This window comes from Quercus suber, unplaced genomic scaffold (assembly GCF_002906115.3).
Source record: "Quercus suber isolate HL8 unplaced genomic scaffold, Cork oak 2.0 scaffold_504, whole genome shotgun sequence".
Lineage (NCBI taxonomy): Eukaryota > Viridiplantae > Streptophyta > Magnoliopsida > Fagales > Fagaceae > Quercus > Quercus suber.
This window is the reverse complement of record NW_027069953.1, coordinates 293,961-365,704: the sequence shown is the minus strand read 5'-3', so window position 1 is coordinate 365,704 and position 71,744 is coordinate 293,961. Positions and strand designations below refer to the sequence as shown.

Here is a 71,744-nt window from a genome sequence, read left to right as displayed (position 1 = left end):
TTAAAAGACTCTTACTTGCTTAAAGATTTGCTTACTCAGTTTATGATAAAAATAAAAGTAAAAGATAAAAACATTTAAACACTACTCCTTTTGAGTTTGTGCAGAGTAGGAAAAAATCAAGAGGAGACTAAACAGAATAGAAAAAGATTTAGATATGTCCACATCTTCTGCTACTCCTCTTTATTGTGACAACTAGAGTGTCATTCATATTAATCACAATGATGTCTTCCATGAATAGACTAAACACATTGACATCGATTGTCATTTTATCCGTCATCATCTTGTCCATGGTACTCTCAAGTTGTTCTTGGTCTTCTCTAAAGATCATTTTGCAAATATCTTCACCAAGTCACATCTTAAGGGACGCCTTCGTGCTTTAGTTGACAACCTCAAGTTGGTCTCACACCCACCTTGAGTCTGAGGGGGGCTATTAATGTGTAATAGATTGTCGGCTTTAGGCCAACTTTGATTACTTGTATAACACACATACTTATACTACATACTCTACCTCCTATAAAAAAAGGTACTTATGTATATTTTATTATTTGAGAAATACAATAATATTCATTCAGTATTTCTAACAGCTATATTGTCCCTTATATGGAAATCATGATTGTTTGCAGGGAAAATTATGCTGACCTCCCATAAGGTTTTTAGTTATTACACTCATCTCTCCTCTAGTTTAGAATAAGACACCACCCCTAAAGTTCATACAATTTTACACTAAGCTCCTCTAAATTGCTAAAAAAAGGTTTTAAATTTTTTTTTTTATTTTAAAAAAGCTTTAAACAATCTCAAATTTTTTATCAGAAGGGATGCGGACGATAGCTTAAGTGAATAGTAAATAAGAAATTCAAAAGTTTTTAAAGTCTTTCTTCAATCATCCTATGAAGGTCAATGTAAAAAATTTGTGTAATAATTTGCATTTCAGGGGAGGTGAGTGTCTTATTACAAACTAGAAGGGATTTGAGTATATTAACAAAAAAGTTTAGGGCAAGTAAGTGCAATTTCCACATTGTTTGCTGGTATGTCCAATTTTTTCTAAGGATATACTGAAAGTTGAAAAATACGAGTGTTGAGTGTTAAGTGCTAAGTTCAAGCCACACCCCTTAGGACTTAGGAGTACCATGGTGGGCTCATTGGTCTAAGGATTGATATGGACATACCTAAGTCCTTTTCTACTCTGCTAAGTAAAAGATAAAAACATTTAAACGCTATTTGTTTTTAAAAAAATTACATTTCTCATCAACATCTCTTAAAAAATATTAGATGTGATATCTAGCTTTGGCGCCATCTACAAACATAACATCATTTTTTATTTGTAGTGTTTGACTAGATATGAGGTTGTTAAATAAGGCACAATGTATGATTAAGGATGTAAATTAAAAATTGTGTTATGTTATGATAGAAGCCATTGACAAAAGCATACCTCCATCACCCATTTGAGCGTCTATGGTGCAGTGCAGTAAAAACTAAGAATAAAAAACTGTGTTATGTTATGATAGAATGAAACACAAACAACTTTTCACCTTAATTAAGTTAATTAACATCTACCGTGAAAGAAGGATTTTTTTTTTTTTTCCTGAGCGCTTAAACAAGGAATTTTTCCATCTTAATTTTTTATTATTTACACGACTCTATTTTAATTTTTTTAAAAAACAGATAACTTATCTTTTACTTTTGTTTTTATTATAAATTGAGTGAGCAAATTTTTCAACGAATGAGAGTTTTTTAATGGAATTGTGGACTACTAGACATAAGTGATGTGGTCCACCATGAGGACCTTATAATTTCTTGAGAAAAAGTATGACTTAGTTTGGATTGAGATCCGGTGTAATTAACCATGTGATGCGAGAGAGAGGTAAAAAAAAATAAAGTATAAAAGTGAAATGGTAAAAAATTGAAAGTTAAAATTTATTTAAAAGTTGAGAATAAAAGTGACTTTTACAACTTTTTAAAGGTTGAGAATAAAAGTGACTTTTACAACTTTTAATTTCAACCAGTACAATAACCTTAACTATTTCACTGATGACCCAATGTGAGAGGAAATCAAATTAATTAATAATGGGCTAATTAATAATAGTAATAGGATAAGAGCAGTGAATCTTTCCCCGCCTTGTTAATTAAGACTCGCTTCCTTCCATCTCAAATCTCTTAATATTCACTCACCTTTCTTATGTGTATTTGTTCCAGAGGCATCTAACAAAAAGAAAAGCATGAATGTGGTGTCACACTGTCGGTGCCTTAATTTGATGTTGTTGTACCTACACATATACGTGTACCTTTTCCAGCTGCATTTAATATTCTTTGATTTAAAGAAAGAGAAAGAGTATTCTTCACCCTTAATTTCTTACCGACGCCACTCAAATATACATTCCATAAAATGATTTTTTTCAACTTGAGATTTTTTTCTTTTTTTTAATTCTCTTCAGATTGGATTAGTGAATACGTTAATAAGATACAGAGCTTTTTACCCAAATAAATAATAAAAATAAAAAATAATACATGGCTGAGCTACTTGTACATTCTAAAATTCAAAGAAGTGTTCGTTTAACGGCTGCCATTATTAATGAATTATTTTAGAAAAATTTTAACATTTTTTCTATAAAATATATAAAAATTTGTCAAAAAATTTAGTAACTTTTTTTTTTAATTCAGAAAATATTGTTAAAAATAGTTCATAAATCAATTTTAATTTTGGACATTTGTTAACTTTTTCTTTCAAAGTATATATTGGATATAGCATCAGCTAGTGGTTTAAGGTTGTTAAAATTAAAATTAAAAAAGAGGGAGATAGAATAATAAGCTTGTAAAATTGGCAGAGATAGAACTTGGAAACGTTTAAAGGCATCTAGTTTACAGTTATAAACAACACCGTGTTAAATGTTTGGGAACAAATCCTAGACAAGTTTAGGGGATTGGAGACTTATTAACTGAAATGATAGTTCAACTAAAAAAAATACTATTATAATAATATTTTGCATGAATTAAATTTGTTTTGATAGTTGACTAGATTTGGATGTGGATGTTTCAGAAAACCAAAGCAAATGTCGGACAAACAAAGGAGTCTAAAATTAAACAATAACAGTACCCCCCCTGGTACTAGCACTTTCAAACAAGCAAATAAAAGGTTCTCCTACCATTCCAAATTCTCAATGGTCCTTAATTAATTAATTAATTCTCACTCTACTTTTATGAGTGGCGAGAGAACCCTGGGAGGAGAGATAGAGAGAGACAGAATTCTCTAACCTCTCACTCTTTAGGCTTTATATGTCAGTGAGTGTGTATAGGGGGTGAGTGTAAAACCCGAGAGTAAGTTTTGTGTTACCAACTATTTTTTACAATTTTGTTACTTTAGTTGTAAAATTATGCACTTACATGAATCTATTATTTTATTACTATTACTCAGAAATTGCCAGGAAGCAAAAGTATGATAAAATTGTGAAAAATTTTATGGTACTTAACTTACTCAAAACCCGAAACAACGGGTCATAGGCAGAGAATCACTTTTAGGCTTTATATTCTAGTTCAATTTGTAAAAATTTTTTATTACCGAATAAGAGAGCAATTATTATGAATACATCCATCATAATAATTTTAGGGTTTAGGGTTTTTGAAAAGTCATATAAAAGTATAAGTAAATTGTATCTGTAATTGTGATATAACAGAGAGAGATGTCTGTGAATTCTGAAACGAAAAAAAAAAAAAATCAGTAGTATCTTTGTATGAATAGGTAGTATCTATATATACGATGTCACTTTCTTGGACTACGTGGGAATGTCTGAGGCTAATGCCGACACACCTTAAGACAACACTACATAAAAGATTGGTAATGCCATGCACAGTAGTATAAAAGTTACAAACAGAAACACCCAAATATATATTAATTACTACTTCCTCTCCCTAGCTAAAAGCTAGTTCTGAGCCTCGCAAAATCTCTGAGCTAGACTCACGCACAATGTGACCATACACTATACTATAATATTGGGACCATTGGGAGAGGGCGACGCAGAGCAGAGATGAAGTAGCTAGATTGATTAATAAAAAAGAGTATTGGGTAGCTAGCTCTAGCTAGGAATTAGATGGTGAAAGTGACCATTAATTAACTCCATCTGCATGCAATATCGTCTCCCCCTCTCTCTAGTCTTTGTCTTTTCGAGAGTGACCTCTCTATATTCTGACGCGCCCTTCTTCTCCTTTCTCTATGTCTCCATCTTATACGTGTGCTGTGTTGTTGCTTTTGTTCTTTGGCCTTTGCTTTAGCACCTGGAGGTGTCGCTCAGTGGTCACCACTGTTATCACTCATCACTCTGTGTAATTTCTTTTCCCCCAATTCTATTTCCATAGAAATTAGAATGTCATATAAACTTTAATAGAAGTTGTTTCTACTTGTTGCAGAATCAGTACCTTTTAAGCCAAATTCTCTTCTAGGTGTGACCAATGTGGTGTCTTCCCTTATCCTATGCTAGAGACTGGTGCATGATCACTATCATGTATATACATATATAAAATTTGTGTAATTTTTTAAAGACTTAGGCAAATTATGCATATATCCTCCATTCCCTACCCTCAAATAAAAAAGATGGCGACTTGTTTTGTATTTGTTAAGCACAAAGAATTTTTACTTTTTTGCTTGTTTCTTAATGGAATTAGGCATCTTTTGACCACTTAAATGCAACTTAGCTTAAAGTTGACCTATCATGGTTGCACACTCTATTATATGGTTGGGGGTCCAAATTAAACAAGTCATTGATTAAAACGTGGAACAAAACTTCGTGTTTACGCTAAGTTGAGGTTGTGGTTTGGATTCATATACTTTGATCTGATGGATAGTTAACCACACGAAGAAAATTTGACAATTTGACATTCATGGACTAGTGCTTAGCAGCCAGGGCACTCAGAAGAAAAATGTACAGCATATCTAGAAATAACAATGATGTAAATGTCCACGAATCACAATTACAAAAGGTCAACATCAAATTTTCATTTGCTGTTGATGAATTCACGTGATGGGTATGCACCATCAAAGGCAAGTAATTAATAATAATAAAAAAAGCTCGAAGCAGTATATCATAACTAATTAGGTGATAAGAGTTCTCATCATAACTAATTAGGTGATAAGAGTTCTCAAATCACTTTACATAATATTTTATAGGAGTTGAGTGGTACATATGGTACTGAAGACCTCCTTTTTTATTTAGCAGAAATAACGGTAAATTTCCCCTCTCATGTAAAAGTGAGTCTTACTAAGTATATTTATAATTGAATTCATTATTATTTGAAAGGAAGAAATATGTTATTTTGTACTATCGAAATATTATATAATTATCTATCAAAAGGACAATTTTGTTTTTGTTTGTGATTTCTTTCTTTTCAACATCTTTGAACTCCAAATTGACTTTTCATTGGTGATGTGATGAGACTTTGATGACTTCAAAATTAGTATTATGTGAGATCCATTTGTCTACTTTGAAAATGAATTGATATTTTGGTTGTGGGGACCGTGGGCCTGATAGCCTCGGCCCATCATATAGCAGGCCCAAGGCCCATGCCGAGGATCGCAAGCTATTCCTGAGGAAAAGGGGGGGAAGCCTATTCTCCTGAATCCACGCCGAGGATACCTTGTCCTCGGCCTGACAAGGGTGATTTTGGGGAGAGGTTAACCCCAAAGTAAGCTGTCACTATCGCATTGAATGCACTCAACCAACCCCCCTGGCCGCATTAATGGGGAGGTAACCCCTTGGCAGGATAACGTTGGTTAGAGTGAGCCACTTGAGTGCCGATAAGGCCTCTGATGGGACGGACAACCAGAAGAAAAGCGAATAGACGATCAACAGATGGAAGCAGGAGATAGGAAGATGAAAACTATAAAAGAAGAGCTAGTAAAGCCAAGAAGGGGGGGGAGAACCTTGAGGCCTCCTCGGCCTGTGGCCGAGGAGCATTCCCCTATTTGTAAGGAAACACTTAGCCTTTTTTAAGAAAAAGTTTGAGCGTGGTGATCGACGGCCAGCACCTAAGCCTGTCAACCCACTCTCTATAAATTTATTGTTTGGGCTTATTGGGCTGAAACCCAACACTCAATTCAAATTGGGTCCCTACATTGGTCTAATGATAAATAATTATAATTATGAAGCATACATTATCAATTAAAATTTTATCATATTTATAAAAAAAAATTATAAAAAAATTAAAAAAAAAAGGAGAAGATGAAGAAGTTATAACTACATGGGTAAGTTCGAAGAAAATAGTTTAATTAAAATTTTATCATATTTATAAAAAAATTAAAAAATTAAAAAAAAATTAAAAAAAAAAAAGGAGAAGAAGAAGAAGTTATAACTACATGGGTAAGTTAGAAGAAAATAGTTTGACACTAAGTGTAAGTTTGGATAGGAAACGCGGTTGGCGTTTGCATTTTTTTCTGACTTCCATGCACTGTTCACAGAATCCGCAAGTATTAAATTCAGGAAAAAAAAAAAACAAAAAAAACTTTAAAACTGGGTCCCACGAACACTATTATATTTATAGTTTAAAAATTCTTTTGTTACAATGTTTTCAGTAATAAGTTTTCAGTTTTCAGAAATAAACGGTATCCAAACAAACCCTAATTTTTCTTAATATTATTGTCTTATTGCTTTAAGAAACCACTTTTTTAATTTTTTTAATTTTTTAATTTTCTTTTAAGAAGACTTTGAGAAACCACTTGATTGAGAATAAATCTAAAGTGGTACTATAGTTTGTCTAGACGACTTATTAGGTATTAAATTTCTCAACCAGGTATTAAATTTCTCAACCAAGTACAATGATCAAATATATAAGAACCCAACTTTTATTTTTCCTTCTGAAAAAGAATATATGGTTTTTGACCTTTTCTGCCTTTGATGCCAACAAGGCATTAGGTTTTGACTTCATATTATAATTTACCTGATCAGTACTATGATCAATATTGATGTAACGTACATAGATTAGTCTCTAGAAGAAGCATTGAAAAGAAAAAAAGTAAATTAAATTTAAAGCATCATCGATTCGTCAATGCTTAACTTTAGCAACGTTTCTATCTATGCTAGAAAGAGTATGAAACGAGGCAATTAAACTGTAATTGCTTTGCCGTGTCAACCTCGTAGCTTGGAATTATGATTACACAAATGGAAATTTCTCATTAATTAAAACGTCTCCTTCGTTAGGTTTTCTTGCGTACAGTGATGATGGGTTCATTTCATATATTTTCTTCTTTACTCCTATTTATAATTAAGTTTTCCCTCACAACCAATAATAATAGAATAAATAAAGTTGTTTGGTTGTTGAAAACTTGAAAATAACACTTAACACAAAAAATACTATAAAGCATGTACAAGTATTTCACGACACTTTACCTTAATTAATCCATGCTAGTTGTTGTGATTACTGATTAGGCTCAGACTTTCCTTTGCCCCGACCCCAAAAACCAAAAATATACATACATAAAAGGGTTAGGAATTATATCTTATTTTAAATTACGTCCCATATTTGCCAATAAAAGTTCTAAATTTATGCAACTATTTTTATTTTAATTTCGTTATTCTGAACAGTAATATACCAAGAAAAAATGGAAAGAGATGAAATTGTTGATAAAACTTTCGGTTTAACCTATGTAAACAGTTTCTATTTTCTCGCATAGAAGGCCGTTTTTCACTTTCTCATTTTAAGTGGAACTTTCTTTCTCTAAAACGTGTTTTCTCTCTTTATCCTATTTATTTAATGGTTGTCAAATTGATTTATGAATAAGTTTTATGTGAAACGTAAAATTTTATCTAACATTTATCATGTTTTTCTATCCCATTACTACTTAAAATAACAAAAAATGGGGAAAATTTTCAAATTAAACTAATCTCATAAATTTAAATTTGATAACTAGGAGCATTCTTATCCAGATATGCAAAATGAATATGGATGATACAATAGCAAAAAAATCACTAGCTAAAAACACACTGACTTCCTGTTACATTTCTATTCAATTTTTTACACATTGCTATATATTGTATCATCTAAATACAGATCATGATCACTATAGCAACATTTATAAATTAAAAAGGCATATTGTATCCAACAGGGTACAAAAGAAAGAAAAAAAATTATTGTTAAGAATAAATAATAAAGAAAAAGTAGTTAAATAGAGTGATAAGAGACTAAATAATGAGATATACGATGTATTGTTGAAATGGTGATGTAAAATAAATAAAGTAGTTTTTTTTATAATGTGATAAAATGCATTTTTTATACATAATAGGATGTGAATGCTCAAATCTAAATTATGCTTGAGGCCTTCTTATATAAAGCGGTATTTGTTTTACACAATATATTTTATACACACTATTTTTATAACTTGAAAACATGACTTGAAATTAAGTTTTTAATTAAGGCTCCATTTGTTTTGGCTTCAAACTATTTCAAGAAATGATTTTACACCTGAGTTGTGTGTTTAGTTGTGCATGGAAAATTGCATTTTCCAAAAAACCATTTCCTTTGACCATTAAAAGATGGTTTTGACCCAGAAATGATTTTATATTTCTATTTTCACTTTAAATCATTTCCGGATCGAGCCTCATGCGCGCAGAGAGAGAGAGAGAGAGAGAAACAAATCGAGCTCCGATCCACCACCACAGATCGAGCTCCAATCCGACCACCACAGACCGAGCCTCCACAGTCCGACCACCACAGCTCGAGCTCCGATCCACCCACGGTGAGTAATCTACACTCTGATTCACCCTACACTCCGATCCACCCTCCATATCAGTCTGATCCACCCTTCAGTCCGATCCACCCTTTATCTTTGATCCGAGCTCTGACCCACCCTCTACAAAAGCCGATCCACACCCCCTCAAACCCATAAACAACCCATCCTCCGACTCACCCTCTCGAATCTGATCTATATATATATATATATTTATTTGTTTGTTTATTTATTTATATAATTATTGAGATCAAATAATTATCTATTTATTTATTTACTTTTTTTAATTATCCATTTTTATTTAATTATTGATTTAAGAATTTAATTTCTACTGGTGTTACAATTATACAGAAATGCAATGTGATTTGTTGGTGTAAATATTGATTGTGTAATGCAATGTGATTTCCGTAAAATGTTTGAACGAACCAAACACCAAAATTGATTTTTCGTAAAACGAATTTCGAGGCAGCCAAACAACATAAATATATTTCCATTTTCAAAAATAACATTTCTAAAAAATATTTATTTTTCAAAAAATATTTTACATAAATCAAACCCAGCCTAAATCTCATTTGTAAAACAAGTTCTTGCCTTTTATGCAATTTAAAGAAGAAAATGGTACGTTGGGTAAAGTAATTTGGGTGCAGATTTTGGTTTTTTCAATGCATTGCGGTAGAGTGATGTAACGGGACCAGGTAGTTGGCCTATATGCCTACTTTAACAAAACTACCAACTCAACTACTAACTAACTAACTCTCTGGAAGTAACACTCAACGTTTCCATATCCTCGGGTTATTAATTACTGTCTCATTAAATACATAATAATGGCAAAATATGACACAATTATTTATTGCGGTTCTGAATTTTGTAGCCACATAATAAATATTTGATCATGGACTTGCACGATACCTCCACGCATTTAAGGAGATCTATGAGCTAAGCTGCGCAACCAAAAATGGATCCTAATTAATTCTTGACAATGAAATCAACTTGTAAAGTACTACATGTTTTAAGTAAGGTCTTCTGCCAAAAATGGTTTGTAATTAAAATATGAGAAATATTATCAAATATTCTAAAACATTACTCTAAGAAGTATTTTTGTAAAAAAAAAAAAAAAAAATTGTAGAAAAAGAGTAAAAGCAATTAATTGTTTTGATCACTTTTTATATTTTCAATAAAAATTATGTAAGATTTTTCTAAAATAATTTATTAACAATTGCTCCCAAAGACATTCGTTAATAGAATCCTTAAAATAAATGGAAACTAAACTGGCATAGATTACAATATTTGGTTGGACATTAAGACTCTCTTTTCTGATTTTTAGTAATGATTTTATGATTCAAATCCAAGAGTAATGGGGCTACTTTTTCTCTTTAAATCCTTTCCTTCTCCTCCCTTCCTTTGCTTAAGCCAAGAGTCATGGGGTTTGCTTTGTCTACATTCTTATGATCTTATCCCCCTTCACACTATTTAGTGGATCTCCTCCAATAATTTACTATATATAAAATAATATAACGTAATCGACACATTATTATAGCAAGAGTATGTTACAAATAATACAAGTTTCATTACATTGATGTACAAACTGATGTGCACTAATCATAAAGAGACAATTCAAATATTGAGTTATAAGGTAGTTGAAACCTACCAATTGCATTTATTATTACATCAGTTTGTAAACATTTTATAGTAAAATTTGTAATATTTTTAACATTCTCCTTAAAGTAATATTGCTCAAATCTCTACAATTAGGTGCATTCGAGTTAATTTAATTGATTAAATCTTTAGTCCTTGGATAAGAGTAAATATTCAGATTCTTTCAACACAACTTATTTTAAAGTTTTGACATGACAAAAATAAAAATCTCTACCATCAACATTAAAAAAAGGCGCATATCTTTGCATTGAATATGTATATATGGAGTAAATCAATTTAGAAAATAAAAGTCTAATCCTTATACAGTAAGTTCTAAATATGAATAAAATTTTAAAGATAATTTCTCAAACCTTCATAAATACTACGATTAGATCCTTTTGTGCACTTAATATAAATGTTGATGTGTAATGCAAGCATACAATATGAGTCTTAATTTTATCTGTGAAACATTAGATATCTGTGTTGCTGTAATGATTAAGGTAAGATAATTTTGTAACAAGGTGTTTATACATTAAGATTTTATTAATGTATGCTCTTAGAGTATATCTTAATAAATATTTTAAGAAATTTTTATAAAAAATTGTCAAACTTATTTATCTTGTTATTATTGGGTTATCTAAGGTACCTTAGAGAATTGTTAACAATTATTTAGAAAAATTTTATATATTTTTTATGAAAAATGAAAAAAATTGTCAAACACTAATTGTTTCTTTTTTTATAAAACTTTTTTTAAATAAATGATTAACAATATTTTAAAGTAATTTGTTGATATTGCTCTAAAAAAAATAAAAGAAAAAAAATACAGTACATTCGTTGCAACCCATGTGAATTGGGAATATATAATATTATAATAATAAGAAGATAGAAGGTACAGTTTATCGGAACCAAGATTAGACAAGTGTTGCAAAGTACAGGTTTGCTGTGAAACTGGCACAAAATACATGGATACTCATTATCATATTGATATTACTATATGCTTAAAGTAAAGTAAAAAGTGCTCCTTTGTTTCTGCCATAGCCTGATAGCTTTGGCCATAAGATCAGCAACTAGTAGAATAGGGAGTAGTAGTATTGATGATGAGAATTTCGTACTTTAATAAATTAAGTAATAAATAAACAGTTTCTCAAAAAAAAATAAAAAATAAACAAGTTCATGGATTCTGAACTGAACAGCTAAAATAATAAAAGTTCAAAAGAGGAAGCTAGCCAGCACGCCATTACTTTATCAAACAACTCGCCGACGCCCATCCTGTCCCATCGACCTTCCTAAACTCACCGACGTCTGTTCATTTTTTTTTTCACTGTAAAATAAACCCAATTGATAGAGTAATATTTTAGTAATTTGCTGTCTGTTCAAATTATTCTTTAATTTTCCCATCTTTTTATCACTCACCCTCACCCACCCTCTCTAATCTAGAATCTTTATTAAACAAACAGATTTGATAGGATTGACCGATTGAGATTATCTAGCATTGATTCTCCAACATAAATCCAATTGATAGAGTAATATTTTAGTAATTTGTTATCTATTCAAATTATTCCTTAATTTTCCCCTCTTTTTATCACTCGCCCTCACCCACCCTCTCTAATCCAGAATCTTTATTAAACAAACAAATTTGATAGGATTGACCGATTGAGATGATCTAGCATTGATTCTCTAACCCAAAGAGAGAGAGAGAGGAAGAATCTAGTAATGTTTGATAAATGATAACCCTGCGTGAACTAAGATTTTGAGTTAATCATGTATGTATGGTTTAGATTTTAAAACCAGTGGACTTGACTTATGTAAAGAAGTTTGTAGAATAATAATCTAAATTGATTAGATGAATTCCACCAAAAAAATTTACCTCTATAATAACTTGTAGACAAATATTATGTATTGAATTAAATTGCATTGACCATTACAGAGTTAAATTGATTGTCATTAGAGAGAATAACACGTTTTGTGTTATATTCATCAATGCAATCATATAAGTTTTTTTTTTTTGAAATCCTAACCTACTGATTAACTATTTATTCGCCTTGTTATTAAATTATTATAATATACTAGTCTTATTACATATGTTTTGCATGTGCAATGAGTTTTTTTTTTTTTTTCTTTTCATCTAGTGTCATAATTTTCCTTTTTAATTTTTTTTTTGTTGAATAAGTTTGTTTTGAAAACATGGATTAATAGAAGAGTGTTCTATTTTTTAGGCATTTTAAATGGAATTTGAAATATATCTTTACGGTATTGTCCTTAAGTTTTTTCCTAATGAAACCTATGATTTATGGGTATTTTAAAACTACATAAAAGTTCAGTTCAAAGAGGAAAATCTTCTTATAGACAGCATAGATTATAGCAACAATGAAAGATAGTAATGCTAAAACAGTATTTAAAAAAAAAATTATTATGATTGGAGTAACCTCTATTTAATTTTACTTTAAACTATTATTGACACTATTTTTATACACCAATTACAATGCAATACTAAAAAAAAAATTGTTAGACTTAGTTATATCTAAAGCTAAAACTTCTAGACAATAAGTTTTTAATTTTTAATTTTTTTATAACCTTCTAGTTTGAGATGATAAGTTGTTAATAATAGATAGTAAAATGATAATATAAGAATGAGTAAGAATTATACTAATTAAAGTGTGGATAAAAATGTTATTACTCGTAAGAAGAAAAAAGAAAAAAAGAAAAAAAGACAGGTGTGCAAAGGGAGGGTGACAAATAAGCAAAGTCCTGAAGTAAAGTAAAAGAAGGAAGGAAAGAGGCGTTGCTGGAACATTCACTTCTTTTGGAGAGAGAGAGAGAGAGCGTGAAATTGTGAGAATTGAGAATTCCCTTTATTTCTCAAATCGAAGAGAGAGAGAGAGAGGGAGAAAATATCAGATCTTTTTTTCTTTTTGGCTCGCTCTTTCAGGGCTGAGCTCACACACAACACAATTTTTCTCTTTTTCTTTGGGAATTCACCCTAAAATTCTGTTTGTTTCTTGGGGAAAAAAAAAAGTTCTCGACTCTCCGGGAACGGAGTTGAAAAGCTTCAGTTTTCGCTCCGTTTCCGAGAGAGATAAAGACTCTCTCTCTCTCTGTCCATCCAGCTCTCCAATTCTTGGTAGACGGTGCGTTTTGTAATTTAATGTGAGAGAGATCTAATTGCTATTGTCGGCATTGTTCTTCATTTTTTTGCTTGCGTTACTTTCATTAACATTAACATTAACATTATTAATGTTAATTTTGTTTCAACGCTATCACTCTGTTGCATTTGTTTCAAGTGCTATTATTATTTTTATTTTTATTCTAAATAGAAATAATATTAGTAAGTGTGGCCGAGTTTTCGTATGCTAAATTTATTGACTTTTCCTTTTTATTTTTATTTTTTATTTTTTATTTATAATTTCTTAGAAGATTCTTAAGATAAAATTTAACGGTTTGGTTCTCAATCTTCCGGAAATTGTTGAATCAGGAAGTAATAATCTATCAAAGGTGGTGAATTTAATATCTTTTTTTTTTTGGGTGGGGGGTGAGAGGGGTGAAGGGGGGAATTTCGTTTCTATGGATCTATTGGATTTACAGGATGTTTTGGTGAAAATTTTATAGGATTTGTTTGGTTAGCGAGAAAGTTAGAGGAAAAATTCTGACTTTCTTGTGAAATGTTTGAGTTTCCCGGAAAATAATTGGAGTTTCACGTGAAAGGGGGAAATTTTGATGTGTTACGAGACAGGAAAAGTGGCACATCACAAGAAAGTTGGTTCATTCTCGTCCACAAGCAAAACCCATATGTTTGATTTTTGTTGTTTAGGTTTGTATTACTGCCAACGAGCTCTTCTAGCACAAATGGCACTTTCTCCTCCCACAAGTTTGGATGGAGGTTGAGTTTGTGGATACAAAAACAACCTAGTGAATTTTTAGCTTACCACCAATAAAAAAGAAGAAAGCTTGTCAACGATTATTATTTCTTCTATTTAAGTAGGAAGTTTGTTGCCATGTTGGTCTTCTTTAAATAAAAAAAGAAAAAGAAAAAGAAAAAAGAAGTCATATATATGTTGTGCTTGTGAGTTGTGACATACAATATATTATGGTGTCTTACGTTTGGAATTTGGATACTTATAGTTGCTGCTTTTTCTTTTCTGTGTTCTCGACAGTGTGGAGCTGGCTTTATGTCCGTGAGCTTGCTGTGGATTTGTCTTAATCCTCTGAAGATTAGGGTTGAGACTCTAGTGGTCTGAAATGTCAGGTATGCTTATAAGCCCTGTGATTTTCAGTTTTTCACTTTCTAAATTTGATGTTTGATTAATTGGGAATGTTAATACAAAGTAAATAACTAAAGATGATTGAATCTTTACAATAGTGGTGGGATCAGTAGTTATGCACTGTGATGTTTTCACTACTAATCTGTATTTGTCCTGTTGAAGGCCTAGAAGGTTCGGGGGCTCATGATGAAATTCGAGAAAGAAAATCGGATTTTGAGAATTCTGAGGATGAGAGACGAAGATCAAAAATTGGAAACCTCAAGAAGAAGGCAATTAGTGCTTCAAATAAGTTCACTCATTCTCTTAAAAAAAGAGGGAAAAAGAAAATTGATCATCGGGTTCCACCAGTTTCAATAGAAGACGTACGGGATGCAAAGGAGGAGAGTGCTGTATGTGAATTGCGTCAAAAACTACTTGACAGGGATCTTTTGCCACCTAGGCATGATGATTATCATACTTTGTTGAGGTAAGTTGTATCTTTCAATATATAGTTTGTCTCACCTTTTATAGGGCCAAGCAATACGTTCACTCTGAATTGTAATCCTCCTCCTCCTTATTTATTTTTTGTGTGTGCAGATTTTTGAAAGCTAGAGACTTTAACATTGAAAAAACAATCCTGATGTGGGAAGAAATGCTTATTTGGAGAAAGGAGTATGGAACGGACACCATTTTGGAGGTAATCATATTAACTTATAGTTAGTTTACAGAATTCTTTAGTGCAGTTGAAAAAAAAAAAGGAAGCTTCTTTTTCATTTTCTCAATATAAGCATTATATAAGGATATTGCAAACTTCTAACTATATCTGTCATTGATAAAAAAAAATTGGTGGCAAAAGAAAAAGGAAAATCATAACTTGGGAGAATAATACAGTGGCATCTGGGTTCTACTAGTCCTCTAATAATCAGAATGCATTCTATGTCAGAACTTATTCTATCTACATTTTCTGTGATTCTGATCCTTTTTGGACCTAATCAATGTGAAGGATTTTGAATTTGAGGAGCTGGAAGAAGTCTTGCAGTATTATCCCCAAGGCTACCATGGAGTTGATAGAGAAGGCAGGCCAGTTTACATTGAGAGGCTTGGGAAAGCTCATCCGAGTAGGCTTATGCGTATCACTACAATTGATCGATACTTGAAGTACCATGTCCAAGAGTTTGAAAGAGCGCTACAGGAGAAATTTCCTGCTTGTTCCATTGCAGCAAAGAGACGTATCTGTACTACAACAACGATATTGGATGTGCAAGGCTTGGTATGTAGACTTCTACTTTGGAAAGCCTTTGGCAAATTGAAATTGGTCTGTCACAGGAAAAAAATTCAGTACAATCTTGCTAAGTTTTTAGGAATGAAAGTTTAGATTTGCTTCTTGTTTTGCATGTACCTTTAAGAGTTCAATCAGATCAGGCTTTCAGTTTTTATGCTTTATATCAGTATAATGATCAAGGTGCGCTGGATCTCACTGTTAATAGACTGGGACAAGAACAAAAGACTCGTTATGTTTAGTGATAACTTTTTCTGCTAACTGCTGGTTGTTTGTGTAACCTGCAAGTGCTTATCTGCTGGATTTTAACTGTCAATTGATAATATGTTGAAAACAGGGCATTAAGAATTTCACCAGGACTGCTGCAAGTCTCTTGGCTGCGATGTCAAAAATAGACAACAGTTATTACCCTGAGGTACTGATGTTTTCCAAATGATATTTTTATTTTCCTATATTGTGTTGGTAAATAATTGTTCTCACAAATCACAGACATTACATCGAATGTACATTGTCAATGCTGGTCCTGGCTTCAAAAAGATGCTTTGGCCTGCTGCACAGAAGTTTCTTGATGCTAAGACTATTGGAAAGATACAGGTAAAGGATATGGTTAGGTGGCCTATAATATCTCAGAGTAATATTCCTGCAGCCTCCTCTTGACTGTATTTATTTTAAAAAATTGCAGGTTTTGGATCCCAAATCATTGTCTAAACTACTGGAAGTCATAGATTCGAGGTAATCTGTCATCTGTTTGTTCTGTCTTGTTTGAATGTCCATCTGTAACACCTGTTAATTAATTGCTTAGACACGTTTCCTTTCAGTCAGTTGCCAGATTTCTTGGGTGGTGTATGTACATGTTCCATTGAAGGAGGGTGCCTCAGATCTAATAAAGGTCCGTGGAATAATCCTGACATAATGAAGGTAAGCTTCTTGTAAGGGTGATTTTCCTTTATGTTGCTGATTTATCTTTTTTGGCCAGATGCATGTGAATCCATAGTACCTTAAGCATGAAATCTTTTTGAGGATTGAACTTTCTATTGAACTGAGTATCTGAAGATTAACATTGGTCTCCACATGTTTAGCTTGTACATAGCGTGGACGCAACATTTGTGCGGCAAATTACCAGAGTTTCTATTGACCAGCAGAAATCTGATACTTGCGATAAATTACGGCCCATGAAGGCAAGTCCTAATTTGATGGGCAGAACTATGTTGATGCATTATTTGTATATCTTGTTCCTAAGTACCACATTCCTTTTTTCTTCTAAATTCAGGGAAGATGTAGCAACACATCAACAGCAGAATCAGGGTCTGATATTGACGATCCTTGTTCCCCAGCTGGACGAAAGAGCTCTGCATTTCCTCGTTTGGCCCCAGTTCATGAGGAAGTAAGTTCTAATACCTGTGACTCACATTGATTGCAACAATTATTATTTGTATGCATGTAATTTATGTGCGTTTGTGTGTAATCTACAATTGGTATGCAGGTAAAGGCATTGGATACAAATGCCTACTACAGTTGTGATGACAAGTTTTCTTTGGTTGAGCAAGTCGTGAGAAGTGATCAAGAAGAGGGACATTCTGGTGATCAATCACATAACATTGATGAAATGGATAATTCTTCTTCTGTGGGAACATCAAATTTGGAAGGTACTTGTTAATGTAATTCATAATGGTACCTGTTCATATAATATATGATGACAATCATTTATTTCTCAATTTTTCTAGCATTTATTAGATCAATTGTTTGTGCCTTTTTTTCATCAAAATAGAAAGAATTTTTTTTTTTTTTTTTTGGCTCATAGGGTATTGCATGAACATTGTAAAAAAATTGATTATGAGGCATGGCATTTTCTAGTATACGTTATTATTGTTATATAGTTGTGTTTCATTATTACGCTATTATTGGAATTTATCTCTTAATTGACATCTTGTGTCAGGTACTCCAGTTGGTGGTTGGTTCAACACTGTTAAGGAAAAAGTTGAGAATAGTGATTTTCAATGTGTTGCAAGAGCACTGATATCTTTCTTCTTCAGAATAGTTGCATTTTTACGTATTCTACGATTTGAATTTTGGAGAAGGCAGAATAATGTTCACCCATCTAATTTGACAGAACACAGCATGAATAGTCATCCACCAGCTGTTGAAGCTGCAAATGAAGAAGACCGTGTCCTTCCATGCCTAGAACGTCTTCAGAGACTAGAAAAAGCATTTGAGGAACTTAGTTGCAAACCTGCTGGAATTCCTTTGGAAAAGGAGCAAATTCTTGTAGAATCTTTGGACAGGATCAAGTCTGTTGAGGCCGACCTTGAACAAACAAAACGAGTATGATTTGTTCTATGTGATTTATTCATGTGAAAATGAAATTTTGATTGTATTGATGGTGATATATTTTGCTATCATGTGGCTACAGGTACTACATTCTACAGTGGTGAAGCAACTAGAGATTGCTGATTTGCTAGAGAAATTAAAAGAGTCCGACCGTCATGTAAGTATCAGAGCTGCATTTTTTTTTCCCTATATTAAATTCATATTCCCACAATCAAAAAACAAATTCTATTCCCTTCTTGCAACATCATTAACCTGTCCTACAGGAATTGCGAGGCTTGAATCCACTGGGAGCCCTAGTGATTATCATAGTTAACTACCAATCACAGAGAGAGGATAAATACTAAGAGAGGCCTTCTTTCTGTTAACTTTTCCTTTAGATAAGAAATACATTTTTTTAACACACTTTATCAAACTTCTAGATTCTCAAAAGGCTGGATTTTGGATTAATGTTCTTGGATTAATTTCTGGTGGTGACTTGGAAATATTTACCAGATATTTCATTTGATATAACAAAAAGGGTGGACTGCTAGCAAAAACTCATTCATTTTTCTCCACTTCCCATTATCTTCTATGACAGAATTCTGCTAATATGGAATATATCATGTCCTTTTCTTAAATTACGTGTAACTGCCATGGTGCACCTGAGTATAAAGCATTTTTGTTCTTGAAATTAAAATGTTAAATGCATATATTTGATTAGTTAGTTTCTCAAATAGTGATTAATTTATATTGTTGTATACATTCAACTAGTTGTCCTCTTGTTAGGAGGAAATTTGTTTTTGCTATCATTGTGTTTCAAAATTAATAATCATATTTAAAGTTCCTTTGTTGAAACTGGTGATCCTTAATGCAGCAAAGAAGATTCTTCTGTTGAATACTTGACGATAGGAGGGGTAGAATGGGAGCTACTGGGAAGAGAGAGGATGATGCAGACGAGCTTGCCATTCCAGGGGCATTTCTTGGTTGTGGGACATACTGGGAAGGCAATTCTTGTTTTTCTCCCCTTTTCTTTCCTATATTGAGTACTGTAGACAAAAATTTACGGTTGAGCTGCATGGGTTTGCCCCCCTTCTCAGCTTTTGCAACATTGTAGAGGAAAAAAAAGAAAAAAAGGTTAATGAAATGGTTTACCATACGGCATATTTTTTGTTTCCATTCTTTCCACTCCACTGAATATACGAAATGCTCAACTGAAATTCATATGATCCTCCTTTAAAGCCATCCAAAAGGAGCTTCTTAAAAATAACAAGGTTATATTCTTCAGTCTTCCATTGGTAAATAGATACAGTTCCTTATTTGCCCTGAGATAGGATGAGCTACATGGGCTTATTCAATATTTCATTTCTCTGTTTGCTGCATTAGTTAGATACTACAAACATAAACTTTTTCACAACTTCTTGATGTTGTAAGTTGTGATTGGTCTAACATCACATTCATTGAACTACTATGACACCATCTTTTAGATACTATGAACTATCCACCACATTGATGATGCACGCACTCACATATATACCCATTAGGGCTATCCAACAAGTCCAGAACCTGACCAAACCGACAGTCCTGAAGCCCAGCGGGTCGACCTGAAACCCATGATCGGTTAGGTTCAAGTCCTTCTCTAAGAAAACCTGGATATTCGGTTTGGGTTGCAGGTTAAGGGTTTAAAAACCCGAATAACTTGCTCGGACCGAAAGTTTTAGAGTAAAAGTGTAAAAAAATATATATATATATATATCTTGGTTCTTTTGAGGTGAGCACGTGAGACTGAGGATGATAAAACTAAAGCACTGTCAAATTGAGAACTACAAGCATCTAATCTTACATGCAAAAGCAAAAATAAAATCAGCAGAAGTTCAGAACGGCTAAAATTGAAATGGAAATTAGTCTTCCACAGTTTCACACGCAAGCCTCAGTCTTCTATCCCATCTTAGACTTCTCCCTGTTCTTAGTATCTCATTCTCTCATAAATCAAAATCTCACTCAATCTCTGTCTTTGTTCTTTCTGCTCTTAATCTCAAGTCTCTCTAGTCTCAAGTCCCAACCCTTCACTGCATACCCTTCACAATCCACACTCCTTTCCAAACCCTAGCTATTGCCGCTGCCCCCTCGTTACCACACTCACAGCTTCGCCTCACTTTCCACCATGGGTTAAGCCTTCTCATGCTCACGGATCAGCTTCTTAGTCTCAAGACTCTTAGGTATATTTTCTTCCTTTTTCATCTATCCTTTTCTCTATTTTGAGATATGGGTTTTTCATCTTGTTCAATTTGTTAAAAACTTAAAGATCATAATTGTGAGAAATTGCTTAGTTGTACTGCCATGAGTTGCATGTGCTTGATTCCACTTCGAAACATAGTATCCAATGTAGTCACTCTCTCTAGTCTCTATACTTTTCTGTTTGATTCAAAGATTAGGTGACCAAAACAGACTAAGTGATTGGATTCAAACATGAAGCCCTAATTGTCTTGATTTGATTTGTTGATTCAAAGATGAACCCCTAATTTGAGTGTGCTTATTTGTGTTCTTTTTCTTCTTTTTTATCCTATATAGGCTGGACCGTGTGGTGGTCCTATTTGTATTTGCCAAATTTCATGCAAATTCACAAAATTGGCCCAATTTGAAGCCCAAACTTGCCTAATCGACAAATCCGACCTGTTCAACCAATGACCCAATCTGTCAGGTCCGACCCATATATTCGGTCAGTTGCGGTTCACATTTTTGGTTAACTCGACCTAGTCGGGTCGAGTCCAGGTCAGGCCCAAACCTGTCTCGACCTGACCTGTGGACAGTCCTAATACTCATACGACCAAGTTAAGGTGGAAGCAGTAATCATCCTTTGCACGAGTCTATGCTTTCCAATACCCCCGCTACTACTGAATTCAATCTGAAGGAGGTACCTGTTATGCAGCAATTCGGTTTGAATTGATTGAATTAACCAACCATGTAGGACAATGAAGACGAAAGTTTGATTCACGTCTTTCATAGTAATCAATTGCTAACGAAGAAGACTTGAATTTAACTAAAAACTAGACTTTACCCTGTACAGCTAGACTTAGACAAGACCAAAATCAAACGCTGGCTTCGTCCTCCTCCATAATTTAGCAGTTCATTCAAATCAAATCGCTTAATAATAATAGGGCCCATCCAGTGCTTTCTTTTGTTTGCTTAGCAAACACATACTTGATCACTTAACACGCATATGTTCTTTACAGAGATGGATCAGGGTCCATCCAGTGATCTCCCTTTTGTTTGCCTAGCTATATAGTTTTTAGGCAAAATTACAATGTTGGTCCCTCAAGTTTACTTTATATGCGTAATTAGTCCCTCAAGTTTAAAGTGAGCACAATTAGCTTTTGGCAACGCATAGGCCTTTAACTAGTTTAATATGAAAATTAAGATGAAAAATGAAGAATGGAAGTCGATGAAAGGTTGTACAAAGTGAAACGGTAGAATTTAAGAAGATAAAAAAGATAAAATTTAAAAACCTATAAAGGGAATCAAATTAAAAATTTAAGAGGACAATGATTGGAGGAGACGAATTAAGAAGACAATTATTGTTGAAGATGATGAAAGGCTGGACAAAGTAAAAATTGCAAAAAATAATAAAAATAATAATAATAATAAGAAAGGATTTTAATTATGTGGCGCAAAAAGTGGTTTATAAAATTTATTGCAAAGCTTCCATTATTATATTTAGTATAATTAGGTATGTATAAACATTGTTTTTGGTTTTTAATTCTTCATTGATTTAATTGTTTAGTTAAAAATATCTAAACTAAAGTAGATGAATATGTAAAGGCAAAATTATATGTAAAGCTAAAGCTTTCCAAGATGAATGAGTAAAGTCATCAATCTATTTATTTATATATTTAATATTGTAAAAAACAATTGAAGGATAATAAATAAATAAGAAAAAAATAATAATTATGTAGTGAATGACGTGACAGATGAGGTGACATAACAAGAGTTTAATAACATTAAATATTATACTTTAGCTTTTATATATATACTAGTTAAAGGGTTATGTGTTGCACGGTTTTATAATAAACTTTTAGAAGATGTATTTTATTTGATAAACAATAACGAAATAAATTATTATAATAATAACAAAAGGAATAAACTGAATTAGTATAATAACTATCAAATAAAAAATGATAACACCTAAATAAAATATTATTATTTTGTAACATACTAATTGTGCTCTAATGAGAATTTTGTATCTTTTCGGAGATTGTTGAATACCTCTTTGTACACTATATTTTTAGTGTATCCTTGTTTTTGTTTGTCATTGTTCTTTATTAGAAAATTTAATAATCGATAAAAGTCATGTCAAACTATATTTAAGAATTGATAAAAAATAAAAATAAAAACTAAATGGACAGACGACCTTCTTTTATAGGTCAAAGTGTACAACTCTAATAGTTAGCCAAAACTATTTCAATAAAAAAAAAAAATCAAATTTTTATGAATAATTTATCATCAAATTTATATCAAGAAATGCTTAATAATAAGCTAAAAAGAATATTGTTCTCTTAAATCAAAATTGAGAGGATGAAAGCAACATATTACCATTGGAACCCATGTTATAAAACATAAAATAATTTAAAAAATCATGTCTATGCATATTTAATGATTGATTCTCAAACCATAATCATATAAATTGGATAAAACTTAAGCAAATTAGGTTAAACAAAAAACAAAAAATACACAATACCTATTCAATTTAATGGAAAAAAAAAATTAGAGTAAATAAATACATAAGGTTATACGTAGAAGAAGAGAAGAGTAGGAAAAAAAAGAACCATATGATAGATATTCATTGTGAATTATTTGATATATATATATATATATATATATGTAAGGTTAGGATTTGTGGCCCAAGCCCAAAACAGTAAACTTGTAGAGTATGGGTGAAAGAGCTAGGTTAGATATGGGATTAACAACAACGAATCACAACTTTCAAGTACAAGATAACATGGAACTACACGTAAAGAGTGAATATCTGAAGAGCTATATTATTGATTATCTGATGAACAAAGATCTTAGGGTTACAGTCCAGTTCCTTCCTCTTCTATTTTCTTTTCTTTTTTTCTCTCCCCTTTCGTTAGGAGCCTCTTTCCTTTATATAACCCCCCTTCTCTTCATCTCCATCGTCTACTTGTTCCTCATTCATGAGTTTGCTTAAGTACGTGTCACGTCAAGCATCTTCTTTTAGCTTTGTGTGAGTGGCGATAGGTTAGGATGCACTGTTCAGGGGTCTTCTCCACATAAATGCGGCCAAAAAAGTTGCTGCAGAGTATTAAATACGGTGGTAGCAGCTTTCCCTTTAGATATTTCTCCATCCTTATCGTTTTCCAGCATACTCAGAGCTTATCTTGATTAGGGGGAGTCCTCAGAAGGTCATTTTGGCCTTTTACACACTCAATTGATTTATAATATTTGCGTCAGAGGATTACAACCTCTTCGGACAGGAGATATCCTCTTCGGATTGTAATAATTCTTTCTTCTGAGGGTCTCACATTCAGATGGGCCCTGCCCTTTCCATCTTTGTTTTCTCGGTCGCAAAATAGCTCTCATATGGGCTTTCGGCCCATTATGTTGGACTGGGCCCTTTTCCCCCCACAATAGCCCCTCAAAATTTTAATTTTTACGTCGCATTCGAGGAGAAAAAGTAAGATTTTGATCTGCCACACAAAGAAAAAGAGATAAAAATAAAGAAATTTTAAAAGGGGGAAGTCAAAAATACTCCCGTTTACACGCGCGCATAGAGACAAGCGCTTCATTATTGCCGCTGTCAGTTTCGTATTCCCAAAGTGCTGTATTAATTACTCCAGGCGGCGTTTTGTCCTTTGCATCCAATGATGAGTTGTTGATCCAACGGACAGGGTTCTTCTTCGGGATTTGGACGAAATGAATGACATCGCTTCATCTGTCTCCGTATATAATCCCCTGGAGGAGGTTACTTTTCTTCACTTTACGCATTCTCAGAGTACCCAGAGAGTTCTTTCCTTTAAAACCTTTCAAGCCTCTTCAGATTTCTGTGTTCTTTGCTTCTAGGATGTACAAAGAATCCATCTCGAGTCCAGGGATTTTACTTCAATCTTGTTTGTGTAAGTTTCGGCACCTCCTGATTCTTTACTTACTTCTTGGCTATCGTTTACTTCCCTCAAAACCTTTTTTCTGTCTACTGCTTCAGTCATTCTCTAAAAATGGGCAAATTCCAACATCTCGTCGATAGTCCGGCATTGATAGAGGAATTTAAGCGAAATTACGGTATCCCGCGGGGGATAAATCTGAGATATTGCCCTCCAGAGCAGATACTAACAGCCCGAAGAGAGGGAGAGGTCATAATCCCAATGATAGCCTTCATTGAAGGGGGAATGACCCTCCCAATGGGCTCCATTACTCTAAATTACCTTCGTAACCACAGGCTCTCACCTGAGCAGTGCGCGCCCAACACCTTTAGGATATTAGGGGCCATCGATGCCTTGAACGAACAGTTAAACTAGGGCTGACCTAGCATGACTTAGCATACATGTATGAATGTTATAGCCAAAAAGGGGCGGGATATTACCTTAAATCCCGATCCGACGTCGTTAGATTGTTCTCCTGTCTTCCCAAATCGAATAAAGGGATGAAAGACGACTATTTAATCGTCTCGGGCGCATGGCACGACGGTCTACACTGTCTGATAGAGCCAGGAGAGCCAGGTGTGACTTCTTAGACTTAGGATCTCTAACAATATTCTTAGGATTTCCATTCTCCATAGCCTGTTTTTTTTTTTATGTCATCCTATTTCAATTTTCTGACCCGATCCGTCTGCTTGTTTGTTTTACAGATAAGGCACACACTGCTCCTCGACTCAGCCTTATCAATGCCCCCGCCCTCAATTACCTACTACGCTAGGAGATATTCGTAAGCGAAGACAAACAGCTCCAGTCCATCCTACTCATACTCGGCTACACGCCTAAGAAAGCAGACATCCAGCTAGCTGGCAATGCCATCACACAGGGTGATCACCGATTACAGTGAATAGACGTCGCTCGGCGACACTTTTTGGCGTCATACGACCTCCCACCTGTTCCACACCCCAATCCACAGGGCATTCCCCTGCTAATCCGACCAGTTCAACAAGTTCTTCTCGAACCGGCGGCAGTAAGAGAGAGAGTAGGCTCTTCATCCGCTTCGTTAGAGGAACAGATTGACAGATTCAAATTTGAAGGGGACACTTCAGGGGGGGTTCAGGTAATACCCTCTTCAGATTTCGAGGAGGAAGCCGACAGGCAATCCTGCATCCGCCAACCATTTCTGCTGACTACAGTCCCTGAGGACTTTTTTGAAGAAGAAGAAATGTCTGACTTGAAGCTTCTTCTGAAGAAAAGGGGTAACAAAGCTGAGTCCAAGGCGACGAGGACCTCTCGGCCAGCAGTGAACTTACCTCCACCCCCACCCCCACCTCAGGTCTTTGATTCGGCCTTGAAACCGATTTTGGATCTAAAAAAGAAGAGGCCTCTCGAGCCTGAGGACCTGGAGGTGGTGGTGCCACCAAAAACCACTAAGCAGCAGAAGGTGATAAAGGATCACCGCAACAAAAGGGCCTCTTCTGTTGAGAGCAGGGAAGAGCCTCCTATGGCCGACGTGCGCCGAGGGCAGCGCACTTGGTTTCCCCGGCTGGAACTAGATGGGGTTCCACTTTCCTGGGAGACCTCGGTCAGGAACTATGATGGGGGCAGAGCGGGGCTGATAGCCAAAGTTTTGGAGAAACCGTTGCTCCTCCCCCGCGACATGGAATCATACAGGCATTTCAACTAGTATGATCTCTTCATGTCCCTGAAGAGGGACTTGGCCATGGTAAGCATACTCACTTGACTCTTCGGTTGGACTACTAATTTTATATATTTTATGCTAACTTTGTTACTTTACTTGTTCAGATTACCCAGCAAGTCTTCGTGGCCGAAGAGTGGAATCGGAAAGCCTACATTGAAGCCTAGGCGGAGGCCCGCCCTAGGTCCTAGGCTGAAAAGGCACTGGGCAGCCTAAAGGAGGAGGTCTCTCAGATCTCGGACTAGCTAAAAGGGGTGACCCAGGAAAGGGATAGCCTCAATTCCGGTCTGAGAAATGCTGAGACCCAGGCCGAGACCCAACGCAAGCTGCTGAACGACACTCAGAACAAATTGGCATCTGAGAAGGCGCTTGTGAAGGAACTTCGCGCCGAACTCCAGAAGGCCAAGGAGGCTACCAAGAAGGCTTGGAGGGACGCTCAGCTGGCCAAGGAGGCGACCGAGGCCGAAAAGAAAGCGTCCTACCAATTGGGAGTGGAGACGACTGAAAAGGGCCTTACTGAGCAATTTGCTTCAGTCGCCTGAGACTACTGCGACATGACCTGGGACAAGGCGCTAGATGCTGCTAGAGTGCCTATTGACTCGGAGCTGAGGCTGCCCAAGAATTTTTTTTATGACCTAAACATCCGAGAGCTTCCAGAGGCTGACGCCCCTCCTCCAACATAACTCTCAGAGGCCTCGGAGCTCCCTTTGGCTGACCAAGCTCCTCCAGTCATCCTTGAGCCTACCAAGGATTCCAGCCAGCCAGGTGATCAAAGCCTTCCTACTGAGCCACCTAAGGAGAAAGGCAAGGGCTTGGGTGAAAAGGAAACTTCCTCGGAACCCAAAGACCAAGCCCCAGTAGAAACTTAGACTTTAGGTTTTTTTTTTTTTTTTTTTGCTGTTCCCCCTTCGTATAAGGGATTGTAAATTATTCGATTTCAATCAATGAAGCAATTTCTATTTTATCTTTGGTGTATTTATTGCATGCCATATGGTTTTCCTTTGTCACAAGTAACTTCATTTTGTAATTATGATAATGTAGGCACACATAATCACTTTACCTCGTTGATAATATATATAACTAAAATTGATTCCGAAGAGGACAATACAGAAAGGTTACTGTTAAGTGATGACCAAGTATTATAAAAGTTGGATAGAGTTGATATTAAACAGGGTTAATAATGCCAAGCAGGACTTATTCTAAAAATAACCTTCAGTATCAATGAAAGCATAAAAGTATTAACTAAAAAAATCACCTGGTCTGAGGATCACAAGCATAATTAGGTTTAAGTTTAAATACTTAGAGAACCAATAAGAAGTGTTAACTAATTAAACACTTAGACAACCCATAAGGAGTGTTAACTAACCCAAAATCATCTGGTCCGAGGACTACAGGCATAATTGGATTTAAGTTTAAACACTTAGAGAATCAATAAGGAGTGTTAACTAACCCAAAATCATCTGGTCCGAGGACTACAAGCATGATTGGATTTAAGTTTAAACACTTAGAGAACCAATAAAGAGTGTTAACTAACCTAAAATCATCTGGTCCGAGGACTACAGGCATGATTGGATTTAAGTTTAAACACTTAAAGAACCAATAAGGAGTGTTAACTAACTCAAAATCATTTGGTCCGAGGACTACAGGCATGATTGGATTTAAGTTTAAACACTTAGAGAACCAATAAGGATAACAAGTTATCATAATGAACAAAGAAATAATTCGATTAATAATAGTACCTTTTGAGGTTATTTACATTCCAGGGGCATGGTATTACATGACTATCCAAGTCCTCTAGAAAATATGCCCCAATGCCAGCACACGAAGTAATGCGATATGGTCCCTCCCAGTTTGGTCCTAATTTTCCCAAGTTGGGTTTTTCGCAGTGCCAACGGCTTTTCTGAGCACCAAATCACCAGGTTCTAAAGGTCTTAGCTTGACGTTGGCATCGTAGCCTTGCCTAAGTTTCTGCTGGTAATGCGCCAGCCGAACCATTGCACTTTCTCTTCTTTCTTCGATCAAATCCAAGCCTGCTTCTAGGAGCCCATCATTACTGGTCGGACTGAACAAGCTAGTTCTTAAAGTTGGGAAACTTGTTTCCAAAGGAATGACAGTTTCTGCCCCATAAGTCATTGAAAAAGGAGTTTCTCTAGTAGATCTGTGAGGCATAGTTCTATAGGCCCAGAGCACGTGTGGCAACTCTTCAACCCACTTATCCTTCACTTCGTCCAACCTCTTCTTTAACCCATTAACTATGACTTTATTAACTGCTTCAGCTTGCCCATTCCCCTGAGGATAGGAAGGGGTTGAGTATCTGTTCGTGATTCCTAGTTCGCTACAATAACTTCGAAATGCATTACTGTCGAACTGTAAGCCGTTGTCCGAGATGAGAGTATGAGGAACTCTGAAACGGGTGACGATACTCTTCCACACAAACTTTTGCACATCTACGTCTCGAATATTGGCCAGAGGCTCAGCTTCGACCAATTTCGTGAAATAGTCTGTGCCAACCAGAAGGTACTTCCTATTTCCTGCAGCCTTTGGGAATGGACCCACAATGTCCAAACCCCATTGGGCAAACGGCCACGGGCTGGATAGCGGGTTGAGGATTCCACCTGGTTGGTGTATGTTTAGTGCGAATCGCTGACATTGATCGCACTTCTTTACATAGTTATGGGTTTCTTTTTGCATGTTTGGCCACCAATACCCTTGAGTAAGGGCTCGGTGAGCCAATGACCTGCCTCCAGTATGACTCCCGCAAATTCCTTCATGCAACTCCTCTAGTAGCGACTCAGCCGCCTCTAGATGTATACACAATAGGTATGGTCATGAGTAGGAACGTTTGTATAACTTTCGGTCTTCGGACAGCCAAAATCTGGTAGCCTTCATTCGTATCTTGTCAGCCTCTCCCCGCTCTTCTGACAAAGTGTCATCCTTCAAGATTTTAATTATGGGATCCATCCAGCAGAGACTATCTCGAATCTGGTGGACTCGGACTGCTTCCCTTCCTGCTCTAGTGGGCTCATGGAAATCCTCGACAAGGATAACTCTCGGCAAGTCTTGCTCCAAAGAGGTGGCAAGTGTGGCCAAAGAATCTGCGTGCACGTTACTACTTCTAGAAACATGTAGTAAGCTAAAAAATTCGAATTCCACCTGCAGACGTTTGACTCGATTCAAGTACCCTTGCATTCTTTCTTCCTTCGCTTCAAACTCCCCCTGTACTTGGCCCACAATTAATCTTTAATCCGAGAACAACTCCATGATCTTTCCTCCCATTCTTCGAACCATAGCCATTCCCATCAATAGGGCTTCATACTCTACCTCATTATTGGTTGCACCAGAATCCAGCCTTAATGACTTTTCAGTGATGATTCCTTCTGGAGATATCAAGACCAGCCCCACTCCAGAACCTTTCCGGTTTGCAGCGCCGTCTACATACACTTCCCTACGGGCAGGATCTTATTGAGAAATCATGCCAATCGATTTTCCATCCATGTCTCTCTTTGTTGTTACTTCTTCTAAGCTGGGATCCGTGAACTCGGCCACTAAATCTGCTAGGATCTACCCCTTAACTGAAATGCGAGGCATATATTTGATATCGAAGGCTCCTAAAATAGTACCCTACTTAGCTATCCTTCTCGTGTAGTTGGCACTTCAGAGTACTGTCTTAAGTGGGAGTTGCGTGAGCACAACGACAGTATGTGCCTGGAAGTAGTGGGCCAATTTTCGCGTTCCCAATACTACTGCCAAAATAGCCTTTTCCAATGGCAAGTATCTGATCTTGGCTTCATGTAGAGACTTACTTACACAGTAGACCGGCCTTTGTACACCTTGATCCACTCTTATCAGCATTAAACTTACAGCATTGGGGACCACTGCGATATAGGCAAATAAGACCTCATCTGGTTTAGGGCTAGACATAATTGGTGGCCGAGACAAGTAGTCTTTAAGTTGTTGGAAAGCCGAAACACATTCTTCAGTCCATTCAAATCCCTTCCACTTGTTGATCAGTGAGAAGAAGGGTTTACATCTATTCGCGGACCTGGAGATGAATTGGTTCAAAGCAGCTGTCAACCCCATTAACTTCTGGACCTCTTTCAGATTTCGAGGAGGCTGCAAATTTTGAATAGCCTTTATCTGATCAGGATTGACCTCAATTACCCTGTGCGTTACCATGTAACCCAAAAATTTGTCTGATCCCACACCAAATGAGCACTTCGATGCGTTCAAGCGCAACTTATGTCTCCTCAGGGTCTCAAAAACGTTATCAAGGTCCTTCAAATGCTCAGAAATAACCTTGCTTTTTACCACCATGTCATCTATATAAACCTCAATGCTTTTGCCCAATTGTGATTCAAACATCTTGGTTATCATTCGCTGATAAGTAGAACCTGCATTTTTCAGACCAAACGGCATCACTTTATAGTGGTAATTACCAATGGGAGTAATAAAAACGGTTTTCTCCTGGTCATCTAAGGCTAACGGTATCTGATTGTAACCTTGGAAAGCATCCAAGAAGCTCATCCGAGGATGGCCGACAGTAGCATCTACTAATTGATCAATCTTCGGCATAGGGAAAGGATCCTTAGGACAAGCTTTATTCAAGTCTGTGAAGTCCACACAAACTCGCCACTTTCCACTCTTCTTCTTTACCACCACTGTATTTGCCAACCATTCGGGGTAAAAAACTTCTTTAATAGCCCTAGCTTGTTTGAGCTTCATCACCTCTTCTTTGATTGCATCAGCATGCTCTTTGGATGACCGCCGAGGAGGCTGCTTCTTTGGTACACTCAGAGGATTAACCCTCAAATGATGGCAAATGAACTCCGGGTCCACTCTTGGGGCTTCATAAGTACTCCAGGCAAATACGTCGATATTTCTTTTAAGGAAATCAATTTGCTCTTCTTTCTCTGGTTGAGGTATCTGGGATCCGATTTGAAAATATCTCTCAGGATTGGTCCCAATTAAAACCCGCACTAAGTCCTCGAATTTAACGCCTTCATCATGACCTTCGACGGGTGACAACCGACCCTTTAACTGCTATAGGTCTCCCTCCGTCCTGGCTGAGGATTCAATCTCAGGCTCGTGTTGTATGGCAACCACCAAACATTGCCTAGCCGAGGATTGATCTCCGCGGATCTCACAAAGGCGTCCTTTGGAAGGATATTTGACTTTGTGATGCAGAGTAGAGAAAACAGCCCCTAGCGTGTGTAGCCAAGGTCTGGCTACAATCGCCGTATAAGGGGAATAGACATTGACAACAATGAAATCCACCTCAACTACTTCCGAGCCAGTTTGTATGGGTAGCCGTATTTGTCCTTTCGGGGTGACCATCATTCTCTCGAAGCTGACCAGGGGAGAACAGTATGGAGTTAAGTCATCCGGCCTGAGGTTCAGCCCCTTGAAAAGATCAGGATACATAATCTCCACCGCGCTACCTTGGTCCACCATCACCCTCTTCACATCATATCCCCCAATCCTGAGTGTGACTACTAAAGCATCGTCATGAGGTTAAATGGTTCTAGCTTTATCCTCGTCCAAAAAGCCTAGCACGGGCGAGACAGCTTGTATATGGCTTCTCAGATCTCGGCCAATATCCCCTGCTGGTAGCCGAGCCACTGACATAACTTTAGACGGCCAGGACCCTGTTCTTCCTGGCGCTACGAAAATGACGTTAATAGTACCTAATGGAGGTTTAGTAGAATCCCTCTTCTCGGGCTCAAAATTTACTTGGCCTCCTCGGCCATTGGAATAGTGCAAAAGGTGCCTCAACCTACCTTCGCGGACCAACTGGTCCAAGTGATCCCACAAAGTTCTGCAGTCTTCAATGGCATGCCCATGGTCTTGATGGTATTAACAATATAGATTTTGATTACGCCTCTTAGGGTTCCCTACCATTTTACTCAGCCACCTAAAGAATGGTTCATTCTTGATCTTTTCCAGAACTTGATGAACCGGCTCTTTGAATACTGTATTGACTGCCTGGACATTTGCTGAGCCCGACTGCCCAGCGAAATCTCTCCTCGGCTTATTGCTGTTGTAACGGTCGGACCTAAAGTCCTTCCTGTCCTGGGGGATAGCCTTATCCTTACCCTTCCCTTGCTGCTGATCTTCTTCAACCCTTTTATATTTTTCAATACGATCCATAAGTTGACGCATGTTAGTGACAGGCTTGCCAGACAAGGATGTCCTTAAACCATGATCAGTGGGGAGACCTAGCTTGAACATGTCTAGGGCCAGTGCATCAAAGTTTCCCTCCATATCGTTAAACATCTCCTAATACCTATCCGAATATGCCTTAAGGGACTCACCTTCACGCATGCTCAAGGATAACAGAGAAGACAAGGGCCTGGCCACCCTTCGGCATGTGACGAAACGTGAACCAAAAGTCTGAGTGAGCTCTTAATAGGAATTGATGGAGTTTGCTTTCAAATTGTCGAACCACCTCATGGCCACGGGTCCAAGGCTAGAAGGGAATACCTTACACATCAAAGTTTCATCTCTAAAGTAGACAGCCATCCTTTGGTTAAAATAGCTCACATGCTCCACAGGGTCAGTTTTACCATTGTAAATAGTAAAGGTTGGCTGGTTGAAACGCCGAGGAAGTTTCGCTCCTTCAATCCTACGCATGAACGGTGACCTGGAGATTTGGTTCAAAGCCTTGCTCATGACATCATTTCCCACCCCTCCATGTGATGGCCCTTGAGGTTGCTTCTTGCGAAGGTGTTCATCCTCATATGAAAAAGATTCACTGATTAGAGTTCGAGACCTCTGTTCATAAGTGATGTCTTGTTCGTCACCTGAGTCGTCATCAGAATGCGAGGCAGCACGTTTTCTTTTCGCATGGCGCAACTCCCTTCTTAACCTTTCAATCTCTATTTGCATGCTGTTTTCTTTGCATGAGAAACATGACTTCCGCCACGAGGTTGAGTTCGTTCAGTGTGTGTAGTATGCACACTGTCTTCACGGTCTTGTCTTCGCTCCAAATTGAGAAAAGGATCTATATGTTGGGACGCCCCAGATTCTGCCAGTTGTTGCCCTTGTTCAGCCATGATCAACTGCTGCTACTTCCCTTTACACTCAAGCTCTTCCCACAGACGGCGCCAATTGTAAGGTTAGGATTTGTGGCCCAAGCCCAAAACAATAAACTTGTAGAGTATGGGTGAAAGAGCTAGGTTAGATATGGGATTAACAACAACGAATCACAACTTTCAAGCACAAGATAACATGAAACTACACGTAAAGAGTGAATATTCGAAGAGCTATATTATTGATTATCTGATGAACAAAGATCTTAGGGTTACAGTCCAGTTCCTTCCTCTTCTATTTTCTTTTCTTTTTTTCTCTCCCCTTTCGTTAGGAGCCTCCTTCCTTTATATAACCCCCCTTCTCTTGATCTTCATCGTCCACTTGTTCCTCATCCATGAGTTTACCTGAGTACGTGTCACGTCAAGCATCTTCTTTTAGTTCTGTGTGAGTGGCGGTAGGTTAGGATGCACTGTTCAAGGGTCTTCTCCACATAAATGCGACCAGAAAAGTTGCTGCAGAGTATTAAATACGGTGGTAGCAGCTTTCCCTTTAGATATTTCTTCATTCTTATCGTTTCCCAGCATACTCAAAGCTTATCTTGATCAAGGGGAGTCCTCGGAAGGTCATTTTGGCCTTTTACACACTCAATTGATTTATATATTTGCGTCAGAGGATTACAACCTCTTCGGACATGAGATATCCTCTTCGGATTGTAATAATTCTTCCTTCTGAGGGTCCCACTTCCAGATGGACCCTGCCCTTTCCTTCTCCTTCTTCTCGGTCGCAAAATAGCTCTCATATGGGCTTTCGGCCCATTATGTGGGACTGGGCCCTTTTCCCCCCACAATATATATATACACTTTAAATTAAAGAAGTTGATATAAGCAAAAAGTCTAATGTTAGTCTAATTTTTGGAAGTATGAAATTGAAGTCAAGTGGAGTGTGAATAGAAAATTTAAAGAAAAAAAAAGTTACGTTCTGTGAGGAGGAAATTCAAAGAATTTAGTGTCTTGTATATATATATATATATATATAGATTACTATTTGCTTTTTTTGATAAACGCGATTTGGTCTCCTTTGGACCAGGTAGTTGTGATAGGTGGTGATAGAGTTTCTCTCTCAATAAAGTTCCTAGTTCTAGGATGATAGGCATTTTCAATTGGGTATTATCTTACCGGTTGGGTTTATACAATTTTTTTCGTTATTATCCAATTGTATTTTCAGATTAATTGTTGTGAACCGGGATGAAAGAAAGATCAATTAGTCAATTTGAGGTGATTAGTCTTTCTTCCAAATCTCAAGAGAGAATAGACTTTTTGATTTAATTTTCTGCTTAATTTTCATTACAAGTTAAAAAGTGCTACGTTCACAACATTTTTACTAAGATAAGATAACATCATCAACAAATTCTAAAACTTAGAAACCAATCATATCCTAAAACATAGGAATTGATTTGTATACAAGTAAATAACAATATTAATTTGCTACTACCTTATTTAGATAGAGATCTATCACTAAGCCTAAATTAAAACACTAGTAGTAATTTAAATAACAATTTATTTAGCACAATATCTTGGTTCATAATATCATCCCCATTGTATTTAAGCAAGATAATGGTTAATAAAACAGCGGCAGAATTACTACTCTAAATTTCATTTCCCTCTCTCACAATTCAACATATTTCATTTGAGATTAAGTTGAGGATACATCATTTGCAATACATCTAAAAAAGAAAGGTGGAACCTTCTCCAACGAGTTTTTCCCATTTCAGCACTTCCTAGCTTCTTTTCCAAACTTCCAACAAGAAATCTATAGAAACAACATCCATAGCATACCTCATAAGTAATGGAGCTAAAAATTTAACTATTTGGCACTACAAAAAGTTACTTTATCTATTGTACTTACTCACTTTACAAAACATCCAACAATAGTGGATCTATTTTAAGTTTCAACACAATAAAATAATATAAATATCACAATAAAATAATATATCTACTAGAATAAAATAATATATCCATTATAATAAAATAATATATTTATTACAATAAACAACAATCACAACCACCGCAACTGCCACCGCTACAACCACCACCACTGCTGCCGCCACCAACTCTTCCACTGCCACCCCCACCACTACAATGATATTTTTTTGCCACTTCAATTTTTTTTTTTTTTTGGAGAAAATTTACCACTTCAATTAAATATCCCTTTTTTATTTTTTCTTTATTATTTTTTATTCTCTCTTTCTCTCTCTTCCTTTCTGTCTCTTTCTCTTTCTCTGAACCAAGATGAAAGTGATCAAACTTTCACTCTTTCTTCTTAACTCAGCAAACCCATTGCCACCTAAACCCCCACATTACAACCCAGCCATAGCCACCTATAAATACCCACTACCCAGCAACCATAATCACTGCCAAATACCCATTACCCAGCCACCATGATCACAACCCATCATCGCAAATCGACTCACTAAGACCCACCAAACTCATAGCCCAGCCACCCCCATCAAGAAAAAACCCAACAACCCAAAATTTCAAACCAATTGGCAACCCACCACCACAACTCGATCAACAAACCACCAAAGGCTCTCGCCTTCCTCGTTGGTGCAGGTTTGTGGGTTGTGCCATGGGTTTGTCATCTTTCTCTCTACTCTAACCGATTTGCCATGGGTTTGTGTTTTGTGGTGGTTGTATGGAATTTGGACTGGCGTTGCTTCGATCTTTCTCTCTACTCTATCTTTATGGGTTTGTGTTTTGTGATGTGGGTTTGGTGGATTGGCATTGCTGGTGGTCCGATCCTGTGTTTTTCTGGTGACTGGGTGTCTTATTCAATGGGTTTTATATGGATTTTATGAGCACCACCACCGGCAAAGCAGAGAGGAGATGAGGGATGCCAGAGAGAGAGAGAGAGAGAGAGAAAGAAAGAAAAAAAAGAAAATATTATTTTAATGAGAGAAGAGAGAGAAGTTTAATAATTTTTTTTTTTTTTAGCTTCTTGCTACAGTGCACAGCCATAAATAGCTGTGCACTGTAGCAAGAAGCTAAAAATTTTTAGTTATGGCTCCACTATTGTAACATGCATTTTTGTGTTTTGGTGAAGCTAAAATAGCTATTTAGCTTCACTACTGCTAATGCTCTAAGCGAGCTTAAGCATTGGATGCTCTTATCTTTTTAGCGTTTGGACTGTGCCACAATACATGTTTCAAAGCACTTGTAGCAGTGGAGCTAAATAGCTATATTGCTATTTTAGCTCCACCAAAACACAAAAATCAACCATATAGCAGTGGAACTAAATATATTTTTTTACCTTCATTGCTACAGTGCACAGCTATTTATGGCTGTGCATTGTAGTTGAGAGCTAAAAAAAAAAAAAAAATTTATTCTCAACCTGGATTAAAATAATATACCTTGGTTCATTTTTTTACACTTTTCTATTCTCACTGTGCCTCTCTCTTAGTGTCACTCTCATCTGAAGCTGTCATCTCTCAAAACATAAAACACAACAAATGAAACTCACGCAAAGCATAACCACTCAATTTGATTTCCATGGCTCCACCACTCTCCACATCAATTCAAACAAGCTCCAACCACCAATTCAAACCGTAACAACAAAATCCACCCCGATTCAAAATGCAAAACTTAACAACTAAAACCCAAGTAAAACGTAACCACAAATTTGATCTCCATGGCTCCACCACTCTCACCGATTCAAACAAGCTTCGGCCATCAAAACTAATTCAAAAACCCACTACCGATTTAGCAACCCACAACAATTCAGCAACCCACGCCGATTCAACCCACGACGCCAATTCAACCTACCTCTAAAACCTAGCCACCAATTCAACTTCAATACTGGAATTAAAACCCAGCCAACTAAAGATATTTTTTTACCTTCATTGCTACAGTGCACAGCTATTTATGGCTGTGCACTGTAGCTGAGAGCTAAAAAAAAAAAAAAAAATTTATTCCCAACCTGGATTAAAATAATATACCTTGGTTCATTTTTTTACACTCTTCTATTCTCACCGTGCCTCTCTCTTAGTGTCACTCTCATCTGAAACTCTCATCTCTCAAAATATAAAACACAACAAATGAAACTCACGCAAAGCACAACCACTCAATTTGATTTCCACGACTCCACCACTCTCCACATCAATTCAAACAAGCTCCAGCTACCAATTCAAACTGTAACAACAAAATCCACCCCGATTCAAAATGCAAAACTCAATAGCTGAAACCCAAGTAAAACGCAACCACAAATTTGATCTCCATGGCTCCACCACTTTCACCAATTCAAACAAGCTTCGGCCATCAAAACTAATTCAAAAACCCACCACCGATTCAGCAACCCACAACAATTCAGCAACCCATGCCGATTCAACCCACGACGCCAATTCAACCTACCTCTGAAACCTAGCCACCAATTCAACTTCAATACTGGAATTAAAACCCAGCCAACACACCTCTGAAACCCAGCCGATTCAAACCACCTTAGAAGCCCACGCCGATTCAACCCACCTTTGAAACCCAGTTGATTCAAACCACCACTTTAAACCCAGTAAACACCAATTCAACCCAACCAAAAACAATTGAGTTAAGAGAAAAAAAAATAGAGAGAAAAAAAGAGACAGAGAAATAGAAAGATATTCAGAGAAGAGGGAGAGTTAGAGAAGAAAGGGAGAGATAGAATAAAATATTAGACGATTGAGACAATAATAGGCTATCATGACGATTGAGAAATTTTTTTTAGTCAAAAGATAAATTTGTATATATATAATTTAGGGTTAAAACAAAATATTATTGTTACTCTAGTTTCTTATTTGCTATCATGATGATTGAGAAATTGTTTTAGTAAAAAAAATGTATAAGTATAATTTGGGGTTAAAAAATCACTTGTTGACACTATACGATTATTTGCTATCATGTGTCGGCGTTGGTGGTGAAAGATTCGGTGACAGTGGTGCTGGCATTGGTGGTGGAAGAGTCGGTGGTGGTTGTAATTGTTGTTTATTGTAGTGAATATATTATTTTATTGTAGTAGATATATTCTTTTATTGTGATGTTAATATTATTTTATTGTGTTGAAAACTAAAATAGATCCACTACTGCAGCATGTGAGTAAGTAAAATAGATAAAATAACTTTTTGTGGTGCCAAATTACTAAATTTTTAGCTCCACTACTGTGGATGCTCTCACTAATTCCATATCATTCTAAGATACTATGTAGTTGCTATAGTAGGTAGGGTTGTAAATAAACCAAGTTTGAGGTGTGGCTCGATAAAAAGCTCTCGTGTTTGTTTGTTTATAAACAAACCAAACTTGAGACTTAATTTTAGGTTTGTTTAATTAATGAGTTGAGCCCAAGCAAAAAAAGTTGTTCATAAACAAGCTCGTGAACAACATGGCTCAATAAAAAGACAAGCCCATGTTTTGGCTGTTTTATGGGCCTGTTAATAAAACTTGATATGAGCTTGAAAAATAAACTCATATCTTACTAAATTAGTAGAAGTTGAGATCACATGTCCAAACTAAATAAGATTGATAATATGCTTAATATGGTCTTGATAATGTATTTGTATTGAATCTTGAGCAAAAAACTGAAAAAACTTAATATTGAGCTTGGGATTGACTTGACTAATGAATCAAGCCAAGCCAAACTAAGTTCAAATTTTGGGATTATCTAACATGCTCAAGCTCAAACATAGTTTGTCGACTTGGTTTAAGCTTAAGCCAACATTTTATATTTGTTGTCGAGCCAAACTTAAACATTTAATCCTCAACAAAACTTGGCTTAAGCTATTAGTAAATTTGGACAAGAAGACACCATGCATCAATTCTTTCTTCCAACAGCCTCTCTATATGTGTCAATTAAATCTGCCACTGTAGAATCCTCCTCGAACACCTTCCGGGGTGGTCACTTTCGAATTAGAATCTATAGGCAACCATCTATCCTTCCACACTAAATTTGGATCCTATTGCCAACTCTCCACTTGGAACCTTGCTTTAACAGGTCTATTGTAGCAACAATACTTCGGCAAACATAGTTTCACTTTCGCTTGCGTGAAGGAAGTGCAAGGGAAAGATTTTCTTTAAAGAGAGGAGGATTTAATAGTTGATGAGATGCCATTGCCAACCTTGCTTTGCTAAAAGCTTTATAAGATGGGCTTTAAATCCATGAACGCCATCCCTCCTTTTTCTTTTGATCGACACGTATAGGCTTCATTGTGTGCATGCCACTGCAAACCATTCCTTCATCTTCTTCTCCTCTATCTTCCTCTCATTAGTTCCAAATCAGCAAAGAAAATAGGTGAACAAAAAAAAAACATCAGACCTTTTGAATCTCTTAAAGACCCTACTGAATACCTTTTTGGGCTGTCATCCTAAAAAAGGACTTTTCCTTCTACTAAGAGCAACCTAATCTAGGTACATCAATGAAGATTCTTCCCTCCAAAAGATTTCACTGAGGACCATATCATATTATTTACTTTCTTATGTTTCTGTTAATGGAAATTGTGATTTTCTTCCACACCGTTGGAGGGAAGAAAATCACAGCTTTTCCTCAATAGAATGGAATACACAAACACTTTAAATACATGAAACTTTTACTTGATAGTTTTTATTATAATTTTTTAAAGTTGCATTTGTTTGACTCTTATAAAATTTATATATGAATTCTTCACTATGACAAAGTACAACATAAGGGTTCGTTTGGTATTTTCATAGGAAGTAGAGCCTGTAGAACTTTAATTATAGAATTTAGTCCCTGAACTTAGAGGAAAACTAATTTTTTACTTATATGTTGATTTAAAAGTGAAATTTTAACTTCAATAAAAAAGTTAATGACATTATGTCACCTACTCAAGAACTAGGGATAAGATCTAATGACATAACATATTGGTTGAAGATAAATGAATAATTTTTTTTTAAAGTAACTTAATTAATCTTATAAGTTTTTTGTAGTTGAATAAAAGATTTGAAATTTAATTTACTTAGGGCCTGTTTGGATACAGCTGAAAACTGAAAACTGAAAACTGAAAACACTGTAGCAAAATAATTTTTAAATGTGTGAATAGTACCGTGAGACCCATTTTTAATGAAAATCAACATAAGGGTTCGTTTGGTATTTTCATAGGAAGTAGAGCCTGTAGAACTTTAATTATAGAATTTAGTCCCTGAACTTAGAGGAAAACTAATTTTTTACTTATATGTTGATTTAAAAGTGAAATTTTAACTTCAATAAAAAAGTTAATGACATTATGTCACCTACTCAAGAACTAGGGATAAGATCTAATGACATAACATATTGGTTGAAGATAAATGAATAATTTTTTTTTAAAGTAACTTAATTAATCTTATAAATTTTTTGTAATTGAATGAAAGATTTGAAATTTAATTTACTTAAACTAAAAGTTAATTAGTCTTGACTTACTGATAAAAAGCAATAATAATTGCTTCATAAATTGATAAAAGAAGATTAAAATGGTCAGTAGTTACAAGTGATTAAAGATCATCATTTATTCATTTACCTCCAATCAAATAAATAAAAGTGAAAGCAAGAAACTCAAATGGCTAAAATTATATATAAGACAAATTTATTAAACAAAAATGTTGACATAAATGATAAATGAGAAGCTTACACTAAGGAGATAGAGAGTGTTGGTGTGTGCTGACGGGGTCATTCTCCATGAACCATGAGGTAATCCAGTTTTCGCGTTTCCTGCTGTAACCATTCAATCAATCATGTCTGACTGTCTCTGTCTTTATTAAAATATTTTTATTTATTTATTAAAACAAACTTAATAAATAACACCAACTCTGACTAATTAGTGTTTGCGTGTGACCCCACTTTCCTCTTCATGTCTGTCTGTAAACTGCCTGTAATCTTATGTAAACTTTTTTGTGTGAAACTTGAATAGCTCAAAGCTTTTTTCTTTTGTGTGTTAAAAAGAAAAATTGAAGGAGCTAGGTAGAGCATAGTAGTTAGCTCAGTTCAATAAATAAAAGGTCTCTCTCTTTCTTCTTTTCTCTCTCTGTCTCTTTCACTTTCTAAAGCCCAAAGAAAATCCAAGAAAATATGGACTGGAATCGATGTTTCTGCTTCTTTTCTGCAATTCTCTTGCCCTACCTTTTGATGGGTCTTCCTGTTTCTTCTTCTTCTCCTTCTACTTTCATTTCAGGTACTTAACATTTTTAAACAGTCTTTGCAATATATATATATATTTTTGCTAACGTTTGTGTAATAATTGCAGATGGTGTGTTTGAATCTCAGTCATTTACTGGCAGGAACCTTCTTCAAGCTAAAAAAGGTGCTAACTTTCACAACTGATTTCTTTATTTTGGATCAGATATTTTCTGGGTCTGTTCTTGTTTTTGTAATGCATTGGTATTGGATCTGATAGCTAAAAAGCCCCAACTTTTGGTTTATGCCCATTTTTTAGTTTTCAATTAGATCACGTTGGATCCATCAAATCTATCTATAGGCTGATGGATTTTGCCTTTTCAGGCATACCCATTACTACTAGTTTTTGACTTTCATATTCCTTTCTGTTATTTTCGTTTTTTTTAGTTATATCTTTCTGGTTTTTAGGTATTAGTAGCATTGCAAATATGACACTGAGAAATTATTTGCTGCAAAATTAGAAACCTGTGTTTAAAATAGGGAGATCTTGCCCTGAAGGCTGAAGGAGTAATGAATTCAAGAGTAGAAACCTTTTTCAAGGTTCTTGTCCATTGCCATATCACTAAAAGAGATGATTATGAGCTTTTCTACAACTGCCATAAAATAACAACAAACTAATTGGGGTTGGATATGTATCCTAAACAGACTAATCAGGTTCAGCCACATCTGTTCTTTTTTGGGGGTTCAACATTTAAAAACATAAAACACGATTAAATATTAAAAATTGATGTATCTTACTTTTAAGGGGCAAATTATTCCCATATCCCCCGAAGTATGCTATTCCTTTGGTCTTGCTAGATTAGCAAAGTTATTGTGGTTATACTACATTAACAGAGATATTATTGGTTTGTTTTGAAAAGGTTTTCTTCCTGAAATATTTGTGGGATATTTGCTTGTTATTTGTTCCACAAAAAATAATTTCTCTGTTATTCACGTGTAGCTTTTGTGTGAGGAAGTGATGCAACAGTTGGGTTCATAGAGTGAAAGGTCCTTTGTTAATATCTTATATTATAGGATGCCTTCTAAGTTTTCTGTTGATGCCTATGGCACAAGGGTGGCATTAGAGATCATTGGAAGTGACCGGTATACCTTACTCTGCAAATAGCAGATGACTGAATGATCAGGATATGACATACAGATTAATTTTTATGTCAAATAAATTTCCACAATGGTGCTTCAGATCATTTTGAATCAAATGAGAGTAAATTAGGTGATTGACTTTGTGAATGGATATAATGAGTTTAATTATCTCTCTGATCCATTCAGGGCCATGGATTGTATATATACAGTTACGATGATAATATAGCTGGCTGGTTTCTGATGTGCATATCCATGTCTTCTTTTGCTTGTTTAGGCAAAGCATCCATCTTTTGTGACTTGAGAGGTGGCATTTTTGAGAGAGAACTTGCCTAAGGAAAGTCATTGATGTTATCTTTAGATGGTATATTGTTTCACACTAAGGCTTTGTTTCCATCTAGGGAACGAATCATTCAGTAAGGGAAGTGAAGGAAAACTGATAAACCACCATGGAAATTTTCTTTTTCAAGGCATTATTACCTTTTCTGTTCTCATAATTAATCACTTGTTCTACCCAATATACAAAGGTAATAGAGTGGTCTGATGATATATTTACTTATGCAAAACCTGCAGCTTGCCCTGTGAACTTTGAGTTTCTGAACTACACAATCATAACAAGCAAATGCAAAGGACCCAACTACCCACCTGATTTGTGTTGTGGATCATTCAAGGAATTCGCTTGCCCTTATGCGGATGTGATAAATGATTTGACAAATGATTGTGCCTCAACCATGTTCAGCTACATAAACCTCTATGGAAAATACCCACCTGGCCTTTTTGCCAGTGAGTGCAGGGAGGGCAAGGAGGGTCTTGCATGCCCCGCACAAGCACCATCAGTTTCAGCCAATGAAAGTGGGACTCACAACATGTATCCCTCGCCACTGCTAATGCTCACAGCCGGCTTCTTTCTGTTATTATTTAAGTCTTTATGAAGGCCAAAAGTCAACCATCTTTTTCTTTTTCTTTTTCTCTATGACCTTGTGAAGATTAAATTTTTTTTGATACATCAGGTTCTGGGCCTTGTTTTCCCTTCAATCATCACCAGCTGGAGCTCATAAATTTCAGTTAGGCATACCCAAAATTAGTTTTAAGTCATTATTTATCAATTTGTACTTTACCGCATCCAAGTTGTTGGGGTTATGTATTGTTTGGTTGTTGTATCTTTTCTTTAATTTTTTTTAATTATTTTTTTACTGTTGATAAACTTCAATTTTGATTGATGAAAAAAAAACTAAACAGAACTACAGTCCGTATTTGCCTCAGTGAGACAAAGTTAAACATAAGGTTACGTTTGGCATTTCCGTAGGAAGTGGAGAGGAGATATGTTGTTTCGGCTAAGAGCAATCTCATTGGTAATTGTAAGAGCAACTACATCAGTCTATGTATTTTATACATCCATCTTTACACTAAAAATTTACTTTTTCTATTTTAGAGCATTCATATCAGTCCGTGTATAAGTGTGTATAATAAAAAAAAAATACTCAAATTTACACATTTTGGTTCAAAAGCGGCCCACATCAGTCCATTTAAAGTCTTGCAAAATCTTCTAAAATTATTAATGAGTTACAGTATTCGTGTAAATTTACACGGCACTGTAGCATGTGTATTTAGTTTTTTATTAATTTTCGTTCGCACTAATTTTTCTCTCTCTTCTTCTTGCACAACAACCTTAGCTCCTCATTTTCTTTTCCTCAGATGCACACAAACACACCCACACATAAACACATCAACACAGACAAATCAACACACAAACACAGCCACACACAGACAAATCAACATAGAGAGATAGATTAGTGCTCGGAGATCGGTGCTTGCTTGCAGATCGGTGCTTATAGTATGGGTCTTGCTAGAGATCAGTGTGTGGTGGTTGTTGAGATTGGTGTGCGTCAGCATTTGGGTTTCAGTGTTTGAGATCGGAGACTGTTGAGATTGGTGTTTGGGTTTCAGCATTTGGCATTTGGTGGGTTTCAACTGTTGAGATCAAAGATTTTTGGTGGGTTTTGGGGATGTGGGTTACTGGATTTTAGGGGTCGTTTGGTGGAGATGGTGGTGGTGGTGGTGGTGGGTCGTTTTGCTGGTGGTGGGTTATGGGAATGGGTGACGGTTGCGGTGGGTAGTGACTGTGCGACTGAGATTTGGTGGTGGATCAGATTTGGTGGGTCAGGGTGAGTGTGTGGTTGAGATTTGGTGGTGGCTGAGATTTTGTGATGGTGGTGGAAGAGGAAGGTGGATGAGTTTTGTGATTTGGAAGAGAAAGGCCAAAGGTGATGGCTGGTGGAACGGTGGCCAGAGAGATGGGTGTAGAGAGAGAGCAACAAATCAGAAAAAGGAGTAGAAAGAGAGAGAGAGAACGCATATGTAAAGAGAAGTAGTTGAGAGAAATAATAAAAAAATGGAGTAGAAATAATATTTTATTGAAATATCTTGTAAAATAGATAAACTGATATAGGTGTTTTATAAAAGTGATAGTGTAAAATAGAAAGAGTATGATTTTTTTTTTTTTTTTGTGTAAAATAGACAGAAAATTTAGAAGTACTGATGTGGATGCTTTTACACATCTATTTTTACACTAAAAACCTACTTTTTCTATTTTACACATTTATTTTTACAAAACACTCACATCAGTTCATCTATTTTATTACATCTTTTATTTAAATAATCAATTTTCTCAATTTTTTTTTATTATTTCCTCAACTAACCCCTTATTATACGCACGCTCTCTCTTTCTTTCTCTCAACCCATTTTTTCTTATTTGTTACTCTCTCTCTCTCTGTACCCATTTCTCTACACTTAACCCATCTCTATACACATTTTTGAATCAACTCTCCCTCTTGGTCTAATCTACACCATCTTGGTTACAAGTACCGATCCACAGCTCCAATCAGGCAAGAACCGATCTCTCTAACTCCGTTCCACAAGCACCGATATCCCTAGCTTCGATCCACAAGCACTGATCAGTTAGTGTATCTCCCTAGCTCCGATCAGGCAAGACTCATACCCACAAGCTCCGATCAAGCGAGACCCACGAGCTCTGATCATACGAGGCCCACGAGCTCCAATTGTCCAGTCAAGCACCGATCGTTCTAATAAGCACTGGTCTCTTTTTGTTGTTTGTCCGTTTGGGTTTGTTTGTGTGTGGTTGTGTTTGTGTATCTCTGTATTTTTTTTTTTGAGCAAGTATATCTCTGTGTTGATTTGTCTATGTGGATGTATTTGGGTTAATTTTCAGTTGATTCTGGTTAATACTCTATGCTAGGTTGTGGTGTTTGGTGGTGGCGTTGAGTTTGGTAATTGGGTGGTTATTCTGGTGTGTTAGGTTGTTGTAATGGTTGGGGAAGAAAAGTAGTTTGATAGAGGAGAGAGAAACTAAAATAATAATAAAAAAATCGTTTACATGCGAACAGTAACTGTGTATATATACACAGTTACTATTCATTTACACAGCCGGATGTATATTTTGCACAATTTTACACCCACTGATGTGGGTGTTTTTTTGGGCCAAAATGTGTAAAAATTGATGTTTTATGTATTTTGCAAGACTATCCATGGACTGATGTGGATGCTCTAAATGGTATATGTACAGAACTTGTAAAATCTTACTATTGCAATTTTTTTTGCAATTGTGTTACAGTGCCATCCAAAATGTAGGATGACACATTTAGGATGGCACTGTAGCACTTTAATAAAAATTATAATATATTTTAATTGATAAAGTGGAAGAGAGATGGAGAGAAGAAAGAGAGAGTTGTATTAAAATATATTATATTATTTTAGTGGGTAATATATATTATTTTAACTAGCCATGAACACGCGCGTTGCGCGTGATATTTATTTTTATGATGGTTTTATTAATTTTTTTTTTTACAAACTAATTTAATAATGAGTAATGTATTTTGTAATTATATTTTTATTTATTATAAGAACAACCATAAATGTAATATAGGAACAATCTAAAACACCAAAAAAACGTAAACTAAAAAAAATTAATAAAACTTAACAATGATTAATTGAACCAATATTAGGATAAAATTTTGTTTTTGATAATCTATTAAGGTTATTTTCTTTGTAGAAATTATAATTTCGACCACCCAAAACATATTATCAAATAAACAATTATTAGCAAAATCTCTTAATTAAATTTTTATACATGCATTGTTATAAAATAATAATAATTAAAATAAAATTGCAAAAGTTAAAATTTGTCACCTATCCGATTATTTTTGTTTGACTAAATTTTGCTTTTATTTAAATGAATGGCATTATAGAGTACTTATAATACAACTATTAAGAGTGCTTTGTCCACCACAAAAGATTAGAAAATAAACAAAAATTAGTAAAGTCTCATAGTTTAATATCTAAATTGAGCACTATAAAAAATCATGATATATAACAGAATAAATACCAAATTATCTAAATCATGCTATGTAATATAATAATATTATATTTTTATGTGCTATATTTAATTCTTTAGAAAGTAATAGAATAACATTTAACAATCAATGAGAATTAAAAAAAAAAAACCAACAACATCAACAACAACAACAACAACAATTTAAAAAACAAAACTAAATTGCATTAACCTAAAATAGAGTTTTAAATAATATAAAAAAATTATCAACCTAAAGCAGAGATGCAAGAAAAAAAAAAAAAGTCCACCAAAAAATTTAGAAAGAGAGAGAGAGAGAGAGAACCTTTTTTTTTTTTTTTTTGAGAGGGAAAACTATGCATAGAATAGAAGAGATAGTGACAAATTTATAGTTAGAGGGTGTGAATAAGAAGAGACAAAAATAAAGGAAGATGAAGGGAAAGAGGAAGAATGATATTAATGTAGAGGGTAGTGGGGAGATGAAAAGGTAGGGAAGGGAGAAAGATTGAAGAAGTAGTGGGGAGATGAAATAGTAAGGGAGAGAGAAAGGTTGGAGAAGTGTAAATATTAAAAATAAATAAATGTTAAAAACAATTATAGGAAAATTGAAAAAAAAAAAAAAAAAAACCTAAAACTTGAAAGGTTTCAACGTTGTTGTTGTTGTTGTTTTTTTTTTTTTTTTTTCCTTTAAGCTGAAAAGACTCTCATAAAACCCTAAAACTGAACTGAAAAAGGTTTTGGTTGGGCTTGATTGTGAAACTAAATAAATAAGAAGTGGTCTGGATTAATTATACATATTTATTATAGGGTGATAGTAGAAGTAAATAAATAAGTAGTGGAGTAGTGGGTTGGATTTATTATAGGGTGATAGTGGAAGTAAATAAATAAGTAATGGGCTGCATTTATAGGGCTGAAGATTGCAAAAACCATTTTAAAATTATTGGACAAATTATATTAAAAAAAAAAAGAATGGCGTGACAGCTGATGTGGCATAATGTGAGAGCAGCAGTATTAAACGCTATATTTCAGTTTTTAGTAATATATAGATGAGTAGAATAGGAAAATAAAAGTTAGAATGTCAGTTGTGTTGTAAAATGTTATGATATAATTGATAAAATAGTTTTTTGAAATAGTAAAATAGAATAAGGGTGTGTTTGGAAACTATTTATTTTGCTAAAACTGAAAAATTATTGTTGGAAGTACTATAGATAAAGGTAAAAGTGAGTTGAAGTAATACAATAGGGTCATAAATAGTGCTAAAAAGTATAGTGAGACTCATGAATAGTAGCAAAAATAAGCTGAATAGTAAAATAATTTTCATTTTTAATTTCTTCCCAAACGCACACTAGAATGGAAGTTGCGAATGCAAATGCTCTAATAAGCTAATGTGCTACTTTTGTAAGACACATGTCAATTTTTTATTGGTTTGGAAACACTAATTTAGATGCTGAGTTAGAAATACCGAAACAACATGTACTTTCTAATGAAGTAGGAGAAGCATGTAGAACTTTAGTTATAGAATTTAGTCCCTTTTTAAAGTTTTTATTTAATTATTTTTTATAAAAGCTATAGAATTTAGTCCCTAAACTTAGAGGAAAGCTAAATATATATATATATATTGCTTATATATGTATATTTGAAAGTGAATTTTAAACTTCCATATAAAATTAATGATATTATGTCGAACACAAGCTGGGGATAAGATTCAATGACATAACATATAGTTTGAAGATATAAAAAAAATAAAAGGAAGTTAAAATATACTAGTAAATTGTTAAAGTTTCTTATAGTTGTATAAAAAATTTGAGACTAAAATTTGCCTACACAAAAAACTAATTTGTCTTAACCTATTGATAGAGAGCCATCATAATTCATAAGGGTGGTTCATAAATTGATGATATTACCTACTCTAAAAGAAGATTACAATGGTCATTAGTTACAAATCATTAAAGATTATCATTTATTCATTTACCTCCGATCAAATAAGTAAAAGTCAAAGCAAGAAACACAAATGGCTAGAATTATATTAAAGACAAATTTATTAAACAAAAATATTCACATAAATGATACTAAATGAGAAGCTTACACGAAGGAGATAGAGAGACTGTTGGTGTGTGCTGACGGGGTCATTCTCCACTCCATGAGGAAATCCAGTTTTCGCGTTTCCTGCTGTAACCCACTTCAATCAATCGTGCAAGATTGTCTCTGTTTTTATTAAACTATTTTTATTTATTTATTACATCTAACTTAATAAATAACATCAACTCTGACTAATTTGTGTGTGTGTGTCCCACTTTCCTCCTCATGTCTGTCTGTAAACTGTAATCTTACGTAAAATTTTTGTCTGAAATTTGAATAGCTCAAAGCTTTTTTATTTTGTGTGTTAAAAGGAAAAAATAGAAGGAATTGAAGGAGCTAGGTAGAGGTAGATCAGTAGTAAGCTCAGTTCATTAAATAAAGGGTCTCTCTCTTTCTTCTTCTTCTCTCTCTTTCACTCTCTCAAGCCCAAAGAAAATCCAAGAAAATATGGACTGGAATCAATGTTTCTGCTTCTTCTCTGCAATCCTCTTGTCCTACCTTTTGATGGGTCTTCCTGTTTCTTCTTCTTCTCCTTCTACTTTCATTTCAGGTACTTCACATTTTTCAACAGTCTTTGTCTCTTTTGAAATATGTGATTCTCTATATTTTCTGTTTTTTTTTGCTAACTTGTGTGTGTAATTGCAGATAGTATGTTTGAATCTCAGTTATTTACCGGCAGGAACCTTCTTCAAGCTAAAAAAGGTGCTAACTTTCACAACTGATTTCTTTATTTTGGATCAGATATTTTCTGGGTTTGTTCTTGTTTTGTAATGCACTGGTATTGGATCTGATAGCTAAAAAGCCCCAACTTTGGTTTATGCCCATTTTTTTAGTTTTCAATTAGACCACGTTGGATGCATCAAATCTATCTATAGGCTGATGGATTTTGCCTTTTCAGGCATACCCACTTGTAATTATTACTAGTTTATGGCTTTGAGGCTTTCAGATTCCTTTCTGTTATTTCCGTTTTTTTAGTTATATCCTTCTGGTTTTTAGTTAGGAGCATTACAAATATGACACTGAGAAATTATTTGCTGCGAAATTAGAAACCTGTGATTAAAATAGGGAGATCTTGCCCTGAAGGCTGAAGGAGTAATGAATTCAAGAGTAGAAACCTTTTTCAAAGTGCTTGCCCCATTGCCATAGCACTAAAAGAGATGATTATGAGCTTTTCTACAACTCTCAAAAACATAAAATAACAACCAAATCTTATTTCCAAAATTTCAGCGGCTATGTATCATCAACAAACTAATTGGGGTTGGCTATGTATCCTAAACAGACTAATCAAGTTCAGCCACATCTATTCTTTTTTGGGGGGTGCAACATTTAAAAACTGTTGTGAGATTTGTGAAACAATCTGTTTACGTTAGGTTAAAGAGTAGAGAAGAGAAAATAGATGACAAGGAATTTCGTGGTTCAGCAATATGCCTACATTTGCGGGAGGTGATAGAATAAAGTTTCACTATAACTTTGGAGATTACAACAATAGCTTGAAGACACTATCACACAAGCTCAAACATCATATACACCCTTGGTTCTCTCACAAATAAATAGAGAACACCCTATTGTATTTAGACAAGAGTTGCAGGACACTCTAACTTCCTATCTTTGGTGCACACACACTTTAGAGTGTAGAAGCTATTTCTCTTTTGCTATCTCACATAGGAGCTCTCCTGCATCTCCTCTCAAACTCACCATCTATTTATAGCTAGATGTTCAGCCAAAATGTCATTAGTTTCAGCACATGAAACTTATCAATTCAAGGAAGATGGCTAGCATTATTGCCAACGGATTCATCCATTTAGCTACAAGAAGAAAGTGAGAATTTGGTTTGCATGTCAATTGTTGTTCGTTCCTTGCCTTTTTGACAATTCATGCAAGACAACATTTAATGCTTGCTTTTAATATCAATCCAACGACAATTTAAGCCATTCCAACAAATCTCCACCTTGGCTTGAATTGTATCAAGTTTCACAAATGAAACTCTTTGATCGCCTCCACCATAGCCCATACAGGCTACCACAAGCCACAAACACTAATCAAGTCCAAGCAGTGCTTGAATTTGTTTGTAGGTACCAGCTTCGTCAATATATCAGCTGCATTCTCTAAAATGTCTATTTTCTCAAGAACAATCTCTCCTGTGACAATCAACTCCCTCATCTTGTGGAATCTTACATCAATATGCCTTGTCATAGCATGATAAACCTGATGCTTTGCCAAGTAAATGGCACTCTAACTGTCACAATGTAACTAAACTCCTCCTTGGTTCAAACCAAGCTCTTTGACTAGCACTTTCAACCACAGTGCTTCCTTTGTAGCTTCAGCTACCGCCATGTACTCAGCTTCTGTAGTAGACATGGCCACTGGGGATTGTACTGTGGATCTCCAAAAAATGGGCCCTCCTAACAGTGTGAACACATATCTTGTAGTAGATCTTCTGTCATCCATATTGCTTGGATGGTTTGAATCCACATATTTGACCACTGAATTATCCCCATGTTTCCTCGCAAACAAGATCCCATATCTTGCAATTCCATTCAGATATTTGAATATCCACTTCACTACATTTCAATGCTCTCTACCTGGGTTTTCCATGTACTTACTGATAGTACTCATTGCATGAGCCAAATCCGGCCTAGTGCAAACCATCACGTACATTAAAACCAAGCTGCACTTGCATATGGAACCTTTGACATGCCTTCAATTTCTTTTTCATTATTTAGGAACCAAATACCAGATAATTTGAAGTGATTCGCCAATGGGGTGCTTATGGGCTTAGCATCTTGCATGTTGAATTTTTCAAAAACTTTTCTGATATAGTTCTTCTAAGATAACCACAGCTTTCTTGACCCCCTATCCCTGCGAATCTTCGTACCCAAAATTTTCTTAGCAATACCCAAGTCTTTCATGTCAAATTCTTTGCGCAACAAAGACTTTAGCCTGTCAACCTCACACATGCTCTTAGCAGCAATTAACATATAGTAACAAAAAAATATATAAGAACCATCATCGAGCCTCCTAACATAAACACAGCAATCATGCTCACAACGGGTATAACCAATTTGAATCATATAGGAATTAAACCTCTTGTACCATATCTGGGAGATTGTATAAGCCCATAGAGTAACTTTTTCAATTTGCAAACAAGATTCTCTATACCTGGGTTCTTGAACCCCTCTGGTTGTTACAAGAAGATTTCTTCCTCCAAATTCCCACAAAGGAATGCCATCTTCACATCCAATTGTTCCAATTCCAGATCTTGATGTGCTATCAAGGCCAACACTACCTTGACAGAAGTATGCCTGGCCACAGGTGAGAAAACCTCACCGTAGTCAATCCCATGTCTTTGTGAATATCCCTTTGCCATCAATCTCGCTTTGAATTGTTCTCCTTCCCTTTTTGATACTGCTTCCTTTTTTTTGAAAACCCACTTGCAACCTATCGATTTCTTTTCCTTTGGAAGTTCTGACAACTCCCGAGTCTTGTTCTTATTCAAGGACTCCATCTCCTACACCATAGTTTCCATCCACTTATCCCTTTTAGAGCTATCAATTGCTTCTTGAAAAGTGGAACGATCCCCACTACTGATTACTAAGCAATAAGAAGCAAGATCCTCGAAACCATACCTAACCGGTGGCCTTATGGTTATACTACATTAACAAAGATATTATTGGTTTTTTTTTTTTAAATATTTTCTTTCTGAAATATTAGTGGGATATTTGCTTGTTATTTGTTCCAGAAAAAATAATTTCTCTGTTATTCATGTATAGCTTTTGTGTGAGGAAGTGATGCTGCAGTTGGGTTCATAGAGTGAAAGTTCATTTGTTAATATTTTATATTATAGGATGCCTTCTAAGTTTTCTCCTGATAACTTCTTGCATTTGTTTAGACTACTTGATCACTAGGATGGCATTAGAGATCATTAGAAGTGAATGGTATATCATACTCTGCAGATAGCAGATGACTGAATGATCAGGATTAGACACATTAATTTTTATGTCAAATAAATTTCCACAATGGTGCTTCAGATCATTTTGAATCAAAGGTGAGTAAATTAGGTGATTGACTTTGTGAATCCATAATGAGTTTAACCATCTCTCTGATCCATTCAGGCCATGGATTGTATACATACAGTTACAATGATAATATAGCTGCCTGGTTTCTGATGTGCATATCCATGTCTTCTTTTGCTTGTTTATGCAAAGCATCCATCTTTTGTGACTTGAGAGGTGGCATCTTTGAGAGAGAACTTGCCTAAGGAATGTCATTGATGTCATCTTTAGAACGTATATTGTTTCACACTAAGGCTTTGTGTGCATCTAGGGAACGAATCATTCAGTAAGGGAAGTGAAGGAAAATTGATAAACCACTATGGAAATTTTCTTTTTCAAGGCATTATTATCTTTTCTGTTTTCATAATTAATCACTTGTTCTACCCAATATACAAAGGTAATAGAGTGGTCTGATGATATATTTACTTATGCAAAATCTGCAGCTTGCCCTGTGAGCTTCGAGTTTCTGAACTACACAATCATCACAAGCAAATGCAAAGGACCCAACTACCCACCTGATCTGTGTTGTCCAGCATTCAAGGAATTTGCTTGCCCTTATGCGGATGTGTTAAATGATTTGACAAATGATTGTGCCACAACCATGTTCAGCTACATAAACCTCTATGGAAAATACCCACCTGGCCTTTTTGCCAGTGAGTGCAGGGAAGGCAAGGAGGGTCTTGCATGCCCTGCCCTAGCACCATCAGTTTCAGCAAATGAAAGTGGGTCTCACAACATGTATCTACCATCAGTTTCAGCCAATGAAAGTGGGACTCACAACATGTATCCCTCCCCACTGCTAATGCTCACAGCTGGCTTCTCTCTGTTATTATTTAAGTCTTTATGAAGGCCAAAAGTCAACTATCTTTTTTCTTTTTCTCTATGACCTCGTGAAGAAGATTAAATATTTTTGATACATCAGGTTCTGGGCCTTGTTTTCCCTTCAATCATCACCAGCTGGAGCTGAAGCATTAGCCAGCTGCTATTTTAGCAACCCACTGGCTCAAATCGAGCTTTGCCGGGTGTGGGTTGCTAAAAAGGTGGAAGAGAGAGATGGGAAAGAAGAGAGAGAATGAGTTGACAAGGTAGCTTATATTACTTTAACGAGTTGTATGTAAAAAAAATAAAAATTAGGATGTTGAGTGAGTTGTAAAATCGGTTGGTAAAATAAATAAAATTGTGTTTGAGTATGTAAAATAGGTTTATTTTATTTTTATTTTTATTTAACTTTTTATCCCCATGCTAGTGTTAAATCTAATTTTGGGTATGCCTAACTGAAATTTATTATGTATCAATTTGTACTTTGCACTTGCAGCACCCAAGTAGTTGGGGTTAGGTATTGGTTGTTGTATCTTTGAGTACTGGGTTGTGCATTGCGTGATACAAAAATTAATTATTAATTAAATCTCTCCAATTATATTCACTGACAGATCAATTTGTTCTTGCCATTTCCCATTTTTGTCAAATAGGTTTATTTTATTTTATTTTTATTTAACTCTTTATCCTCATGCTAGTGTTAAAACTAATTTTGGGTATGCCTAACTGAAATTTATTATGTATCAATTTGTACTTTGCACTTGCAGCACCCAAGTAGTTGGGGTTAGGTATTGGTTGTTGTATCTTTGAGTATTGGGTTGTGCATTGCGTGATACAAAAATTAATTATTAATTAAATCTCTCCAATTATATTCACTGACAGATCAATTTGTTCTTGTCATTTCCCATTTTTGTCAAACGTGTATAAGATGTGGGCCCAAGATGCAGCTGTCCTCTTATCATCTTGGGCTTGGATATATATATATATATATTTTGGAGAAGGGGCTTGGATATAGTTTGTGTGGCTATGGATATCTTAGGATTAAAAAAAAAAAAAAAATCTAAAATCAAATATCTTAGCTCTATTATATGTTTCATTTCCTCGCCTCCAACTGACCAAACCTTAAAAACACTTTAAGAAATCAAGGCTACCGTTTCTTGTCTGCAATGACAATTAGCTATTACTGAGCTTTGAAGTTTTATATAATTGTTTTTGGGTTCTCAAATTATGGCTGCTTTCCTCTTAGCTCCATCCTTGCCCAAACAGAGGTTTCCTATCCCATTAGTAAGGACCCCAACTAGAATTCCTGCAAGCATCCACTTGCTTCAATTGTGCCAAAACTATCAGGAAGTTAAACAATTACATGCGCAGTTGGTTGTGACAGGTCTTCTTGACTGTTATCCAAATGCTGGGAGGCTTCTTGAGTCATATGTTAAAACGTCACAAATCAACTCTGCCTTATCAATCTTTCATAGACTACCTTCTCCTGATGTATTTGCCTTCAACACCATGATCAGAGGCTTTACAATCTGTAAGTGCCCACATGAGTCTCTCTTACTGTATAATAAGCTGTTACTAGATGGACTAACCCCAGACAATTACACTTATACCTTTGTCCTTAAAGCATGTTCCCATTTGGAAGCTCTTTCCGAAGGTAAACAAGTGCATAGCCAGATAATAAAAGCTGGAATAGCACCTGATACCTACATTCATAGCTCACTAATCCATATGTACACAAATTCAGATAGCATTGCTTGTGCAGAGCGTGTTCTTGCAGAATTCTCGGAAGAGAACATGCATACCAAGAACGCTATAATCTCTGGGTACCTAAGTAAAGGTCATGTAGAAAAGGCTAGAAGAATGTTTGATACCATGGAAGCAAAAGATGTTGCATCTTGGAGTGCAATGGTTACAGGATACACCAAGAATGATATGTATTTAGAGGCTTTAGGTGTCTTTCATGAAATGATGGTTTCCCAGGTGCATCCAAATGAATCAACACTTGTGAGCTCATTGTCTGCCTGTGCTCATTTGGGGGCACTGGATCAAGGAAGATGGATACATGCGTATCTTGATAAAGCTGGGGTGAAGATTGGTGTTACCTTGGGTACTGCTCTCATTGATATGTATGCCAAGTGTGGTAGCATCAGATGTGGCTATGAACTCTTTCAAAAAATGCCTCAAAAAGATATAGTAACATGGGGAGTCATTATATCTGGTTTTGCCTTGCATGGACAAGCTGAAAAATGCTTTCAACTGTTTGATGAGATGGTTGCTAGTGGAACTTATCCAAATGAAGTGATCTTTGTGGCTGTATTATCTGCTTGCTCCCATGCTGGATATGTGGAGCTTGGACATCACTATTTCAATCAAATGATTCATGATTTTGGGATTAGGCCTTCGATTGAGCATTATGGATGCATGGTCGACCTCCTTGGCCGTGCTGGGCAGTTGTTAGAAGCAGAAAAGTTCATCATGTTGATGCCGGAAGAACCCAATTCAATTATATGGGGTGCATTACTTAGTGCTTGTCGAACCTATGGTGACGTAAGGAGAGGAAACCATGCTTTCAAACACCTCATTGAGCTTGAGCCACTGTCAGGTGACCGATATAAACTAGCAGGGCTCATGTTGACTAGTGCGGGTGAAAAAGCGGATGCAACCAAAATTAGAAAATTCATTAAGAAAAATGACTTGGAGACAACATGTGGTATGAGTTTTGTTGAAATAGATGGTGTTGTCCATGAGTTTGTAGCAGGTGATATAGACCATAGCAAGCTTAGAGAGATCAACGGGCTATGGAAGGGTTTGATGGCAAATTAGAAATGCCCAAGTTGAAGATGGCATCTAATTAGCCAATACTCTTGATTGGGACTCGGATGGCCAAACCTATCCACCAGTTCAGGAAAAAAAACTGTAACTGATTAGTAAATTCAAATAGGAAACATGAGAAAAAATAGAACCCTTCTCCATAGATTGGCATCATTGTATTCAAGTAAAATACACAATAACAGAAACTGGAATCCAATATCAATTACATCAGCTGAACATCTTTATTCACTTTTGGTATTGATTATTCATTAACACCTATAATGTTACAGTGAATTCTTATTCAAGGATGCTTGCTTTTATAAACACATATAAAGTTACAGTGAATTCTTATTCAACGATGCTCACTTTTTAATATCAAGAATAAATAGGCAAGGAAGTTCGTAAAAATATTCTTTGCCTAAATTCTAAAACTGAAGCTAACTCACTTAACAAGAACCCCTCCCTGCTCTCTGGAGGAAACAAAGAACCAGAAGGTTCCTGGTGCAGTTGAGCGATATCTTCACCAGATAAAGTTGGCCAGGATTTCCATCAGAAATGCCTCCTAGTCATACTATGCCAAGTAATCTGATCACCACATGAGGTTGAGTTTAGACTTCAGTCCGGATGGCTTCTTTGTCAGACACCAAGGACCAGGAAAGTTGCTTAACTGTAATTAACAAAAAGCTTAAAAATAAATATCTAAACACTTATCACAAAGAGAAGCAAAAAGCGCCATGTAACTTAAAGCCACTAGTCGTCTAATAAAAGCCAGTCTGCACAAACTCAATGTCTGATCATGTATCTGAACCATGCTTTGATATTTATGAAACTCCTATTTAACATTTCAACAGAAACTTAATTAAGCTTAAGTGAAGTAGGGAGTATTCCTTGAGGAAGACCATTATTTTGGGATTTATTGAACAGTAGAGTTGGCATGCCATAATGGATGGCAACACAAGCAATTTTTGGTGTTCATTGAGGTACAGGTAGCACCAGGTAATGAGGTAGCTTACATTGCTGACAAGCTTTGCCCCAAACCATGCAGTGTCCACACCATATGGAGGAGGAATGACTCTGATTCCATTAGAAATGGATGCGGGAAGAAGTCCATGTAGTTCCTTCTCTAACCTCTCTGAACCAAAAGAATTTACAATCAAATGTATCTTGTTATATTTCTTGATTAAGTCCATAAGATTAGAAAGAGATCCATTTCATCTTTCAGAGCTTTGTTGCAAAAGAATAAAACTGTTCAAGTACCTGCCAGCCCTGGTAAACATGCAGTCCCCCCTGACAAGACTACAGTCTTGAACCAAGAATCATCACTTGTTAATTCTGCATCATGGCAGTGGTCCATGCAAAGTGCTACAGCTTGGTGCAAACCCATTGCACGCCTATACCAAGATCATATGATAGACTTAAAAAATAAAAGGCAACAATAACTCAAAAGAAACAGAATATTAGGAATCCACAGCAAGGACAAGCATGGACATAATACAAGTGGTTAGACTGTGTTTAGTTTTCCGATGTAAAATATTTTCTGATCGTAAAATTTTTTTCAGGTGAAAATATTTTTTGGAAAGGATAATATTTTCAGTTGTATGGTTGTGTTTTGGAAAATACGTTGGAAAATGGTTTCTAGTGTTTGGTTAGCATGTAAAATGGTTACTAGAAAATATGTATAATCCAGCAAATACGCCAGACAGTGTCTTGGCTGGAGCTTCTCTCTCTCTCTCTCTCTCTCGGTTCAGGTGGCTGGAGTGAGGTGTAAAATGGTTGAAGGTAAAACAGAAGTGTAAAGCAATTTACACTCTCACCCCCTCTATTTACGGTCAATTTGACCGTATTTTCCAGCCCACCCAAACACCCTGTCAAGTGTAAAATATTTTCCGTATATGTTTTTCACCCGAAATAAACACAGCCTTAGACACACCTTTCCCTAATTGCCATCAACCACTGCAAAAGGTAACTAACTGAAAAGAATTGATTCTAGAAATATCAACAGAAAGTGAAACTGCTTATGCGTAAAGTAAAAAACAAACTATCAGGTCTATGTATATATTAACGGAGAATTTTTGGACAACTTGTAAATGTCAGTAAGAAACACTTAAAAATGACAAAATTGTCCAGTAATTTTAAGTTTAAGAGTAAACAAATTTTTCAGCTTATAAACTCCAAAAGCATTAGTCTTGAGTTTGTCCTTGTCAATAAAATAGTTTCAGCTGGTAAAGCTAGACATAAACCATGATCTGAATAATTCACTTGGACACGCTCAGGATCAGGCCCCAACCATTTATAAAAATCCAAATCAATTTTAGGAGCACCAAGCAGATATGCAAGATGTTATTGATATGGGTGACAGAAACATATCTTGGTTTCCAAAGAAAACATTTATATGGGAATCCTTCAGCCCACTTAGAGTGTGTTTGGCATTAGCTTTAAATTTTAGCTTTTAGCTTTTAGTTTTTATGTATAGCTTTTTAAATCCTCACTTTTTCCAGCCTTTTATCACTTTTTCAAAAAATTTCAAGGTACAAGTATACTTTAGCACACTTTCAACAAAAAAATTTCAACAAAAAGCTAAATAAGCTATTCCCAAATAGATACTTAATATAAATAACCAGATTGTGCTAGAAATGAACTTACACTCCTCCAATACTTGGCCGGAATAAGATCTCTCCTGTTTGAAACCGCTCTTTCGAAAGAGTAATAGGACCTTCTCCCATAATTTCAAATGATGCTGGCATATTTTTAGATAATTCGGCCTCATAATCAGCAGCAACATAACATAGGTTCTGTGTGCTCATTCAGTCAACAAAAAAACAAAAAATTCAGTATGAATATTTCCTAGGGAAACATAATAATCACTGAAACCACAAACTTGACATGGATTCAACTTAAAAAAACAAAAAATAAAAACTATACAAATAAAATCCATAAGAAATCATTAATATTCCTATAGTTTCTAATGCCTACCCTTTGAAGCCAATAACACACGTCTCAACCTTTTAAAATTGAGATATACTTGGGAACTTCCTAAATATCAAGAAACCAAGAGGATAACATAATAATAAAAGTGAATATTAGTCCATAGACTGTACATTTTGAAATAATAAGTCCTGTTTCAGTAAGCATCATGTGATAATGGTAGCAATAGCGGTGATATTTGTAGCACTTGGAAGTTTGTGATTGGAAGTGGATATGGCCATGTCAATGTTGCTAAGATATTTGATTGGACCAGAAGAAACTCTATTCATAGAATTTGGAATTACCAGCACTAAGCAAAAAATTGAGACTCATAGGATCCTGCCTAACCAAAATAATAATAATAATAATAATAATTATTATAAATTTGAAGATTTGTCATACAACACAAAAAAAAGGACGCACCTAGATTTGAAAGCAGTGCATTCAGTTCTCCAAAAATGGAAGTACATAAGTGAGGATTCCCATTATTTGGAAAGATATTTTGATTAGTCAATTACTCTTACATGCAAATTAGCAAGGACAAAAACAAACTACCCAATCTTTCATGAAACAAGAATAGAAATAAGATAACCATTCTCAAAGCACTACCTCTTTCAGTGTGCGAACAGTATACAGTGATCCAAAATTTATATTGTTCAGCTGCATCAGCTCCTTAAGGAACCCTGTAAGTTTTAATGCTCCCACTCCCACAACTTCCACACCAACCTTGCGCATTACTTTACCTTGTAAAACTGAAAAACACAGCAAATGTATAAGATGAAGTCCAATTGACTTCAAAGCTAAAGAGGGTTAAAATAAAAAGAAATTGAAAGGCTAAAAAAGAAGAAGTTGAGAAAGGGATTAGGTAGAAAATAGTGGGTCTACAAATTGCATTATCCAGGAAAAGAGCCATAAGCAGCAATTAAGGCTCACTTTCATAATGAAGAATACAAGAAGGCTCCAAACTAAGCTTAAAGTGCCTATTAAGGCCCAATGCTACAGGACATTGCTATAAAATACTCCACATATCAATCTCAACATCATGAAGTTAATAAGACAAAAAATGAGGAAAACTTACTTGGAACAACAGATGTGACTTGAAAACCAATATTAACAACAATTCCTGAAGTTCGTCTCGCTGCATATAATGCTAATATTGCCTAAATTTTTAGAAATAGATGCATAAGATGACATAGAGATAATGAGAATAACAATGGAATTATTGTTCTTTTTCTAAGTTCAAAAGATAGAAGAAATCCAGATCCAATTTACAGAACTTAAAAATACATACACGAAGCATCCAAATCGTTAGGTTAATTTGGAGTATTGGTACACGATCATATTCATGCACCATGAAGACAAAAAAATTAGCATGGGTTGTGAGTACGGACAACTGGTTTGCAGAAGCTCCCTCATCGTGGGAAATTCTACACAAAGACAATCTGGATTGCCAAACTCTCAGGTAAGATAATGTAATTAATGTACTGAAGAGAAGTCATTAGGAGAGTTACAGAAATATTTTTTTTTTTAAGTGTCCACTAAAGTTTCAATTTACATTTTACAGTCAGAGATGAATGTAAAATTATGAGGGGAATGTTATAATGTACTAAAGAGAAGTCATTAAGAAGTCATTGCATTATTTAAATCTGGTTCAAGATGGAGTTTTTTTTCACTCTTTTCAGCTGCCCATAGGAACCCTTTTTCATTAGGTTTAGGTTAGATTAGTCCATGGGGGTTTCTTTTTCTCCTTGCACATATTATGGAAAGCTCCAATAACTTTTCTAGGACATTTGCAATGGCATAGATCTAAGCTTTATAGAATTATTTACATCTCATGGATCTTCTTATTCTTCAAATCACATAACTCTTTCACTTGATTTAGCTTTCTATTCTAACAGTGACCGTACCAGAATTTATTTAACAGAAAAGACTTCTAAATAAAAAGATCAACCTGATTGATGGCACAAACAGCAGGGACATTCATATCAAATAGGGCTGAGTACATGGTTTTTTTGAGCTGCCGCCTTGATGCTTTGGCAGATTCAGTATCTGGAATAACCAGAGAAGAAAAAAAAACACCATGTTATACAAACTGAGAGACAACACATAAGTAAAATAAAATTTTATCAATCGCCATTAAGCCAAAATCTAACATTGTTGGATCTGACAAAAAGATCAACAAATGTTTTTCTTTATGCTGATATATGAATTCAACATGTGATAATGTTCTTATTATTTCCTCCCCAAAACACATATAAAAATGCAGCTACGAGAGATGAATGCTTGGAGTTATTGGACATAACTGATCAAGCATTACATTTTCATATGACTAAAATGCAAATTACACTTTCTAAGTTTTGGGTCAATTTGAATTTGTCCTTTATGTTTAGAATTTTAGATTTTCATTTTTGATATTGTATAGCTCTTTGAATCCCATTGATTAGGTGGCTATTAAATGCCACCTCAGCTCGAAATGACATAGTTTTTATATTCAATACTATGTCATTTTCATTTTGAGCCCTATTTGAACCAAAGCAGCATACTTTTCTATTAATTCATATAATTCTTTTTTTTTTTCCCCTATTTTCCTTAACTGTCTCCTCTCTCTCCATGGCCCATTTTTTTTCCTTCTCCACTACTTAGCTCAGCACCGTGTGCGTTGCTGCCACTGACAGAGTTGGATTTAGTTTTGAGAAGATCTGTGAGCTCATCCCAATCAAACCGCATGACTCCAACTCTATTTTCAATCCCAAGAGACCTCCTCTTTAAACCCTCCATTATGTTGGATTTTGAGTTGCTAGGGCCAAGAACCTTTTTGCTTCCACCAAGGACCTCACCTCTTCCTCTTCCATTGAGGACTTGAGCATCACATATGTTCACATTAGCAAGGTTCACATCTAGGCTATCTCCACCAACAATTCTACCCTTGCTGCTCCACATATCCATCATGGCTTTCTGACAATGTTGTTCATACCGTACCATACATGCTGTACTGGCCAGTATTTATCATACCGACCACTAAACTGGTATAAATAACATCCAAGAAGCCAGTTAAAAGATGTCATACAATATGAAACAATACATGTTCAATCATGGCTTGTATATCTATAGCATAATGCTTTTTTTCACTACAGGGCTATGACTTCAATTTAAAAAGGTTGGGTTTCAAGTTTTGGCACAGATAATAAGCACAAGCAATGCAGGACAGAGTTATTCAGTAAGTTACTAGATAGTAGCTGACCGTCATAATGGCAGATTGGTACAGACACAACAATTGGCTGATTAGATGGTTTCACCTGCATCCTGTGAAAAATTAAAATCAGCATCTTGAACATATTAAGCAACAAGACAAAGAAGCACTAATAGATTTGATGATTGCAAATATCTTACTGTAATACAACTACAGAAGCTCAAATATGCCATGTAAATAAGTTCCAATATGTACTTATCGTAGAAGAATTTCACTACTTGAAGACCATATGTATTCATAATATAATGATTGAGATTTTTATGAAGTTTTACTGTAGGATTCCCACATTTGCACATGTATCTTTATTGCAAATGTAGGTGTAACAGAATATACATTAATTGACTGGTTGGAGAGAGAGAGAGAGAGAGGTTTATATAAAAAATTTCCCAGTAATAGAGAGAGATTGAACCTGTTATAAATAGTTGCAAAAAAATGTCGAAGCCTAGAGTACATTGGAGACTCAATGTTACCAAATTCCTGCACATACAGATACAGCAAAAGAAAACTAAATTGGCAAAACAAACAGTGAAGGGGAGTCAGAAGCACACCCAACAAGCCTATAGGATTTCCCAAAATTTGCAGAATTTGTTTCTGTAATCTTCTAAAGGTTCAGTGAATCAGTTCCAATTAAAACCTTACCAAAAATGTTGCTGATTTGCCAGATGGACGAGCATACTTGCTCCAACCAAATTTGCAATAACCAGAACCACCTATGCATGAATATGTAAACAGAAAAATGAGAACATGTTTTGTATGTCAGTCCTAAATTCCTTAATGAACACTAAAAGGATTAATAACTTGACCTGAGAGAGAGAGAGAGAGGTTTATATAAAAAATTTCCCAGTAATAGAGAGAGATTGAACCTGTTATAAATAGTTGCAAAAAAATGTCGAAGCCTAGAGTACATTGGAGACTCAATGTTACCAAATTCCTGCACATACAGATACAGCAAAAGAAAACTAAATTGGCAAAACAAACAGTGAAGGGGAGTCAGAAGCACACCCAACAAGCCTATAGGATTTCCCAAAATTTGCAGAATTTGTTTCTGTAATCTTCTAAAGGTTCAGTGAATCAGTTCCAATTAAAACCTTACCAAAAATGTTGCTGATTTGCCAGATGGACGAGCATACTTGCTCCAACCAAATTTGCAATAACCAGAACCACCTATGCATGAATATGTAAACAGAAAAATGAGAACATGTTTTGTATGTCAGTCCTAAATTCCTTAATGAACACTAAAAGGATTAATAACTTGACCAAAATAACTGGTACAAGTACAACAAACCTTAAACCAAAATTTTGGGGTCAGCTATGGATTCTCTCAATAGATTAGTTAGGGTTGACCACAAGTATTCTTTTTTCTCTATTCTATTCTATCTGAAGCCATATTCTCTATTACTCCCTTAATTGATAAGTCTTTTTTTATTACTTTTACTAATGTTATTTTGGGTCTTCCTCTACCTTTTTTAATTCCCTCAACTTGGATTAACTCATTCTTTCTTCCGGTACATTAATCGCTCTCCTCTGAACATGACTAAACTATCTCAAGCGACTTCCTCTCATCTTTTCATCAATAGGAGCTACCCTTAACTTTAAGCAGATTTCCTTATTTCAAATCCGATCTTTTCATGTGTTTCCACTTATCCATCTTAATATTCTCATTTCAGCTACGCCAATCATACTACGAAAATGGCTGGTAACATTAAAGAAATAAAAATAGTAATAATAACTTGATATTATAAGAAGGGAATCTATGCTAGTGATAGATGCTCACCATCGATAATAACAGAACCTGGAACTCGCATCCGTTGACTATAAATGCGCATAAATGATAATTCTGGCATCTGAGTGGGGAATGTTCTGCAATTACAGTTCATTTTAGGAATGGGGCCACAATATTCCTATGGCAGAATGGTTAAAACAGCATATATATGCTTTTCAATAATCTGATTCACTAACTAACTATAAACCAAATATCGAATTCAATTTAATCTTCAAGGATGAAGAAAGTTTCCAGAATAAACATTTGCAGATTTTCAACAAAGAATACACAATTCAAAAGAGAATATATGTATATAAAATTTTAAATTTTCGTATTGCACTCAACCAAATAGCTGAATATTTTTCTTGATTATCTCGGCAACCAAACAGAGCCAGTGCAGAATTGACTTCAACAACCATCAAAATTCAAACTTCTTTATAAACAAAGAAAAATTCTAAGTTTTATATTCTTTCGCTCGAATTTTTCAGCAATCGATCAGGAACAGCGCACAATTCAATTTTCTCTCTAAATTTTTGAAGAAAAAAAAAAAATATATATATAAAAGAAAACTAAATTGGCAAAACAAACAGTGAAGGGGAGTCAGAAGCACACCCAACAAGCCTATAGGATTTCCCAAAATTTGCAGAATTTGTTTCTGTAATCTTCTAAAGGTTCAGTGAATCAGTTCCAATTAAAACCTTACCAAAAATGTTGCTGATTTGCCAGATGGACGAGCATACTTGCTCCAACCAAATTTGCAATAACCAGAACCACCTATGCATGAATATGTAAACAGAAAAATGAGAACATGTTTTGTATGTCAGTCCTAAATTCCTTAATGAACACTAAAAGGATTAATAACTTGACCGAAATAACTGGTACAAGTACAACAAACCTTAAACCAAATTTTTGGGGTCAGCTATGGATTCTCTCAACAGATTAGTTTGGGTTGACCACAAGTATTCTTTTTTCTCTATTCTATTCTATTTGAAGCCATATTCTCTATTACTCCCTTAATTGATAAGTCTTTGTTTTATTACTTTTACTAATGTTATTTTGGGTCTTCCTCTACCTTTTATAATTCCCTCAACTTGGATTAACTCATTCTTTCTTCCGGTACATTAATCGCTCTCCTCTGAACATGACTAAACTATCTCAAGCGACTTCCTCTCATCTTTTCATCAATAGGAGCTTCCCTTAACTTTAAGCAGATTTCCTTATTTCAAATCCGATCTTTTCATGTGTTTCCACTTATCCATCTTAATATTCTCATTTCAGCTACGCCAATCATACTACGAAAATGGCTGGTAACATTAAAGAAATAAAAATAGTAATAATAACTTGATATTATAAGAAGTTAATCTATGATAGTGATAGATGCTCACCATCGATAATAACAGAACCTGGAACTCGCATCCGTTGACTATAAATGCGCATAAATGATAAATCCGGCATCTGAGTGGGGAATGTTCTGTAATTACAGTTCATTTTAGGAATGGGGCCACAATATTCCTATGGCAGAATGGTTAAAACAGCATATATATGCTTTTCAATAATCTGATTCACTGACTAACTATAAACGAAATATCGAATTCAATTCAATCTTCAAGGATGAAGAAAGTTTCCAGAATAAACATTTGCAGATTTTCAACAAAGAATACACAATTCAAAAGAGAATATATGTATATAAAATTTTAAATTTTCGTATTGCACTCAACCAAATAGCTGAATATTTTTCTTGATTATCTCGGCAACCAAACAGAGCCAGTGCAGAATTGACTTCAACAACCATCAAAATTCAAACTTCTTTATAAACAAAGAAAAATTCTAAGTTTTATATTCTTTCGCTCGAATTTTTCAGCAATCGATCAGGAACAGCGCACAATTCAATTTTCTCTCTAAATTTTTGAAGAAAAAAAAAAAAAAATATATATATATATATATATAACTAAACGGAATAGCTGAGCTCCAAGAAATTCCACTGTTAATTTAGCTCTGTTTTCTTGGCAAGCAAACAGAAGCTGAAGAAAAAACCGAGAAACTTACTGAAGAGGATAACCGGATCGCAAGCTGGTCTCGGAGAAGAAAATAGCGTCCCAAGACTCATATGGCTGGTTCTGGAGGAAGAAAATCCAGAGAAGATTATCGGAGATGAGCGAGTTCCAAGACTTACACACCACGCTCATTTTCACAGCGTCCTTAGCTTCAAGCTTTCTCAGTATCTGCATCAATATATCCGCCGGTAACTGGTCGAACGCCCCTAGCGACGACGACGACGACGACGAGAAAATTCGGTTACGATCCGACGACGACTCGGAGCGGTTGGAGACCGATCCCCATACTTTTCTGAGCAGCATCGCCATGAGATCGAGCGAGCGAGCGAAAGCTCGGGTTTGCTATCTCATCTCATGGTGTTTGTTTGTTTGTTGGGAAAATGAGAAAAATGTTTATGGAAAGAGGCAATGTGAAGGATTTTGTGAGACTGTTCTGACGCTGAGTTGTGTTGTGTTGTGTGTGAAAATGGCGATGACGTGGGTGATGGAAGATGTGACACGTGGGACGATTAGGTGCCATTAACTTCTTTTCTGCGGCTGCATGAAATTGTGTAATGAACAGATTGGTTTGGTATCGTACCATAAATATACCTTCATTTCTTCACTGTCCGCTGTTGACTTCATCATACGATTTTTATTTACAACTTCCTTAAGTGTATTTGTTAACATAATATATATATTTTTTAATTTTATCTAATTTTATTTTAGAATAGAATGAAAAAAGAAAAAAAAATGGCCCATTTTAGAAAAATTTACTTTTCTGAATAAACAATTAATACGTTGAGAATTCACAGTCAACTCTAAAGATTTATAGTTTTTTTTTTTTTTTTTTTTTGAGAGAGCTATAAATTTATAGTTAAGACTTGGTTGTCGTCATTGTTGTAAAACTTATATAAAGTACCAAATCAAATTTAAATATCTGGGTGGATTGAATTTAATTGTACTTAGAATAGATAATAGTGTTTTCTATTTTATTGATCAATGCAGACAAATCTTTGAACTTAATTGAGAAACTTGATATATTGCAGTTAAGGTACTATAATTAAGGTTATTTATTTATTTAAATTTTAGAATTGTACCATTCCCTAAGTATAAGTTGTTCTTACATATAAAATTGTATAAAGCGCAATAGGGAATTGTTATGCAAAAATGATATTTTGAAAGACTTAATTTATATACTAAATTAATTAATAAAAATTAGACACTTGTATTTTCTCTATAATATGCTTAAAGCTTATTCTAATGTATAAGATAATTATTATTTTTCTTAAAAGTTGGAATCTCTTGAATAATATAATTTAAAATTACTGTAAGTTTTTTTAAGACTTTCTCTTATTTTCTGTGTATGTTAAAAATACTTTGTATTTTTTTTTATTAAAAAAAACACACATATTTGTTTTTTTAAAATGAAGAACCTCATTAATTTTTTTTTTTGGAATTCAATTTTCTTTTTAAAAAAATAAATAACTTTTCTTGAAGAATATTTTGTCCAAAGTTTTGTTGGGAGATCTTTACACTTAGTTCTGGCCCTGATGACAGATGTAATGGTGATGATATAAGAAAGACTGTGGCGGTGGCTTGCATTGTTGATGAAACATAGATGATATGCGGCAGCTATCAGCCTATCACGCCTTGTCAAGATCATTTTTATTAATTTCCTTTTAGTAACAACTTTGCAAGTGATACGAGGCGATACTATTTTGTTTGAGAAGAAGGAAATGAATATAATAAATGGATGTATTTTTTAGAATATTCATTTTATTATCTTATTTGAAAATTCTAATGAAGGGAATAGAAAGATCATTTTATTGTTGGAAGTTTAAGTAGAAGAGAATGAAACACTTTAATTTTAAAATCAAACTAATATTATGAAATAAAATAACAGAAATAGTAAGGAAAGATAAAGAAATCTAAAGAATAGATAAGATGTAAATTTTAATCTTTAAGTGGTTATTCTTATCCACACAACGTTATTTTTTTGATTTGCACACAACATTATTGATTTTTGAATACATGTGTATTTTTCTTTATAGTTAGTATGCGTTTCAGTTAATATTAAAAATTAAAATTATTTTACTATTCAGTTTATTTTTACTACTATTCATAGGTCTTACTGCATTTTTTTGGTATTATTCATAAGCCTCATTGTACTATTTCAACTAACTTTTACTTTTATTTACAGTATTTTCAGTAATAATTTTTTAGTTTTAGTAAAAGGAAAATGTTAATGAGTACCCTTAGGACACTGGTTAGTAAAATAAGCAGTATTTAAACACACCCACACCCTTAGTCTTCTAGCAAGGGCACATAAGTCTTTTAGCAAGTCTGATGCTCATAATTACCCCGACCTTACACGTGTGAATTTGATGACAAGAAAGTAGCACGGGTGGGTGAGAGAAGTTGTATTTCCGGTGCAAAACCAAAGGCATGTACCAAGAGTACAACAACTACAAGGTTAGGAGGATGGGGAACATTCTCTTGTATTCTGTGTTATACTTATATCCTGAGCACTACCTTGAGCGGTATTAATCTAGTCCTAAAATGATGTTGAGCTTGGCATCCTCGTTAGTTAGTGACCAGACAGGATAATAGAGTATTGATGTAACACCATCCACTTGTGTAATTTCAAGTATTTACAACATTGGGTAAAATTTGTTGATTTATTCTTGAGAAAAGGAAAAAAAATTAATTAAAAAAAACTTTTTATGAGATGATTCTCTTAAGACACCTTTCGTTTTGGATGAAAATTTAAATCTTAGATATTTTCATTGAAAATTCTAGAAAGTGTTAATTGGGCTTTATGATTTTTGGTCTCTTGTGACTACATTAGTTGTTCTAATGTTATCTTTAGTGCTTTTATTTTTAATGGAAGAATACTATTATTTTACACGGTGTAAGGCAATATATCTAGGTTCAATTGTCTCATAAATATGTTGTCAATAAGCATGTTGTAATTTAAGTTGACAAATAGAAGCTTAGAGATTGAAGAGTTTTGCTGGTGAAAGGGATAACTTGATAGTGAATGGTCAGGGTGAGGAAAAGCTTAGAGGGGTCAATTATGGACGTTTCGGCCGCTGCTGGACTAGGGCATGAAAGAGAGAAGAAAGAAAAGAAATTAGACAGAAACTGAGAGAGGGAAAAGGGATTTGCAAGGGATATGAGAGAAAGAAGCTCTTGCAATGAGTAGGCTATCAGAGTATGGTTGGTTCCATTCAGTTGTGGGTGTTTTAAATGGATTTGGCAATGTTAGATTAATTAATAATACCTCTAAAATTTATATTAAAAATATGTCATCACAACATTGTGTTGGACATGAGGATAAAAGTTTACAAAGATTGGACAGGAAGACAAAAATTAGAATGCATTCAAAATTTAGGAATTAAAAAAAATCTCATAAAAGTTTAAGAATAAAATATAAACTTAAAAAATAGAAGAAAAAAAATTTAGCGTAGGAGATATAACCAAATAACGAATAATGATTTTATTTTATTTGGTAGAAATAAATGAATAACTACGTCAATAATAATTCATTATAGTATTTAACTATTTTTGTTAGTGCATACCAAACATGCTACACACTAACACTAATGACAAAGTAGATAAGATAAACTTCATGTATAGATTCATAATCAAGGGAGGCTGTTGAAGTGATGTCAATGATTAGAGCCGGCTCAACTATAGATGCAACTGATGCAATTGTTTAAGGCCTCTAAATAAAAGAAGGCCCCACTTGTAAAAAAAAAAAATAATAAATAATTATATATATAATATTTATCTATATATTTTAATTACAAAAACCTTTTTTTTAAATCATTTTATTGGTCAATAGAATGCATTAAAAGCCCCGTTGTATCTTAAAATATAGGAGATTAAAAAGGCCCATTGTATTATTGTTTCAAATTTATTTTTTAATCTGCACACTGCCATTGCACACATAGTTAACAGCAATGACATGATAGCATACTGGCACACAAGCATTGCACAAAGGCCATAGCCACACCACAGCTCACAACTGGCTAGTTGGCCCCACACACACTAACCCACGGCCCACATTCAATCTCAATGTATACTCATAACATTGGCACACACCCGCTACATTGTACACTTATCTTTTATACTATTACTTTGTACTTTATCAATTATTATAAGTTATCACACCAATTAATAATTTGATGCATATCATATCAACCCATTTATATTATAGTGTGTTGATGCCCATTTTTGCAAATCTGTACCCAAAGGCTTATGAGGAAGAAAGCCCAATGAAGAGCAAGGCCCAAAGGCCCACCAAGAAGACCAAAAAACAAGAAGGGTCCAAAGAAATAAGTGTAAATGAAAACAATCTACGAGAAAATGCAAATTTGCAGCAAAATACAAATCTGACGCAGAATACAAGTCTGCCGCAGAATACAACTTTTGCTACAGAATACAGTTCTCTGGCAGGATGACTTCAGCAGATGAAGATAAATTGGGCCCAATACCCTTTTGATCCAGTCAACATTATTTGGCCCACAAAAGCCGAAATCTTTTTGTATAAAAAAGATAGGCATGAAAACTGATATGAAGAAGAACGATGAAAAGAATCAAGGAATGGTAGGAAGTGTTAGCAGTAGGAATTGCGTGAAGGAAGAGTCAAACTAAAGGAAATGACAAATGCAGCAGGAAACGCATGAAGAAATAAGACAAAAACACGCAGTAGACGAAACAGAAATAATCTGCTACGGCAGGAATGGTGTGGGAGACAAAAACAAAAGACAGTGGAGCAAGCACAAAAGGGTTGGGGCACCACCAACCTGTACCTAACCAATACAAGGGAGGTGGGCCTACAGTCAAGGGGATTCAGAGGGCGTGGTTTGGTGGTGGAGGGAAAATAGGGTCTATATTTGGTTTCCTGCCATGACTTCTTTTGGGAACATATCCTGCTGGGATGATATCTTACCCAAAAGAAGTAATAAATGGTTGGGACCACTGATGCATGCCATAGAGCTAGGTAGTAAGGTAGAGGTATACGGTAGGAACAAACAAAAGAGAATTTTGTCGTGCAGCAAACATGTTCTGATCAGATGGCAGTGGTTGGGGCAACCAATGGGTGAGTGGGTAATCTTAAAAGGATGTTCACAACAAACCAAAAACAGTTGGTGAAGCCCTAGGAGTTAAAGGGAGAAATCTCATTGAATTAGCTCACTATAAAAAGGAGGTAACCACGGTAGAAAAAAGGAGGGGGACCGAGGTAAAGGAAAAAATAGGGGAAAGAGTGAAAAACAGGGGAAGAAGAAAACACCCGGAAGGGAGAGAAAG

At 35.2% G+C, this 71,744-nt stretch overlaps 5 protein-coding genes across 9 annotated transcripts; 4 read left to right on the top strand and 1 right to left on the bottom strand.

The window, feature by feature from the left end:
- Positions 1 to 13,130: 13,130 nt before the first annotated feature.
- LOC111998425 (phosphatidylinositol/phosphatidylcholine transfer protein SFH13-like) lies at positions 13,131 to 19,340 on the top strand. 4 transcript variants are annotated; one of them, XM_065763364.1, is made up of 15 exons: positions 13,131 to 13,470; positions 14,494 to 14,585; positions 14,764 to 15,067; positions 15,178 to 15,277; positions 15,584 to 15,850; positions 16,197 to 16,274; positions 16,349 to 16,453; positions 16,542 to 16,591; positions 16,678 to 16,777; positions 16,939 to 17,037; positions 17,130 to 17,243; positions 17,343 to 17,505; positions 17,970 to 18,181; positions 18,270 to 18,344; positions 19,041 to 19,340. In XM_065763364.1, exons 2-15 carry the CDS (start codon positions 14,579 to 14,581, stop codon positions 19,059 to 19,061), a joined length of 1,695 nt encoding a protein of 564 aa, XP_065619436.1. In that variant the 5' UTR covers positions 13,131 to 13,470; positions 14,494 to 14,578; the 3' UTR covers positions 19,062 to 19,340. The 4 variants fall into 4 exon arrangements, with proteins under 4 accessions (XP_065619436.1, XP_065619435.1, XP_023886287.2 ...); XM_065763363.1 differs by having other exon boundaries at positions 17,805 to 18,181; XM_024030519.2 differs by having other exon boundaries at positions 17,796 to 18,181.
- A 21,550-nt stretch (positions 19,341 to 40,890) lies between these two features.
- LOC111998422 (GPI-anchored protein LLG1) lies at positions 40,891 to 43,452 on the top strand. The gene is made up of 3 exons (XM_024030517.2): positions 40,891 to 41,213; positions 41,286 to 41,342; positions 42,866 to 43,452. Exons 1-3 carry the CDS (start codon positions 41,111 to 41,113, stop codon positions 43,222 to 43,224), a joined length of 519 nt encoding a protein of 172 aa, XP_023886285.1. The 5' UTR covers positions 40,891 to 41,110; the 3' UTR covers positions 43,225 to 43,452.
- Positions 43,453 to 48,763: 5,311 nt separating this feature from the next.
- On the top strand, positions 48,764 to 54,218 carry LOC111998421 (GPI-anchored protein LLG1). The gene is made up of 3 exons (XM_024030514.2): positions 48,764 to 49,287; positions 49,383 to 49,439; positions 53,233 to 54,218. The coding sequence occupies exons 1-3, from the start codon at positions 49,185 to 49,187 to the stop codon at positions 53,634 to 53,636; spliced, it is 564 nt and encodes a 187-aa protein (XP_023886282.2). The 5' UTR covers positions 48,764 to 49,184; the 3' UTR covers positions 53,637 to 54,218.
- A 415-nt stretch (positions 54,219 to 54,633) lies between these two features.
- Positions 54,634 to 56,665, top strand: LOC111998426 (pentatricopeptide repeat-containing protein At5g66520). Its single transcript, XM_024030520.2, has one exon. It carries the CDS (start codon positions 54,833 to 54,835, stop codon positions 56,426 to 56,428), a length of 1,596 nt encoding a protein of 531 aa, XP_023886288.2. The 5' UTR covers positions 54,634 to 54,832; the 3' UTR covers positions 56,429 to 56,665.
- On the bottom strand, positions 56,624 to 66,864 carry LOC111998427 (actin-related protein 8). 2 transcript variants are annotated; one of them, XM_065763383.1, is made up of 12 exons: positions 66,439 to 66,864; positions 65,778 to 65,863; positions 65,096 to 65,166; positions 63,494 to 63,561; positions 62,622 to 62,683; positions 61,332 to 61,429; positions 60,459 to 60,540; positions 59,990 to 60,132; positions 59,060 to 59,208; positions 57,674 to 57,807; positions 57,430 to 57,548; positions 56,624 to 57,083 (listed from the first exon to the last, which is right to left on the bottom strand). In XM_065763383.1, the coding sequence occupies exons 1-12, from the start codon at positions 66,753 to 66,755 to the stop codon at positions 57,006 to 57,008; spliced, it is 1,407 nt and encodes a 468-aa protein (XP_065619455.1). In that variant the 5' UTR covers positions 66,756 to 66,864; the 3' UTR covers positions 56,624 to 57,005. The 2 variants fall into 2 exon arrangements, with proteins under 2 accessions (XP_065619455.1, XP_023886290.2); XM_024030522.2 differs by lacking the exons at positions 65,096 to 65,166; positions 65,778 to 65,863 and adding exons at positions 63,724 to 63,794; positions 64,405 to 64,490 and having other exon boundaries at positions 66,439 to 66,863.
- Between the last annotated feature and the right edge of the window lie 4,880 nt (positions 66,865 to 71,744).

Excerpts from the sequence above, each read along its gene's own strand:
- LOC111998422 (XM_024030517.2), top strand. The coding sequence starts at position 41,111 with ATGGACTGGAATCGATGTTTCTGCTTCTTTTCTGCAATTCTCTTGCCC. Across the intron at positions 41,214-41,285 it reads TCCTTCTACTTTCATTTCAG|ATGGTGTGTTTGAATCTCAG; the intron begins GTACTTAACATT and ends TAATAATTGCAG. Across the intron at positions 41,343-42,865 it reads CCTTCTTCAAGCTAAAAAAG|CTTGCCCTGTGAACTTTGAG; the intron begins GTGCTAACTTTC and ends CAAAACCTGCAG.
- LOC111998425 (XM_024030519.2), top strand. Across the intron at positions 15,851-16,196 it reads TATTGGATGTGCAAGGCTTG|GGCATTAAGAATTTCACCAG; the intron begins GTATGTAGACTT and ends TGTTGAAAACAG. Across the intron at positions 18,345-19,040 it reads TAAAAGAGTCCGACCGTCAT|CAAAGAAGATTCTTCTGTTG; the intron begins GTAAGTATCAGA and ends TCCTTAATGCAG.
- LOC111998421 (XM_024030514.2), top strand. The coding sequence starts at position 49,185 with ATGGACTGGAATCAATGTTTCTGCTTCTTCTCTGCAATCCTCTTGTCC. Across the intron at positions 49,288-49,382 it reads TCCTTCTACTTTCATTTCAG|ATAGTATGTTTGAATCTCAG; the intron begins GTACTTCACATT and ends GTGTAATTGCAG. Across the intron at positions 49,440-53,232 it reads CCTTCTTCAAGCTAAAAAAG|CTTGCCCTGTGAGCTTCGAG; the intron begins GTGCTAACTTTC and ends CAAAATCTGCAG.
- LOC111998427 (XM_065763383.1), bottom strand. The coding sequence starts at position 66,755 with ATGGCGATGCTGCTCAGAAAAGTATGGGGATCGGTCTCCAACCGCTCC. Across the intron at positions 65,167-65,777 it reads AGGTTCTGTTATTATCGATG|GTGGTTCTGGTTATTGCAAA; the intron begins GTGAGCATCTAT and ends ATTCATGCATAG. Across the intron at positions 60,541-61,331 it reads CTGTTTGTGCCATCAATCAG|GCAATATTAGCATTATATGC; the intron begins GTTGATCTTTTT and ends CTAAAAATTTAG.
- LOC111998426 (XM_024030520.2), top strand. The coding sequence starts at position 54,833 with ATGGCTGCTTTCCTCTTAGCTCCATCCTTGCCCAAACAGAGGTTTCCT.